General features: G+C 45.2%; 1 protein-coding gene across 1 annotated transcript; it reads left to right on the top strand.

Moving 5' to 3' along the window:
* Positions 1 to 26,217: 26,217 nt before the first annotated feature.
* On the top strand, positions 26,218 to 37,763 carry LOC139390963 (histone-lysine N-methyltransferase PRDM9-like). Its single transcript, XM_071138394.1, has 8 exons — positions 26,218 to 26,235; positions 26,582 to 26,737; positions 26,865 to 26,964; positions 27,072 to 27,203; positions 29,935 to 30,206; positions 35,825 to 35,892; positions 36,144 to 36,334; positions 36,661 to 37,763. Exons 2-8 carry the CDS (start codon positions 26,618 to 26,620, stop codon positions 37,761 to 37,763), a joined length of 1,986 nt encoding a protein of 661 aa, XP_070994495.1. The 5' UTR covers positions 26,218 to 26,235; positions 26,582 to 26,617.
* Positions 37,764 to 70,886: the final 33,123 nt, after the last annotated feature.

Here is a 70,886-nt window from a genome sequence, read left to right as displayed (position 1 = left end):
GTAAGTCTGGTTCTCCTGCAGAACTTTCCCACGCTGTAAGTCTGGTTCTCCTGCAGAACTTTCCCACACCGTAAGTCTTGAACATTATAAGAACTTTTCATTTGCATCCTTAAAATAATTTGTTTCACTGTAGCCAGACTGACCTGAGTATATGTTCATATTGAATGTATATAATGTGTGTCATTCACTCACTAAGGTCTGAAGAAGAGGTTGAAAGATGAAAAAAGGAGGTGAAAACAAAACACACTATAGGTAGGAGGTGTCATATGATGAGTGGTATAGTCTTAACCCACCCCCCCCTTCTCATGTGATGAGTGGTATAGTCTTAAACCCCCCCCCTTCTCATATGATGAGAGGTATAGTCTTAACCCCCTCTCTCATATAATGAATGGTATAGTCTTAACCCCCCCTCCCTCATATCATATGATGAGTGGTATAGTCTTAAACCAATGTTTAAAGACTTAAACCCCCCCTCTCATATAGGTAGGAGGTGTCATATGATGAGTGGCATAGTCTTAACCAACCCCCCCCCCTTCTCATATGATGAGTGGTATAGTCTTAACCTACCCCCCCCCCCCCCCCTTCTCATATGATGAGTGGTATAGTCTTAACCCCCCCCCCCCCCCCTTATCATATGATGAGTGGTATAGTCTTAAACCCCCCCCCCCCCCCTCTCATATAATGAATGGTATAGTCTTAACCCCCCCCTCCCTCATATCATATGTTGAGTGGTATAGTCTTAACCTCCCCCCTCCAATATATTTCAGGATGATGTAGAAGATGTCCCTCTCCCAAGAAGTCACAGCATTTCACATCAGCATCCAGCTCTGCAAGATCAGGTACTGTATAGACTATTAGGGCTAGGGGGCAGTATCCTGAATTTCCGCCTGACTGACGTGCCCAAAGTAAACTGCTTGTTACTCAGCCAGGTTATGCATATAATTGATAGCATTGGATATAAAACACTCTGAAGTTTCTAAAACTGTTAAAATAATGTCTGTGGCTATAACAGAACTGATATGGCAGGCGAAAATCTAAATAATTTTATTTTCAGCTCCCAGGCTCTTATTATGTAAACCTATTGTTCGTAATGGTGTCACCCAGATTGCAATTCCTATGGCTTCCACTAGATGTCAACAGTTTTTATTCAAGGTTTCAGGCCTCCATTTTGAAAAATGAACAAGTATTTGGAGTTTCTGTCAGGTTAAGCAAATCAGTCTTTCGGCGCATGCTTATGAATTTGGCTTTCCTATTGAACATACTTCTTTCCATGTGAAATATTACAGTTTATTTACATTTTAGAGTACCTGAGGATCAAATAGAAACATTGTTTGACTTGTTTGGACAAAGTTTAGTGGTAGCTTTTTGGACCTCTTTGTATGCCAGTTGAACAAGTGGATTACTGAAATCAATGGCGTCAACTAAACAGACTTTTTGGGATATAAAGAAGGATTTTATCGAACAAAACAACCATTCATGTTGTAGCTGGGACCCTTGGGATTGCAAACAGAGGAAGATCTTCAAAGGTACGTAATTTATTTTATTGCTATTTGTGATTTTTGTGAAGCCTGTGCTGGTTGAAAAATATGTTCATGTGGGGCACTGTCCTCAGACAATCGCTTGGTACGCTTTCGCCGTAAAGCCTTTTTGAATTCTGACGACGCAGTTAGACTAACAAGAAGTTAAGCTTTTAAATTATACGTGTGTTTGTATTCAGTGGGTGACTTTCAACCCTCAGATGGACAAAAAATGGTGGGTGTGGTCAAACGTGGGCGGAGTCAATCGTTTGACACCGCCCACATTGAGCCCGCCCGAATTGCACACTGCAGTCAGGGGTACCTGGTTTGAGCAGAGCTGGACTTTCATTGTCGGAGCAGAGCTGGACTTTCATTGTCGACTCTTCAGGACCTGCTTGTCTGACCGCTCCTTCCTAAAGTCATCCTCATGCACCTTGTGCTGGACACAGGAGACCAGAGACAGTGGTTAGTTGGCTATTTTAGAAATTCATATTGAAAATATATATATTTTAAATGGAATTGAACTTTCAATGCATCTCCTAAAATGGAATGGACCTTAGCATATAAAATAAAAATGATCTTTACAACAAGGCCCTGTTGGTACTTCCACATACAGCACTTCCAGCAGTACATCTCCCAGACGACTTCTATTGAAACCATATGGTCATTACGGATATGTTGTGTCCCATTCATTTCACATTCAACTTAACCCAATGTCACTTTATGTCCTTATTTGTTACGCTACATTCTGTCTGCCCAGCTGTTTCTATTAACTCAGGTGTGTGTGTGTGTGTGTGTGTGTGTGTGTGTGTGTGTGTGTGTGTGTGTGTGTGTGTGTGTGTGTGTGTGTGTGTGTGTGTGTGTTTAAGACCAGAGGTCCCCACAAGAATAGTAAATAAACAAATATTAGACCAACTGGGGACATTTTGTTAGTCCCCACCAGTGGTGGAAAAAGTACTCAATTATCATACTTGAGTAAAAGTAAAGATACCTTAATAGAAATTGACTCAAGTACAAGTGAGAGTCACCCAGTTAAATACTACTTGAGTAAAAGCATAAAATTATTTGGTTTTACGTATACTTAAGTATCAAAAGTAAAAGTATAAATCATTTCAAATTCCTTATATTAATCAAACCAGATGGCACCATTTTTGTACATTTTTTACATCTACGGATAGCCAGGGGGGACACTCCAACACTGAGACAGAATTTACAAACGAAGCATTTGTATGTAGTGAGTCCACCAGATCAGAGGCAGTAGAGATGACCAGGGATGTTCTCTTGATAAGTGCGTGAATTAGATCATTATCCTGTCCTGTAATGTAATGATTTTTGGGTGTCAGGGAAAATGTATGGAGTAGAAAGTTATTACATTATTTTCTTTATGAATGAAGTGGTGTAAAAGTAAAAGTAGTAAAAAATACAAGTAGTAAAGTAAAGTACAGATACCTCATAAAACTACTTAAGTAGTACTTTTGTGTGTGTGTGTGTGTGTGTATCCCACCACCTGTTCCTTCAGTAGGGCCAGCTGTTGTCTCATCTCCTCTCTCTCCTCCTCAGTCTCTTGTTCTCCTGCTGGGTGTGTTTGTGGTCCTTGTGCTTAGTCTGGTAGTCTGCTTCCTAGATCTCTGTCTGGTAGTCTGGGTCATAGATCTCTGTCTGGTAGTCTGGGTCATAGATCTCTGTCTGGTAGTCGGCTTCATAGATCTCTGTCTGGTAGTCTGCTTCATAGATCTCTGTCTGGTAGTCTGTTTCATATATATCTGTCTGGTAGTCTGCTTCATAGATCTCTGTCTGGTAGTCTGTTTCATATATATCTGTCTGGTAGTCTGCGTCATAGATCTCAGTCTAAGGACAGAGGACAGGGACACTGGTAGTTAATGCTAGGTGAAACACAGTCTAGGGACAGAGGACAGGGACACTGGTAGTTAATGCTAAGTGAAACAGTCTAGGGACAGAGGACAGGGACACTGGTTGTTAATGCTAGGTGAAACAGTCTAGGGACAGAGGACAGGGACACTGGTTGTTAATGCTAGGTGAAACAGTCTAGGGACAGAGGACAGGGACACTGGTAGTTAATGCTAAATGAAACACAGTCTAGGGACAGAGGACAGGGACACTGGTTGTTAATAATAGGTGAAACAGTGTAGGGACAGAGGACAGGGACACTGGTTGTTAGTGCAAGATGAAACACAGTCTAGGGACAGAGGACAGGGACACTGGTAGTTAACGCTCGGTGAAACACAGTAGCTGTACATGGACCAACTATTGAGTAGTTGTGATATTCAACCACTCTGTGGTGCTGTTCACCATCTAATAATCAAAGCAGGCAGGAAGACACTTGTCCTTTACCTGTACTGTAAAATACAAGATAGAAATCAAATGGAAAACTACCGGAAATATGGCGACGCCTGTCCACTTCTTCACTGCAAATTTACAAAGGACTGCATAGTTACACTACTGCTCCCTGACTGGTTCTCTACCTATACCGATCTGCAGGGGGTATGGAGGAGAAGGAAGTGGAGGGAGTATGGAGGAGAAGGAAGTGGAGGGAGTATGGAGGAGAAGGAAGTGGAGGGAGTATGGAGGGGAAGGAAGTGGAGGGAGTATGAAGGAGAAGGAAGTGGAGGGAGTATGGAGGAGAAGGAAGTGGAGGGAGTATGGAGGAGAAGGAAGTGGAGGGAGTATGGAGGAGAAGAAAGTGGAGGGAGTATGGAGGAGAAGGAAGTGGAGGGAGTATGAAGGAGAAGGAAGTGGAGGGAGTATGGAGGAGAAGGAAGTGGAGGGAGTATGGAGGAGAAGGAAGTGGAGGGAGTATGGAGGAGAAGGAAGTGGAGGGAGTATGGAGGAGAAGGAAGTGGAGGGAGTATGGAGGAGTAGGAAGTGGAGGGAGTATGGAGGAGGAGGAAGTGGAGGGAGTATGGAGGAGAAGGAAGTGGAGGGAGTATGGAGGAGAAGGAAGTGGAGGGAGTATGGAGGAGAAGGAAGTGGAGGGATTATGGAGGAGAAGGAAGTGGAGGGAGTATGGAAGAGGAGGGAGTGGAGGGGGAATCGAGGAGGTGGGAGATGGGAGTGGAGAGGGTATGGAGGAGGAGGGAGGGAGTAGGAAATGGAGGATGTATAGAGGAGGAGGGAGTGGAGGGGGTATGGAGGAGGAGGGAGAAGGGAGTGGATGGGGGAGGTGAAGTGACCTACCTGGTGCCTGTGGGCCTCCAGCTGCTCTTTTCAGTCTTGCACCTCCTTCTGGGGGTCTGCCTGGTTCTCTAGTGCTCTGAAGGGGCTACTGCTGCTTCTACCCCCACTCCAGGCCACTCAATCTGGGGTGGAGGAGGAGGAGGAGAGGCCGGGTATGGTGCAATGACTAGGGGGCTGGAAGAGAGACCATGACCAGGGATATGGCAGAGACTGGAGGAAGATGAGGAGAGGCCGAGGTGTGGTACGATGACTGGTGATGGGGGACAGTCGGCCCCCGAGGTTCATCAGAGAGGGGGGTGGTTTCTGGAAGTGGTACACTTCTTTCTGGTTCAATTCCAGTAGTTCGATGCAGTGTAGTTTTGTGTGTCACCTCTTTGTTGACCTCTCACCAGCAAGGACAATCTCCTCCTCCTCATCTGCCCTTTGCGCACACACACACACACACACACACACACACACACACACACACACACACACACACACACACACACACACACACCCACAGCACTCTCCTGAACATACCTTACCTGCAAACAGATATAGAATATGATATGGTAGAATATGAAAGAATATTATGTTTTATTTATTTCACCTTTATTTAACCAGGTAGGCAAGTTGAGAACAAGTTCTCATTTACAATTGCGACCTGGCCAAGATAAAACAAAGCAGTTCGACACATACAACAACACAGAGTTACACATGGAGTAAAACAAACATACAGTCAATAATACAGTAGAAAAATAAGTCTATATATGATGTAAGCAAATGAGGTGAGATAAGGCAAAAAAAAAGGCCATGTTGGCGAAGTAAATACAATATAGCAAGTAAAACACTGGAATGGTTGATTTGCAGTGGAAGAATGTGCAAAGTAGAAATACAAATAATGGGGTGCAAAGGAGCAACATAAATAAATACAGTAAGGGAAGAGGTAGTTGTTTGGGCTAAATTATAAATGGGCTATGTACAGGTGCAGTAATCTGTGAGCTGCTCTGACAGCTGGTGCTTAAAGCTAGTGAGGGAGATAAGTGTTTCCAGTTTCAGAGATTTTTGTAGTTCGTTCCAGTCATTGGCAGCAGAGAACTGGAAGGAGAGGCGGCCAAAGGAAGAATTGGTTTTGGGGGTGACCAGAGAGATTTTCCTGCTGGAGCGCGTGCCATAGGTGGGTGCTGCTAGGGTGACCAGCGAGCTGAGATAAGGGGGGACTTTACCTAGCAGGGTCTTGTAGATGACCTGGAGCCAGTGGGTTTGGCGACGAGTATGAAGCGAGGGCCAGCCAACGAGAGCGTACAGGTCGCAGTGGTGGGTAGTATATGGGGCTTTGGTGAAAAACGGATGGCACTGTGATAGACTGCATCCAATTTATTGAGTAGGGTATTGGAGGCTATTTTGTAAATTACATCGCCGAAGTCGAGGATCGGTAGGATGGTCAGTTTTACGAGGGTATGTTTGGCAGCATGAGTGAAGGATGCTTTGTTGCGAAATAGGAAGCCAATTCTAGATTTAACTTTGGATTGGAGATGTTTGATGTGAGTCCAGAAGGAGAGTTTACAGTTTAACCAGACACCTAGGTATTTGTAGTTGTCCAGAACCCGTCCAGAGTAGTGTCAGAACCGTCAGAATAGTGTCAGAACTGTCCAGAGTAGTGATGTTGGATGGGCAGGCAGGTGCAGGCAGCGATCAGTTGAAGAGCATGCATTTAGTTTTACTTGTATTTAAGAGCAGTTGGAGGCCACGGAAGGAGAGTTGTATGGCATTGAAGCTCGTCTGGAGGGTTGTTAACAGAGTGTCCAAAGAAGGGCCAGAAGTATACAGAATGGTGTCGTCTGCGTAGAGGTGGATCAGGGACTCACCAGTAGCATGAGCGACCTCATTGATGTATACAGAGAAGAGAGTCGGCTCAAGAATTGAACCCTGTGTCACCCCCATAGAGACTGCCAGAGGCCCGGACAACAGGCCATCCTATTTGACACACTGAACTCTATCAGAGAAGTAGTTGGTGAACCAGGCGAGGCAATCATTTGAGAAACCAAGGCTATCGAGTCTGCCGATGAGGATGTGGTGATTGACAGAGTCGAAAGCCTTGGCCAGGTCAATAAAGACGGCTGCACAGTAATGTCTCTTATCGATGGCGGTTATGATATCGTTTAGCACAGCTCAGAATCCAGATTGCATAGCGGAGAAGGTACGGTGGAATTCGAAATGTTCGGTAATCTGTTTATGAACTTGGCTTTCGAATACCTTAGAAAGGCAGGGTAGGATAGATATAGGTATGTAACAGTTTGGGTCTAGAGTGTCTCCCCCTTTGAAGAGGGGGATGACCGTGGCAGCTTTCCAATCTTTGGGGATCTCAGACCATACGAAAGAGAGTTTGAACAGACTAGTAATAGTGTCACAACTTCCGCCGAAGTCAGTCCCTCTCCTTGTTCGGGCGGCGTTCGGTGGTCGACGTCACCGGCTTTCTAGCCATCGCCGATCCACTTTTCATTTTCCATTTGTTTCGTCTTTGTTTTACACACCTGATTACAATCCCCCAATTACTTGTTCATTATTTAACCCTCTGTTCCCCCATGGTTGGTTGTGAGTAATTGTTTGTCTTGTATATGGTCCGTTATTTGAGGGCTCGGAATATTGTGTTGTATTTGTATATTCTTGAGTAAATACGTTGATTACTCATATCTGCAGTCCTGCACCTGACTCTCTACACCAGCTACACACAGGATCGGTTACAAACAGGGGTTGCAACAATTTCGGCAGATCATTTTAGAAAGAGAGGGTCCAGATTGTCTAGCCCGGCTGATTTGTAGGGGTCCAGATTTTGCAGCTCTTTCAGAACATCAGCTATCTGGATTTGGGTGAAGGAGAAACGGGGGAGGTTTGGGCGAGTTTCTGAGCGGGGTGCAGGGCTGTTGACCGGGGTAGGGGTAGCCAGGTGGAAAGCATGGCCAGCCATAGAAAAATACTTATTGAAATTCTCAATTATCATGGATTTATCGGTGGTGACAATGTTTCCTAGCCTCAGTGCAGTGGGCAGCTGGGAGGAGGTGCTCTTATTATCCATGGACTTTACAGTGTCCCAGAACTTTTTTGAGTTTGTGCTACAGGATGCAAATGTCTGTTTTGCTTTCCTAACTGCCTGTGTATGTTGGTTAGGATGGTCGAAGACCGCCCTGAACTCTCTCCCAGACTGCCGTAGCCCACTCCAGTTCGGTCAGCAGGGAAATGACCGTGGCAACCTTGGACCTCTCGGCGGTGGGGGTTGGTTAAGAGAATTCAAAAGCTGTCATCAAGGCAAAGGGTGGCTACTTTGAAGAATCTCAAATATATATATAAAAAAAAATATATATAACACTTTTTTTGGTTACTACATGATTCCATTTGTGGTATTTCATAGTTTTGATGTCTTCACTTTTATTCTGCAATGTAGAAAATGGTAAAACGAAAGAAAAACCCTTAAATGAGTAGGTGTCCAAACGTTTGACTGGTACTGTATATACATTAAATAAAAACGTTTTGTAGGCCTGTAGGATACTTGATGAGTATGAAACCATCACAGTCTGAAAAGGTGAGGAATTTATTCCGCAATGGCTGGGCACCATTTAGGACCCATACAGACTAGCGTTCGGTCAACATCATTACTCCCTATATTTAGACTATGAATCCTAGCAACCTCTTAGCATGATCCATCACATTCAACCTTGATCATTTAGCATTTAACAGCAAGTAATGCAATGAAAGGGTACAGGGAGGTAAAGAGGAGAGAGATATGTAGAGGTTAGACTGTGACAGAGCAATAGAAACAGACAGAAAGGGTGGCTGGGAAACAGATAAGGCAGAGAGAAATTAGCAACACAAATCAAAGGCGTTTTGATGCAATGACATTGAAAGTGATGACATTGGAAGTGATGACATTGAAAGTGATGACATTGGAAGTGATGACATTGAAAGTGATGACATTGGAAGTGATGACATTGGAAGTGATGACATTGGAAGTGATGACATTGAAAGTGATGACATTGGAAGTGATGACATTGGAAGTGATGACATTGGAAGTGATGACATTGGAAGTGATGACATTGAAAGTGATGACATTGGAAGTGATGACATTGAAAGGGATGACATTGAAAGTGATGACATTGAAAGTGATGACATTGGAAGTGATGACATTGGAAGTGATGACATTGGAAGTGATGACATTGGAAGTGATGACATTGAAAGTGATGACATTGGAAGTGATGACATTGGAAGTGATGACATTGAAAGTGATGACATTGAAAGTGATGACATTGAAAGTGATGACATTGGAAGTGATGACATTGAAAGTGATGACATTGAAAGTGATGACATTGAAAGTGATGACATTGAAAGTGATGACATTGAAAGTGATGACATTGGAAGTGATGACATTGGAAGTGATGACATTGGAAGTGATGAAATTGGAAGTTGCATCTCGTGAATGAAAAGGAATGAGGGAGCAACTAATTAGTTCATAAAATCCTCTCCCTCCCCACTGAGCACACACTGTTTAAATCAATGCTGTTTCCACGTAATTCCTATGAAATTACCTTCATCCAGCGTGGAATAGACATTGAATTGACATCTGTGCCCTCTCTCCCTCCCTGCCTCTTTCTCTGTCTCCCCCTCTCCCCCTCCCTGCCTCTCTCTCTGTCTACTCCTCTCTCCCTCCCTGCCTCTTTCTCTGTCTCCTCCTCTCTACCTTTTCCCTTTCTCTGTCTCCTCCTCTCTCCCTTTTCCCTTTCTCTGTCTCCTCCTCTCTCCATTTTCTCTTTCTCTGTCTCCTCCTCTCTACATTTCCCTTTCTCTGTCTCCTCCTCTCTCCCTCCCTGCCTCTTTCTCTGTCTCCTCCTCTCTCCCTTTTCCCTTTCTCTGTCTCCTCCTCTCTCCCTTTTCCCTTTCTCTGTCTCCTCCTCTCTACCCTTTCCCTTTCTCTGTCTCCTCCTCTCCTGATCATATGAGCCTGGCCTCTACGCGTGAATTACAGAGCTGGCGTGTGTCTCCTCCTCTCTCTCTCCTCTCCCTCTCCTCTCTCTCTCTCTCTCCTCTCCCTCTCCTCTCCCTCTCCTCTTACTCTCTTCCACTCTCTCCTCTCTCTCTCCACTACTTTCTCTCTTCCACTCTCTCTCCACTTTCTCTCCTCTCACTCTCATCCACTCTCTCCTCTCCTCCACTCTCTCCTCTCTCTCTCCTCCCCTCTCTCCTCCACTCTCTCCTCCCCTCTCACCTCCACTCTCTCCTCTCCCTCACCACTCTCTCCTCCACTCTCTCCTCTCCCTCTCCCTCTCCTCCCCACTCTACTCCTCTGCCTACGGCGGACTCTTTCAACAGCAAGGCTATGCTCACGGAGTCTTTACATAGACAAAGCTTTCCTTCATTTTGTGTCAGTCACAGTGGTCAAGTATTCTGTCACGGTGTGCTCTCTGTTAAGGGCCAAATAGACAACTCGCCCCTCTCTGGCTAGATTGACAGGTTAATGCATTGTCTCTCTCACACACACACGCACGCACGCACGCAGGCACACACACACACACACACACACACACACACACACACACACACACACACACACACACACACACACACACACACACACACACACACACACACACACACACACACACACACACACACAGCTGAAGGTGATTGGAAATGCAAGGCCCACCTGTCAATAGTAAAAAGGCCTTTTAATTAAGAGTCTGATAGAACATGACGCTATTCTGAGCGTGAGGCTCCCAGCAGGTGGGATCAGTATGGAAGACAACAGGCTAGTGTTTACAGGAAGAACAACAGGGCTGGTTTTAAAGAGAACACATGTAAATGGATCAGATTGGGGTAAGCTTTAGTCAGCATGGAGGTTAGGAAAGGTGGTGTGTACTCATTCTTAATGAGGTTGCTCCATGCAGGCGGTACACTCTCTTCATGGGGTTGCTCCATGCAGGCAGTACACTCTCTTCATGAGGTTGCTCCACACAGGCAGCACACTCTCTTCATGAGGTTGTTCCATGCAGGCAGTACACTCTCTTCATGAGGTTGCTCCATGCAGGCAGTACACTCTCTTCATGAGGTTGCTCCATGCAGGCAGTACACTCTCTTCATGAGGTTGTTCCATGCAGGCAGTACACTCTCTTCATGAGATTGCTCCATGCAGGCGGTACACTCTCCATACATTGATGCATGTCCAGGAAGTATGGTTTTACATCCAGTAATCTGCAGGTGGCTGGGTCCAGGCACATACTATACAATGGATGGCATTAAACACGCCTCATGGATCAAATGGGTTTGAAAAGACCTGACATTGTCAACCATAGAGGTCAAGGGTTACCCAGACAATCTCAGGCAGGTCTATAGACCACAAACTGACTGCTACTGGTCATCAAAGGGGTCAATCACAGCTTTGATCCAGTCAACCTGACCCCTCCTCTCCTTCTCCAACCCCACACTCCTCCCTTTCCTTCACAAACCTTCCATCTTAGAGGTCATCTTTGTGGTGGTGATAGTATCATACTTCATGTCCACTGGCTGCCTCTTTCTGCTCCCTGCTCGCCCGCACGTGTCACGCCCTGATCTGTTTCACCTGTCCTCGTGATTGTCTCCACCCCCTCCAGGTGTCCCTTATATTCCCCAGTGTATTTATCCATGTGTTTCCTGTCTCTCTGTGACAGTTCGTCTTGTATGTTTCCAAGTCAACCAGCGTTTTTCCATGTTCTCCTGCTTTTTGCATTCTCCTTATTCTAGTCCTCCTGGTTTTGACCCTTGTCTGTTTCTGGACTTTGTACCCACCTGCCTGACCATTCTGCCTGCCTTGACCACGAGTCTGTCTGTCACTCTGTACCTCCTGGACTCTGATTTGGTTTTGACCTTTTTGCCTGTCCACGACCAGTCTCTTGCCTACTTCTTTGGATTAGTAAACATTGCAAGACCCCAACCTTCTGCCTCCTGTGTCTGCATTTGGGTCTTGCCTTGTGCCTTGATAGCACGAGGGACTACATGCTAAAACAACATAAATTACCATTCCCGTCATTTTCAGAACAGCGTGTGGCTATTCCTGGGAGCGGAATGGGATTCTGCGACATGTGTGTGTGTTTGTGCGTGGTTGTGTGCATGTGTGTGTGTGTGTGATGTGCCTACATTGTGTATGTTGATGTTTGTCGCAGGGATCTGACCTGAGCCCCCTGTAAGAGGATTATACATCCAGACAACAGAGCTATGGCTTTGATCTGTGTGCTTTGGGTCAGTCCGACAGAATCAATGGGATCAATTGATATGCAGACCAGGCCCAAAACAAGAGAGAGACATTGTCATCCTACAAGAAACATGGTATAGAGGAGACGGACCCACTGGTTGCCCTCTAGGTTACAGAGAGCTGGTAGTCACATCCACCAAACTACCAGGTGTGAAACATGGAAGTGACTCAGGGGGTATGCTAATTTGGTAAAGAGCAGACCTAACCTACTCTGTTAAATAAGTCAAAACAGGAACATTTTACATCTGGCTAGAAATTAATAAGGAAATTATCTCAACAGAGAAAAATGTCCTCCTGTGTGCTACCTATATCCCCCCAATAGAATCCCCATACTTTAATGATGACAGCTTCTCCATCCTAGAGGGGGAGATCAACAATTTCTAGGCCCAGGGACATGTACCTGTCTGTGGTAACCTAAATGCCAGAACTGGACAAGAACATGACACCCTCAGCACACATGGAGACAAACACCTACCTAGAGGTGACAGTATTCTCACCCAAATATGCCTCCCAAGACACAACTATGACAAAACAACCAACAAAAACGGGTCACAACTCCTGCAGCTCTGTCGCACGCTGGGTCTGTACATAGTCAATGGTAGGCCTCGAGGGGACTCCTATGGTAGGTACACCTATAGCTCATCTCTTCACAGTAGTACTGTAGACTACTTTATCACTGACCTCAACCCAGAGTCTCTTAGCGCGTTCACAGTCAGCCCACTGACACCCCTATCAGATCACAGCAAAATCACAGTCTACTTGAACAGAGCAATACTCAATCATGAGGCATCAAAGCCAAAGGAATTGTAATGCTTTAGACGGAAGGAAAATAGTGTAGAAACCTACCAAAATGTCATGACTTCCACTGAAGTCGGCTCCTCTCCTTGTCCGGGCGGCGTTCGGTGGTCGACTTCACCGGCTTTCTAGCCATGCAGCTCCACTTGTCATTGTTCCATTTGTTTTGTCTTGTTTCCCCGCACACCTGGTTTACATTCCCTAATCACACTACATATATATTCCCTCTGTTTCCCCCCATGTCTTTGTGTGAAACTGTTTTGATACATGTTTCGTGTTACACACCAGGCTGGTTTTTCCCCGGGAACCGCGTTGTACCCAAGTGTGTTTAATTGTTATGCATTATTGTGACTGTTGTCGCGCTTTGCACTCCGTCTGTTGTTACTTCTACCAATTAAAGTGTGCACCTGATCACAACTCTCCGCTCTCCTGCACCTGATCACAACTCTCCGCTCTCCTGCACCTGATCACAACTCTCCGCTCTCCTGCACCTGATCACAACTCTCCGCTCTCCTGCACCTGATCACAACTCTCCGCTCTCCTGCACCTGACTTCTTACCAGTAGCGCACAACCTGACACAAAAAAATGAGGCAACAACAAATTCAATCCCTTCTAGACAACTCCCTGGACAAAACATTTCACTGCAATAGTGAAGGTGTAAACTTGGAAGTAGAAAACATAAACAGTATATTTGACCTCTCAACTTCCCTATCAAATCTAAACATTTCAAGTAGACAACCTAAGAAAATAAAAAAAATAATGACAAATGGTTAGATGAAGAACGCAAAAACTTAAGAAAGAAATTGAAAAACCTATCCAACCAAAAACATAGAGACCCAGAAAACCTGAGCCTATGCCTTCACTATGGTGAATCACTAAAACAATACAGAAATACACAACGGACCCTCATGCCAAATTGAGTCAAAGGCTTTTTCTTCTAAATCAACAAAGCATGAGAAGACTTTTCCTTTGTTTTGGTTTGTTTGTTTGTGAATTAGGGTGTTCAGGGTGAATATGTTGTCTGTGGTATGATCATTTGGTAAAAAGCCAATTTGACATTTTCTAAGTACATTGTTTTCACTGAGGAAATGTACCAGTCTGCTGTTAATGATAAGGCAGAGGATTTTTCCAAGGTTGCTGTTGACGCATATCTCACTGTAGTTATTGGGGTCAAATTTGTCTCCACTTTTGTGGATTGGGGTGATCAGTCCTTGGTTCCAAATATTGGAGAAGATGCCAGAGCTGAGGATGATGTTAAAGAGTTTAAGTATAAGCAATTGGAATTTGTGGTCTGTATATTTTATCATTTCATTTAGGATACCATCAACCCCACATGCCTTTTTGGGTTGGAGGTTTTGTATTTTGTCCTGTAGTTCATTCAATGTAATTGGAGAATCCAATGGGTTTTGGTAATCTTTAGTAGCTGATTCCAAGATTTGTAATTGATCACATATATGATTTTTCTGTTTGTTCTTTGTTATAGAGCCAAAAAGATTGGAGAAGTGGTTTATCCATCTCCTTTTTGGAAAGGTAACTCTTATATTATAAAGTAATCAAATTTGATTTGATTATACAGGGTAATATCATCTGTAGTTCTGGTGGGGGCCGTTATACAGGGGTAATATCATCTGTAGTTCTGGTGGGGGCCGTTATACAGGGGTAATATCATCTGTAATTCCAGTGGGGGCCGTTATACAGGGGTAATATCATCTGTAATTCCAGTGGGGGCCATTATACAGGGGTAATATCATCTGTAATTCCAGTGGGGGCCGTTATACAGGGGTAATATCATCTGTAGTTCTGGTGGGGGCCGTTATACAGGGGTAATATCATCTGTAATTCCAGTGGAGGCAGTTATACAGGGGTAATATCATCTGTAGTTCTGGTGGGGGCCGTTATACAGGGGTAATATCATCTGTAATTCCAGTGGGGGCCGTTATACAGGGGTAATATCATCTGTAATTCCAGTGGGGGCCGTTATACAGGGGTAATATCATCTGTAATTACAGTGGAGGCAGTTATACAGGGGTAATATCATCTGTAGTTCTGGTGGGGGCCGTTATACAGGGGTAATATCATCTGTAGTTCTGGTGGGGGCCGTTATACAGGGGTAATATCATCTGTAGTTCTGGTGAGGGCCGTTATACAGGGGTAATATCATCTGTAGTTCTGGTGGGGGCCATTATACAGTGGTAATATCATCTGTAGTTCTGGTGGGGGCCATTATACAGGGGTAATGTCATCTGTAGTTCTGGTGGGGGCCATTATACAGGGGTAATATCATCTGTAGTTCTGGTGAGGGCCGTTATACAGGGGTAATATCATCTGTAGTTCTGGTGGGGGCCATTATACAGGGGTAATATCACCTGTAGTTCTGGTGTGGGCCATTATACAGGGGTAATACCATCTGTAGTTCTGGTGGGGGCCATTATACAGGGGTAATATCATCTGTAGTTCTGGTGGGGGCCATTATACAGTGGTAATATCATCTGTAGTTCTGGTGGGGGCCATTATACAGGGGTAATATCATCTGTAGTTCTGGTGAGGGCCGTTATACAGGGGTAATATCATCTTTAGTTCTGGTGGGGGCCATTATACAGTGGTAATATCATCTGTAGTTCTGGTGGGGGCCATTATACAGGGGTAATATAATCTGTAGTTCTGGTGAGGGCCGTTATACAGGGGTAATATCATCTGTAGTTCTGGTGGGGGCCATTATACAGGGGTAATATCACCTGTAGTTCTGGTGGGGGCCATTATACAGGGGTAATACCATCTGTAGTTCTGGTGGGGGCCATTATACAGGGGTAATACCATCTGTAGTTCTGGTGGGGGCCGTTATACAGGGGTAATACCATCTGTAGTTCTGGTGAGGGACGTTATACAGGGGTGATATCATCTGTAGTTCTGGTGGGGGCCGTTATACAGGGGTAATATCATCTGTAGTTCTGGTGAGGGCCGTTATACAGGGGTAATATCATCTGTAGTTCTGGTGGGGGCAGTTATACAGGGGTAATATGATCTGTAGTTCTGGTGAGGGCCGTTATACAGGGGTAATATCATCTGTAGTTCTGGTGGGGGCCATTATACAGGGGTAATATCATCTGTAGTTCTGGTGGGGGCCATTATACAGTGGTAATATCATCTGTGGTTCTGGTGGGGGCCATTATACAGGGGTAATATCATCTGTAGTTCTGGTGAGGGCCGTTATACAGGGGTAATATCATCTGTAGTTCTGGTGGGGGCCATTATACAGTGGTAATATCATCTGTAGTTCTGGTGGGGGCCATTATACAGGGGTAATATAATCTGTAGTTCTGGTGAGGGCCGTTATACAGGGGTAATATCATCTGTAGTTCTGGTGGGGGCCATTATACAGGGGTAATATCACCTGTAGTTCTGGTGGGGGCCATTATACAGGGGTAATACCATCTGTAGTTCTGGTGGGGGCCATTATACAGGGGTAATACCATCTGTAGTTCTGGTGGGGGCCGTTATACAGGGGTAATACCATCTGTAGTTCTGGTGAGGGACGTTATACAGGGGTGATATCATCTGTAGTTCTGGTGGGGGCCGTTATACAGGGGTAATATCATCTGTAGTTCTGGTGAGGGCCGTTATACAGGGGTAATATCATCTGTAGTTCTGGTGGGGGCAGTTATACAGGGGTAATATGATCTGTAGTTCTGGTGAGGGCCGTTATACAGGGGTAATATCATCTGTAGTTCTGGTGGGGGCCATTATACAGGGGTAATATCATCTGTAGTTCTGGTGGGGGCCATTATACAGTGGTAATATCATCTGTGGTTCTGGTGGGGGCCATTATACAGGGGTAATATCATCTGTAGTTCTGGTGAGGGCCGTTATACAGGGGTAATATCATCTGTAGTTCTGGTGGGGGCCATTATACAGTGGTAATATCATCTGTAGTTCTGGTGGGGGCCATTATACAGGGGTAATATAATCTGTAGTTCTGGTGAGGGCCGTTATACAGGGGTAATATCATCTGTAGTTCTGGTGGGGGCCATTATACAGGGGTAATATCACCTGTAGTTCTGGTGGGGGCCATTATACAGGGGTAATACCATCTGTAGTTCTGGTGGGGGCCATTATACAGGGGTAATACCATCTGTAGTTCTGGTGGGGGCCGTTATACAGGGGTAATACCATCTGTAGTTCTGGTGAGGGACGTTATACAGGGGTAATATCATCTGTAGTTCTGGTGGGGGCCATTATACAGGGGTAATATCATCTGTAGTTCTGGTGAGGGCCGTTATACAGGGGTAATATCATCTGTAGTTCTGGTGGGGGCCATTATACAGGGGTAATACCATCTGTAGTTCTGGTAAGGGCCGTTATACAGGGGTAATATCATCTGTAGTAAATAAATATCAATATCATCTGTAAATAAAAAATACAAGAAAATCGTGCCATCAGGTTTGCTTAATATAAAGAATGTGAAACTATTTATACTTTACATTTAAATGTTGATACTTAAGTATGTTTAAAACCAAATACTTTTAGACTTTTACTCAAGTAGTATTTTACTGGGTGACTTTCACTTTTACTTGAGTAATTTTCTATTAAGGTATTCTTACTCAAGTATGACAATTGGGTACTTCTGTACTTTTTGTGTCTGTGTGTGAATGCGGTAGGTAAATGCTGTGTCAGTGGGACTGAAGACCTCCTCTGCCCCTCAGGGAGCCTGCCCAGATCCATCCATCTTGCCTTCCAACCTACTGCCAAACCTAATATATCATACTAATTTTAATTCATAACATATCATACGAAATGGAAGATGGACATCCACAAATTAATACGTATCATACGAAACGTAACATATCATACTAAATGGAGTATTGCGGATATACATACAGAATAATACAAAATGCTCTGAGACCAGGTTGCAGCGTTACACTGGTGCCGAGACCAGTCTTCTTGTCTTTGTTGTTATAGTGGGTCTCACTCGCTTTCATTATGGTTGCCTGTTGGCACTGTAAAGATGATGTCATCATTGTCCTTCAAGGGACTGTAACTTTACTGAAGACTCTTATGGACTTTAGTCAATGACAGATGTTTCGAACGTTTCAGTGTAATGAATGGAGACTGGGTTTAAAGGAGAAGGACACCCCCACCACCCTTACCTTCTGGTCGTCTGGGTTTTAGGTCTTGATTCTCAAGGGTTCCGGTCATGACACTGCCTGTAGACACAGGAAGATCAGACACACAACAACCATGGCCTTCCCTGACAATCTTTCTCACACTAACACCCTTCCTCCTTGTAGTACCTCAACCTACCAGAGGGGGTAGCACAGCACAAGAAAACACGGCTCCATTCAACAATTTTTTTTTTAAATTTAATCTTTATTTAACCAGGTAGGCCAGTTGAGAACAAGTTCTCATTTACAACTGCGACCTGGCCAAGATAAAGCAAAGCAGTGCGACCAAAACAACACAGAGTTACACATGGGATAAACAAACGTACAGTCAATAACACAATAGAAAATCTGTACACACTGTGTGAAAATTAAGTAAGGAGTTAAGGCAATAAATAGGCCATAGTGGAGAAGTAATTACAATTTAGCAATTAACACTGGAGTGATAGATGTGCAGATGAGGATGTGCAAGTAGAGATACTGGTGGGCAAAAGTGCAGAAAAAAACAAAAAACAAATATGGGGATGAGGTAGGTATTAGGTTGGATGGGCTATTTACAGATGGGCTGTGTACAGCTGCAGCGATCGGTAAGCTGCTCTGACAGCTAATGCTTGAAGTTAGTGAGGGAGATATAAGTCTCCAGCTTTAGCGATTTTTGCAATTCGTTCCAGTCATTGGCAGCAGAGAACTGGAAGGAAAGGCGGCCAAAAGAGGTGTTGGCTTTGGGGATGACCAGTGAAATATACCTGCTTGAGCGCTTGCTACGGGTGGGTGTTGCTATGGTGACCAGTGAGCTGAGATTAGGCAGAGAATTACCTATCAAAAATGCATTGATCACCAGGTTATACTGCCCCCATTCAAATCACAGCACCAGATTACACAGCCCCTATTCACATCACAGTACCAGATTACACAGCCCCAATTCACATCACAGTACCAGATTACACAGCCCCTATTCACATCAGAGCACCAGATTACACAGCCCCTATTCACATCACAGCACCAGATTACACAGCCCCTATTCACATCACAGTACCAGATTACACAGCCCCTATTCACATCAGAGCACCAGATTACACAGCCCCTATTCACATTACAGTACCAGATTACACAGCCCCTATTCACATCACAGTACCAGATTACACAGCCCCTATTCACATCACAGTACCAGATTACACAGCCCCTATTCACATCAGAGCACCAGATTACACAGCCCCTATTCATATCACAGCACCAGATTACACAGCCCCTATTCACATCACAGTACCAGATTACACAGCCCCTATTCACATCACAGTACCAGATTACACAGCCCCTATTCACATCAGAGCACCAGATTACACGGCCCCCAATCAAATCTAATTTTATTTGTCACATGTGCCGAATACAACAAGTGTAGACTTTACCGTGAAATGTTAATTTACAGGCCCTTAACCAGCAGTGCAGTTCAAGAAGAAGAAAATATTTACCTGGTAGACTAAAATAAAACGTAATAATAAAAGTAACACAATAAGAATAAGAATAATGAGGCTTTATACAGGGGGCACCGGTACCGAGTCAGTGTGCAGGGGTACAGGCTAGTTGAGGTAATCTGTACATGTAGGTAGGGGAGAAGGGACTGTGCATAGGTAAGAAAAGGGCTGATGAAGGCATTTCATCCCTGTATACTTCCGTATTCCTCCCATCGCTCGCTGTCCAACCCAGGCTGCGGCTCTGGCGTCATTAGCTCACCGCAGGCCTAATTGGGGCCTGTATAATAACCCGGGCCCCCGGGGGACACTCTAATGAATACAGACTATAATTAATGCCATGGTGACGGATATTGCCTTTTTGCCTACAGGGCTGGGCTCTTACACCAACTTCTCATCACTTTCTCTCTCTTTGACTCTCCTCGCTCTCTCCCTTTCTCTCTATCCCTCATTTTGTATGTTTTTGTGCCTGTGGTAGGTGAGCGCTGTGGGAGTGAAGACAAGAGCTATCCTTCCAACCTACTGCCACACCTGATGGATACACCCTGTACAGGCCCCCTTCTCTCTCTCTCTCTCTCTCTCTCTCTTTCTCTCTCTCCTGGTCCCTCTCTCTCTCTCTCCTGCTCTCTCTCTCTCCTGCTCTCTCTCTCTCTATCCTGCTCCCTCTCTCTCTCTCTCTCTCTCTCCTGCTCTCTCTCTCCTGCTCTCTCTCTCTCTCCTGCTCCCTCTCTCTCTATCTCTCTCTCTCTCTCCTGCTCCCTCTCTCTCTCTCTCTCTCTCTCTCTCTCCTGCTCTCTCTCTCTCTCTCTCCTGCTCTCTCTCTCTCTCTGTCTCCCTGCCACCCCTCTATTTTTTTCTCCCTCTGCTTTCCCTCCCCAGCTTTCTATCTCTCCCTGTGTTTGTCTGGGGATGGCAGGTAGCCAAGTGGTTTTAAGTGTTGGGTCAGTAACAAAAATTGAGTTTAGTTTATTAATGATTTATTAGTTTAGTTTATTAATTCAACCATTTAAAAAAACAAGCACACATAAAACTTAAAAGCCATTTATTTATTTATTTCACCTTTATTTAACCAGGTAGGCAAGTTGAGAACAAGTTCTCATTTACAATTGCGACCTGGCCAAGATAAAGCAAAGCAGTTTGACACATACAACAACACAGAGTTACACATGGAGTAAACAAACATACAGTCAATAATACAGTAGAAAAATAAGTCTATGTACAATGTGAGCAAATGAGGTGTGATAAGGCAAAAAAAGGCCATGGTGGCAAAGTAAATACAATATAGCAAGTAAAACAATGGAATGGTATATTTGCAGTGGAAGAATGTGCAAAGTAGAAATAAAAATAATGGGGTGCAAAGGAGCAAAATAAATAAATACAGTAGGAGAAAAGGTAGTTGTTTGGGCTAAATTATAAATGGGCTATGTACAGGTGCAGTAATCTGTGAGCTGCTCTGACAGCTGGTGCTTAAAGCTAGTGAGGGAGATAAGTGTTTCCAGTTTCAGAGATGTTTGTAGTTCGTTCCAGTCATTGGCAGCAGAGAACTGGAAGGAGAGGTGGCCAAAGGAAGAATTGGTTTTGGAGAAGACCAGAGAGATATACCTGCTGGAGCGCGTGCTACAGGTGGGTGCTGCTATGGTGACCAGCGAGCTGAGATAAGGGGGGACTTTACCTAGCAGGGTCTTGTAGATGACCTGGAGCCAGTGGGTTTGGTGACGAGTATGAAGCGAGGGCCAGCCAACGAGAGCGTGCAGGTCGCAGTGGTGGGTAGTATATGGGGCTTTGGTGACAAAATGGATGGCACTGTGATAGACTGCATCCAATTTATTGAGTAGAGTATTGGAGGCTATTTTGTAAATGACATCGCTGAAGTCAAGGATCGGTAGGATGGTCAGTTTTACAAGGGTATGTTTTGCAGCATGAGTGAAGGATGCTTTGTTGCGAAATAGGAAGCCAATTCCAGATTTAACTTTGGATTGGAGATGTTTGATGTGAGTCTGGAAGGAGAGTTTACAGTCTAACCAGCCATACATGCACATGAATAAAATCATCGAGGATAACACACAATAAAGTCTGGGACTTGTTTCCATTGTGGTCCTCTTGAGACAAGATGGCTAGACAAGATCGAACACAGTATGACAGTGAAATAATAAAACAATAATATAAAAGAAGACCATCTATCTCATCATTCCAGTTACATCATAGGGGTTATTCATATTCATATTCATACAGCAACACTGGCAAGTTGCAACTAGAGGTGGGGAGTCGAATCCAAAATAATAGATTCCTAGACTCCCATTTCTAGGTGTCAAGCTTCGATTCCTCTAGGAAGGAAACAATTTTCTGTAGTCTATTTAGAGAACACAAACTCTTGCATTTTACAACAAAGGAAGAGCAAGCTAGCATGAGAGAGAGACATGGAAGGGGCATAGCCAGGAATTTGTAGGCATCTCCCGCCACAAGGCAGACAGTCAGAACCGTGCATCGAATGCTGTATTTCGCAATATCTTGGCTGCAATGTCTCACTCAAGTTCACTAAAGTAGGGGCTATCAATAGGAGTCAATTCAATTGTTGGTGGTAGGAACACAAGCATTTCGCTACACCCACAATAACATCTGCTAAATGTATATGTGACCAATACAATTTGATTTGAATTACAACAATTTAAGAATTACAGGGGGCAGTTTGGAAAACTAATACTGTGTGAAAATCATCTGGAATAATGCACATGCTTGGATAATAATTACAAAACCAACGTATCTAGTAATATCCGTCTGAATAGGGCTATAACATGGCAAATAATAGGTTAATCACAGCATCATTCCATGGGATCAAAGCAGAGCACAGTAGAAATATCACTGAAAAATTATAGTTCCTACATTTCACCGTCTATATTCAAACAAAACACGCATTTTATAGGCAAATGGTCAGCATCATGCACCATGCCAGTCCCCTAGAACGTAAACGCAGTATTCCTAGTAGGACTCTGCAATATTAGGTTGGTTGTGCGTACACATCCGCTTCAGCGTGTTCTGGGAGTCGAACAAGAGTCGACTCCAATGAATGTAACCACAGAAGCCAGAGTCGACTCCAATGAATCCAACCACAGAAGTCGGAGTCGATTCCAGAAATCCCGGCGTCGTGCAGCACCAGGGGAACCTGGGCAGAGGGAGTTCAGTCAGTGATTTTCCACCTTCTTTCGCGCGGTTGTATGTTTGGCGCCAGAAGTTCTCGTGCTCAGTTGCTCTCACAATTTACCTCAGTTTAAAGTTTTTCCCAAACAACGGTTTCAAAAGGCAGGTAATTTAGCTAGCTAACAAGAATAACAGGCTCAACATTGTACAACATTGCTATTTTATCGGCTATATTTAGAATAATTTGTTAGCTCGGTAATGTAGCTAGCTAAATTACCATCAACAAGTTCGCCAGTGCTAAATTAGCTAGCTACTTCAACGTTACTGTACTGAAATAAATGTATAGCTAGCTAGTGGTAGCTATCTAGCTAAAAGGGTAACGCTAACTTTAGCTAGTTTACCAAAATAGTTAAATTAGCAACTTGCTGACAAATTAACAGTTGATAATGATATTAGCTAACAATTTTCCTATATTTCGAATTTGACTAGCAATAAGTTACTGTAGCTACAAGTTCAGGGTCAAAGGAACTCAGGGACGACAACAACAGGCAAGGATGAGTTCTTCGGATGAGGTGAGTTGAACAATGCCTAGCTATCCTATCAGCTAACGGTAACTAACTGGCATAATCAAAGATACTGATGATGGAGAGGTAACTTAACGTTACTAACATTATAACATTTAGCCACCTATCTAGCTATGTAGCTATCTGAGATGTTCAGGTGATTCCTGTATTTGGCATTTATACCTGGGCCAATGTCATACACCTGTGGACTCGCACTAGGATGATTTCCATGATTTGAAGACCTATTTCTCAAAGATGGAATGGACCCATCTAGTGAAATGTGAGAAAGTGCGGTACAGAAACTTGAAGAGGAACCACCTGGCTATGCTTACTATAGGTAAGTGTCCGAGATTTGAATAGAGACAAAAGAACATTTGACATTTATCAGTATTACTTTCGTTTATTTTAAACTCCTGTCATAGCGGAGTCTCTCTGCCTTTGTGTTGTATTGTGCCATGTCTCTACTCACTGGCATACCACATACCCAACCAGCAGCTCCCGCAAGGCGTGGTTTCTCTTAGGGCCTCATCCCTCCAAAATACCCTGGAGGTTACATTATAGCATATGAATATGAACACAATAAAGCCCTGGCATTTGTTTCTTAGAATTACAGGAAATTCACTGTAAAACATCAACATTTTTGCTCAGACCTTGCTGGTCCCCGCAAAACTGCTCTACACCTCTCTCTACTGTGTGTTGTATTGATCAGAGAATCTACTGTGTGTGCTAATGTGTCCCTCAGGGCTGAAATCCCCAGTACCTGCGTTTATGAGGAGAAGCAGGCCTAAATTGTTGAACACTGCTCCGCTTTTTGCACCCAGCGACTCAGAGGAGGATGAGTGGACCCCTCGACTGGAGAGATGCCCACCAGGTAGAGCTGTAGTAGTAAACGAGGATGTTGTAAGACGTATCATGTTAGTAGAAAGAGAAGGCCTGTTAATACTAGTCTATGATGCTTATTGAATATCAAGAGAGAAACAGGAACCTAACTCAGTATGACTACTCAGTATGACTAGTAGGTAGGACCTACCCAGATACCGCTAAGCTAGTAGACAGTTACGACCTACCCAGATACATGGAAGCTGGAGATATTTTTCCATCACTTGTTAGAGGACAACCTGCAGAACACATTCTTTTACATTTTGGAGTGCTTCATTTTTATACAGGATCGCCAAAACAGAAAGAGTACCTTATCACTCATCGATTATCAGGTTGTATGTCCTGTTACATCTAACACGGCTCAAAAAACATATAGGAATGTTGTGTACAGTGCATTCGTAAAGACCCCTTAACTTTTTCCACATTTTGTTCATCACAGCCTTATTCTAAAATTGATTAAATGTTTTTTCCCCCTCATCAATCTACACACAATAACCCATAATGACAAAGCAAAAACAGGTTTTTATTCATTTTTGCAAATTTATAAAAAAAATAATAAAAACTGAAATATCATATTTACATAAGTATTCAGACCCTTTACTCAGTACTTTGTTGAAACACCTTTGGCAGCAACTACAGCCTCAAGTCTTCTTGGGTATAAAGCTACAAGCGTGGCACACCTGTATTTGGGGAGTTTCTCCCATTCTTCTCTGTAGATTCTCTCAAGCTCTGTCAGGTTGGATGGGGAGCGTCGCTGCACAGCTATTTTCCAGAGACATTCAGAGACTTGTCCTTAAGCCACTCCTGCATTGTCTTGGCTGTGTGTTTAGGGTCGTTGTTCTGTTGGAAGGTGAGCCATCGCCCCAGTCTGAGGTCCTGAGTGCTCTGGAGCAGGTTTTCATCAAGGATCTCTCTGTAATTTTCTCTGTTCATCTTTCCCTCAATCCAGACTAGTCTCACAGTCCCTGCTGCTGAAAAACATCCCACAGCATGATGCTGCCACCACCCTGCTTCACCGTAGGGATGGTGCCAGGTTTCCTCCAGACGTGACACTTGGCATTCAGGCCAAAGAGTTCAATCTTGGTATCATCAGACCAGAGAATCTTGTTTCTCATTGTCGGAGTCCTTTAGGTGCCTTTTGGAAAACTCCAAGCAGGCTGTCATGTGCCATTTTTTGAGGAGTGGTTTCCGTCTGGCCACTCTACCATAAAGGCCTGATTGGTAGAGTGCTGCAGAGATGGTTGTCCTTCTGGAAGGTTCTCCCATCTCCACAGCAGAACTCTAGAGCTTTGTCAGAGTGACCATCGGGTTCTTGGTCACCTCCCCGACCAAGGCCCTTCTCCCCGATTGCTCAGTTTGGCCGGGCGGCCAGAGTCTTGATGGCTCCAAACTCCTTGCATTTAAGAATGATGGAGGCCACTGTGTTCTTGGGGACCTTCAATGCTGCAGACATTATTTTTTTCCCCCTTCCCCAGATCTGTGCCTCGACACAATCTTGTCTTGGAGCTCTACGGACAATTCCTTCCACCTCATAGCTTGGGTTTTTGCTCTGACATGCACTGTCAACTGTGGGACCTTATATAGACAGGTGTGTTTCTTTTCAAATCATGTCCAATCTATTTAATTTACCACAGGTGGACTCCAATCAAGTTGTAGAAAGATCTCAAGGATTATCAATGGAAACAGGATACACCTGAGCTCAATTTCAAGTCTCATAGCAAAGGGTCTGAAAACCTATGTAAATAAAGTAATTGATCCATTCTGTGCCATTTTGACTATAAACTTTACTCCTGAAATCATCAATCTGAGGTCAAAGGGAGGTTATTTCCCCCCAATTTGATGCGTTCAAAACATGGGGTTGTTTAAAGTAGTAACACATACTGTCCACTTCATGGAAAGTAGTGTAAAATACATTAATTCACATAATTAAATATCTTAAGTTAGGATGATAGTAAATTAAGCAAACTCACAGATTTTTTTATATAATCACATATATTTCTCATTAGTTTAACCATTTTAGAGATGAATAAAAAATGGTCCTAAAGACAATTTAACCAGGCGCTCTAAGTTAAGGCTTGTGCAGCAGGCTGAACGTTTGACGTCCCTAATAGAAGAGGTCTGTTAGTAGCTAGGTAGGACTTATATTAATTTTCTGATCTTTCCCCACAGCATCCCGGAGCTTCCGACGCCCAACCAGGAGACCAGCAGCATCTCAGGGAGTCCCTCAGCCTGACAAACCTGCCACACCTGCTACACTTACAGTACAGGTAACTGTTTTTTAAAACACCTGCACAGGTGCATGTAATACATCTTGTGTGTTTTTGTTTCTCTTCTTCACTACGCTAGCAGATACTAGTCCTGTCAATGACTGGAGCTGTGAAGTGTGAACCAATTAATTAAATTATGGTTATAAAGTGTCTTCAGAAAGTATTCATACCCCTTGACCTATTCCATATTTTGTTGTGTTACAGCCCTGAATTCAACATGTATATCATGTTCGGTATGTAATTGCTCTACTGTAGATAAAGAGGGCTGACAACTCTGTCTGTTCATCATTGTCATATTTGTCATATAACGCTCTGTCCCCCCCCACCCCTCTCCTTTGATCCTCAGCAGCCACCCAGTGGCGAGGAGGCAGGACCCAGTAATATGGGGACAGAACCCGCCCAGCCATTAATGGAGGAGCTGACAGAAGAAGAAGTGGCCTTCCTCAGAGACGGCAGCCCAGCAGACACCCACAGTGGAGTACAGGAGGGGCTAGGAGCCACGGTGTGTGTTACTGTCATACACATAACACAACACACAATATATTTTCATTCATGTTGTTTCAAATCAAAGGTGATGATGACACACAGACCAAGTGGTCAGTTTGAACTCTCCTCTTGTCTCTTTCCAGGAGGGTCAGAGTGAAGCGACCCCCAGCACCAGTGGAGGGGAGGCAGGGAGTTCCACACAGCAAGGGGCTCGTTTGTTGCACCCCAAACCATCAACCTCAGGTAACAGAGACAGACAAGAATAGACTGTTAAGAGTTTGATATGGTGATTTAAAACCCGTTTGTTTCATTTGGCTTCAGAAAAATAGCTTATTTTGTGTTTGTACCAGGCCTGTCTAAGAGAGAGTGGCTGGAAAGGCAGAAAGCAGAGCTGAATACACACAAGCGCAGCAGAAATCTGAGAGACAGACCAAGAATCACTTACACAGAGGAGGAGGTCCCCAAAGATGATCACTACCTCTGTGAGTCATTATCTCTCAATCTCTCTCTGTGTATCTATCACTTTCTATCTCTCTCTCTATCTATCTCTCTCTCAGAATAAAGACATTTCAAATGTCATATTATGTATATATGCAGTGATGTAATGATGTGCAAATAGTTAAAGTACCAAAGGGAAAATAAATAAGCATAAATATGGGTTGTATTTAGAGGTCGACCGATTATGATTTTTCTATACCGATTGTTGGAGGCCCAAAAAAGCCGATACCGATTAATCGGACGATTCTTAATGACAATAATGACAATTACAACACTTATTTTAACTTAATATAATACATCAATAAAAATCAATTTAGCCTCAAATAAATAATGAAGCATGTTCAATTTGGTTTAAATGATGCAAAAACAAAGTGTTGGAGAAGTAAAAGTGCAATATGTACCATGTAAAAAAGCTAACGTTTGAGTTCCTTGCTCAGAACATGAGAACATATGAAAGCTGGTGGTTCCTTTTAACATGAGACTTCAATATTCCCAGGTAAGAAGTTTTAGGTTGTAGTTAATATAGTATTTATAGGACTATTTCTCTCTACACCATTTGTATTTCATATATCTTTGACTATTGGATGTTCTTATAGGCACTACAATATTGCCAGTGTAACAGTATAGCTTCTGTCCCTCTCCTCGCTCCAACCTGGGCTCGAACCAGGAACACATCGACAACAGCCACACTCAAAGCAGCATTACCCATCGCTCCACAAAAGCCGCGGCCCTTGCAGAGCAAGGGGAATAACTACTCCAAGTCTCAGAGCGAGTGACGTTTGAAACGCTATTAGCGCACACCCAGCTAACTAGCTAGCCATTTCACATTGGTTACACCAGCCATTAGGCTGATAGGCTTGAAGCCATAAACAGCGCTGTGCTTGCGAAGAGCTGTTGGCAAAACGTACGAAAGTGCTGTATGAATGGATGCTTACGAGCCTGCTGCTGCTCAGTCAGACTGCTCTATCAAATCATAGACTTAATTCTAACATAATAACACAGAAATACGAGCCTTTGGTCATTAATATGATCGAATCTGGAAACTATCATTTCGAAAACAAAACGTTTATTCTTTCAGTGAAATACGGAACCGTTCCGTATTTTATCTAACGGGTGGCATCCATCAGTCTACATATTCCTGTTACATTGCACAACCTTCAATGTTATGCCATAATTACATAAAATTCTGGCAAATTAGGCGGCAGTAAATGTTGCATATACACTGACTCTGCGTGCAATGAACGCCAATTTCACCTGGTTAATATTGCCTGCTAACCTGGATTTCTTTTAGCTAAATATGCAGGTTTAAAAAATATATGCTTCTGTGTATTGATTTTAAGAAAGGCATTGATGTTTATGTTTAGGTACACATTGGAGCAACGAGCAATTGGTGTTCATCCCCCAGAGTTGGATCGATTATATGCAACGCAGGACACGCTAGATAAACGAGTAATATCATCAACCATGTGTAGTTAACTAGTGATTATGATTGGTTTTTTATAAGATAAGTTTAATGCTAGCTAGCAACTTACCTTGGCTTCTACTGCATTTGTGTAACAGTCAGGCTCCTCGTGGAGTGCAATGAGAGGGAGGTGGTTTGAGCGTTGGACTAGTTAACTGTAAGGTTGCTTAATCGGTCGACCTCTAGTTGTATTTACAATGGTGTTTGTTCTTCACTGGTTGCCCTTTTCTTGTGGCAACAGGTCACAAATCTTGCTGAAGCCTCTGTGATGTCACACTGTGGTATTTCACCCAGTAGATATGGGAGTTAATCAAAATTGGATTTGTTTTCAAATTCTTTGTGGGTCTGTGTAATCTGAGGGAAATATGTGTCTCTAATATGGTCATACATTGGGCAGGAGGTTAGGAAGTGCAGCTCAGTTTCCACCTCATTTTGTGGGCAGTGTTCACATAGCCTGTCTTCTCTTGAGATTCAGGTCTGCCTACAGCGGCCTTTCTCAATAGCAAGGCCATGCTCACTGAGTCTGTACATAGTCAAAGCTTTCCTTAAGTTTGGGTCAGTCACAGTGGTCAGGTATTCTGCCACTGTGTACTCTCTGTTTAGGGCCAAATAGCATTCTAGTTGGCTCTGTTTATTTGTTAATTACTTGACACATTGGAAATAATTATCTTTTTGTTTTCTCATGATTTGGTTGGGTCTAATTGTGTTGCTGTCCAGGGGCTCTGTGGGGCTGTTTTTCGGGCAGCAGGTAGCCTAGTGGTTAGAGCATTGGGCCAGTAACTGAATGGTTGCTGGATCGAATCCCTGAGCTGACAAGGTAAAAATATGTTGTTCTCCCCCTGAACAAGGCAGTTAACTGGGAGGCATCATTGTAAATAAGAATTTGTTCTTAACTGACTTGCCTAGTTAAATCATTTTGTGAAATTATGGTTGGTGAGCAGACCCCAGACCTCACAACCATCAAGGGCAATGGGTTCTATAACTGATTCAAGTATTCAAGTATTTTTAGCCAGATCCTAATTGGTATGTCAAATTTTATGTTCCTTTTGATGGCGTAGAAGACCCTTCTTGCCTTGTCTCTCAGATTGTTCACAGCTTACCTGTGGCGCTGATGTTTAAGCTGAGGTATGAATAGTTTTTTGTGTGCTCTCTTTCACTCAACCTAGCTGTTTTTTTATATTTTTAATGCATGTCTTCATCATCATCATAATAACTGATGTTTAACATGTTCTGTTTTTCTTTCTCTCTCCCAGACTGTGAGGACTGCAAGTCTTTCTTCATGGAGGAGTGTGGGGTCCATGGTCCTCCCCTCTTCGTCCCGGACATCCCTGCCCCTCTAGGAACCTCTGACAGGGCCAGACTCACCCTCCCGTCCGGCCTGGAGATCAGGACATCAAGCATCCCTGAAGCAGGACTGGGGGTGTTCAACCATGGAAACACTGTGCCTGCAGGAGCCCACTATGGACCTTATGAAGGAGAGATCACAGACAAGGAACAAGCCATGGAGAGTGGCTACTCCTGGGTGGTGAGAGAAGTGTGTGTGTGTGTGTGTGCGCGCGCGCGTACGTACTGTGTGTCATTGGGCTGTTCTTGTTATGGTGAGTGAATGAGGACCCAAAAGCGAACTAACTTAAACAGAGCTTCTTTAATAACCAAACATAGGTAGGCTCAGATAGACCGGCAGATTCCGACAGGACAGGACAAGGTTACAGCAAACATGACGATAGTCTGGCTCAGGCATGAAACACAAACAAGAATCCGACAAGGACAGGAACAGAAACAGAGAGAGATATAGGGACCTAATCAGAGGGAAAAAGGGAACAGGTGGGAAACGGGGTGAATGGGTAGTTAGAGGAGACAAGGAACAGCTGGGAGAAAGCGGGGGAGAAAAGGTAACCTAACAACGACCAGCAGAGGGAGACAGGGTGAAGGGAAAGGACAGAGACAAGACACAACATGACAGTACCCCCCCACTCACCGAGCGCCTCCTGGCGCACTCGAGGAGGAAACCTGGCGGCAACGGAGGAAATCCTCGATCAGCGCACGGTCCAGCACGTCCCGAGAGGGAACCCAACTCCTCTCCTCAGGACCGTACCCCTCCCAATCGACAAGGTACTGGTGACCACGGCCCCGAGGACGCATGTCCAAAATCCTGCGGACCCTGTAGATGGGTGCGCCCTCGACAAGGATGGGGGGGGGGGGGGGGAAAGACGAGCGGGGGCGCGAAGAACGGGCTTAATACAGGAGACATGGAAGACCGGGTGGACGCGACGAAGGTATCGCGGAAGAAGAAGTCGAACTGCGACAGGATTAATGACCCGAGAAATACGGAACGGACCAATGAACCGCGGGGTCAACTTGCGAGAAGCCGTCTTAAGGGGAAGGTTCTGAGTGGAGAGCCAAACTCTCTGACCGCGACAATATCTAGGACTCTTAGTTCTACGCTTATTAGCAGCCCTCACAGTCTGCGCCCTATAACGGCAAAGTGCAGACCTGACCCTCTTCCAGGTGCGCTCGCAACGTTGGACAAAAGCCTGAGCGGAGGGGACGCTGGACTCGGCGAACTGAGATGAGAACAGCGGAGGCTGGTACCCGAGGCTACTCTGAAAAGGAGATAGCCCGGTCGCAGACGAAGGAAGCGAGTTGTGGGCGTATTCTGCCCAGGGGAGCTGTTCTGACCAAGACGCAGGGTTGCGAAAAGAAAGACTGCGTAAGATGCGACCAATAGTCTGATTGGCCCGTTCTGCTTGACCGTTAGACTGGGGGTGAAAGCCGGAAGAGAGACTGACGGAAGCCCCAATCAAACGGCAAAACTCCCTCCAAAATTGAGACGTGAATTGCGGACCTCTGACCGAAACGACGTCTGACGGAAGGCCATGAATTCTGAAAACATTCTCGATGATGATTTGTGCCGTCTCTTTAGCAGAAGGAAGCTTAGCAAGGGGAATGAAATGAGCCGCCTTAGAGAACCTATCGACAACCGTAAGAATAACAGTCTTCCCCGCTGACGAAGGCAGTCCGGTGACAAAATCTAAGGCGATGTGAGACCACGGTCGAGAGGGGATAGGAAGCGGCCTGAGACGGCCGGCAGGAGGAGAGTTACCGGACTTAGTCTGCGCGCAGACCGAACAAGCAGCCACGAAACGACGCGTGTCATGCTCCCGGGTGGGCCACCAAAAACGCTGGCGAATGGAAGCAAGCGTACCCCGAACGCCAGGGTGGCCGGCTAACTTGGCAGAGTGAGCCCACTGAAGAACGGCCAGACGAGTAGGAACGGGAACGAAAAGAAGGTTCCTAGGACAAGCGCGCGGCGACGGAGTGTGAGTGAGCGCTTGTTTTACCTGCCTCTCAATTCCCCAGACAGTCAACCCGACAACACGCCCCTCAGGGAGAATCCCCTCGGGGTCAGTGGAGGCTACTGAAGAACTGAAGAGACGAGACAAAGCATCAGGCTTGGTGTTCTTAGAGCCCGGACGATAAGAAATCACGAACTCAAAACGAGCGAAAAACAGCGCCCAACGCGCCTGACGCGCATTAAGTCGTTTGGCAGAACGGATGTACTCAAGGTTCCTATGGTCAGTCCAAACGACAAAAGGAACGGTCGCCCCCTCCAACCACTGTCGCCATTCGCCTAGGGCTAACCGGATGGCGAGCAGTTCGCGGTTACCTACATCATAGTTACGTTCCGACGGCGACAGGCGATGAGAAAAATACGCGCATGGGTGGACCTTGTCGTCAGAGAGGGAGCGCTGAGAAAGAATGGCTCCCACGCCCACCTCTGACGCGTCAACCTCGACAACGAACTGTCTAGAGACGTCAGGTGTAACAAGGATAGGAGCGGATGTAAAACGATTCTTGAGGAGATCAAAAGCTCCCTGGGCGGAAACGGACCACTTAAAGCACGTCTTGACAGAAGTAAGGGCTGTGAGAGGAGCGGCCACCTGACCGAAATTACGGATGAAACGACGATAGAAGTTCGCGAAGCCGAGAAAGCGCTGCAGCTCGACGCGTGACTTAGGGACGGGCCAATCAATGACAGCTTGGACTTTAGCGGGATCCATCTTAATGCCTTCAGCGGAAATAACAGAACCGAGAAATGTGACGGAGGAGGCATGAAAAGTGCACTTCTCAGCCTTCACAAAAAGACAATTCTCTAAAAGGCGCTGGAGGACACGTCGAACGTGCTGAACATGAATCTGGAGTGACGGTGAAAAAATCAGGATATCGTCAAGGTAAACGAAAACAAAGATGTTCAGCATGTCTCTCAGGACATCATTGACTAATGCCTGAAAGACAGCTGGAGCGTTAGCGAGGCCGAAAGGAAGAACCCGGTATTCAAAGTGCCCTAACGGAGTGTTAAACGCCGTCTTCCACTCGTCCCCCTCCCTGATGCGCACGAGATGGTAAGCGTTACGAAGGTCCAACTTAGTGAAAAACCTGGCTCCCTGCAGGATCTCGAAGGCTGAAGACATAAGAGGAAGCGGATAACGATTCTTAACTGTTATGTCATTCAGCCCTCGATAATCTATGCAGGGGCGCAGAGACCCGTCCTTCTTCTTGACAAAAAAAAACCCCGCTCCGGCGGGAGAGGAGGAGGGGACTATGGTACCGGCGTCAAGAGCTACAGACAAATAATCCTCGAGAGCCTTACGTTCGGGAGCCGACAGAGAGTATAGTCTACCCCGGGGGGGAGTGGTTCCCGGAAGGAGATCAATACTACAATCATACGACCGGTGTGGAGGAAGAGAGGTGGCCCTGGACCGACTGAACACCGTGCGCAGATCGTGATATTCCTCCGGCACCCCTGTCAAATCACCAGGCTCCTCCTGTGAAGAAGAGACAGAGGAAACAGGAGGGATAGCAGACATTAAACATTTCACATGACAAGAGACGTTCCAGGAGAGGATAGAATTACTAGACCAATTAATGGAAGGATTATGACAAACTAGCCAGGGATGGCCCAAAACAACAGGTGTAAAAGGTGAACGAAAAATCAAAAAAGAAATGGTTTCGCTATGATTACCAGAAACAGTGAGGGTTAAAGGTAGCGTCTCACGCTGAATCCTGGGGAGAGGACTACCATCCAGGGCGAACAAGGCCGTGGACTCCCTTAACTGTCTGAGAGGAATGTCATGTTCCCGAGCCCAGGTCTCGTCCATAAAACAGCCCTCCGCCCCAGAGTCTATTAAGGCACTGCAGGAAGCTGACGAACCGGTCCAGCGTAGATGGACCGACAAGGTAGTGCAGGATCTTGAAGGAGAGACAGGAGTAGTAGCGCTCACCAGTAGCCCTCCGCTTACTGATGAGCTCTGGCTTTTACTGGACATGAAGTGACAAAATGACCAGCAGAACCGCAATAGAGACAGAGGCGGTTGGTGATTCTCCGTTCCCTCTCCTTAGTCGAGATGCGGATACCTCCCAGCTGCATAGGCTCAGCTCCCGAGCCGGCAGAGGAAGATGGTAGTGATGCGGAGAGGGGGGCAACGGAGAACGCGAGCTCCTTTCCACGAGCTCGGTGACGCAGATCAACCCGTCGCTCAATGCGAATAGCGAGTTCAATCAGGGAATCCACGCTGGAAGGGACCTCCCGGGAGAGAATCTCATCCTTTACCTCTGCGCGGAGACCCTCCAGAAAACGAGCGAGCAAAGCCGGCTCGTTCCAGCCACTGGAGGCAGCAAGAGTGCGAAACTCAATAGAGTAGTCTGTTATGGATCGATTACCTTGACATAGGGAAGACAGGGCCCTGGAAGCCTCCTCCCCAAAAACAGATCGATCAAAAACCCGTATCATCTCCTCCTTAAAGTCCTGATACTGGTTAGTACACTCAGCCCTTGCCTCCCAGATTGCCGTGCCCCACTCACGAGCCCGTCCAATAAGGAGAGATATGACGTAGGCGACACGAGCAGTGCTCCTGGAGTAAGTGTTGGGCTGGAGAGAAAACACAATATCACACTGGGTGAGGAACGAGCGGCATTCAGTGGGCTCCCCAGAGTAACACGGCGGGTTATTGATTCTGGGCTCCGGAGATTCGAAAGCCCTGGAAGTGGCCGGTGGATCGAGGCGGAGATGGTGAACCTGTTCTGTGAGGTTGGAGACTTGGGTGGCCAGGGTCTCAACGGCATGTCGAGCAGCAGACACTTCCTGCTCGTGTCTGCCTAGCATCGCTCCCTGGATCCCGACGGCTGAGTGGAGAGGATCCGAAGTCGCTGGGTCCATTCTTGGTCGGATTCTTCTGTTATGGTGAGTGAATGAGGACCCAAAAGCGAACTAACTTAAACAGAGCTTCTTTAATAACCAAACATAGGTAGGCTCAGATAGACCGGCAGATTCCGACAGGACAGGACAAGGTTACAGCAAACATGACGATAGTCTGGCTCAGGCATGAAACACAAACAAGAATCCGACAAGGACAGGAACAGAAACAGAGAGAGATATAGGGACCTAATCAGAGGGAAAAAGGGAACAGGTGGGAAACGGGGTGAATGGGTAGTTAGAGGAGACAAGGAACAGCTGGGAGAAAGCGGGGGAGAAAAGGTAACCTAACAACGACCAGCAGAGGGAGACAGGGTGAAGGGAAAGGACAGAGACAAGACACAACATGACAGTTCTTAATTTTTTTCCGACCTGATCAAACTAAATATGAGGGGCCTCCCGGGTGGCACAGTGGTTAAGGGCGCTGTACTGCACCGCCAGCTGTGCCATCTGATACTCTAGGTTCGTGCCCAGGCTCTGTCGTAACCGGCCGCGACCGGGAGGTCCGTGGGGCGACGCACAATTGGCCCAGCGTCGTCCGGGTTAGGGGGGGCTTGGCCGGTAGGGATGTCCTTGTCTCATCGCTCACCAGCAACTCCTGTGGCGGGCCGGGCGCAGTGCGCGCCAACCAAGGTTGCCAGGTGCACGGTGTTTCCTCCGACACATTGGTGCGTCTGGCTTCCGGGTTGGATGCGCGCTGTGTTAAGAAGCAGTGCGGTTGGGTTGTGTATCGGAGGACGCATGACTTTCAACCTTCGTCTCTCCCGAGCCCGTACGGGAGTTGTAGAGACGAGACAAGATAGTAGCTACTAAAACAATTGGACATCATGAAATTGGGGAGAAAAAGGGGTAAAAAAAATTAACTAAATATGAATAGTTGTTTTCCTCAGATCAACAAGAGCAGACACTGGGACGACTACATCGATGCTGGGAGAGACACTCACTCCAACTGGATGAGGTGAGCAACACTGAAGTACAGAGGAAGTCTCACAGTCCTCTTCCTCCTTCTGTTTCTCTCTGTACCTACAGTGGTTCCTCAATTAAAAGTTTTGAGCTTTATGCCGCTACACTTTGTGGTAGATGGTGGCAGATTGTGGTAAATTGCGTCATTCCGCCATTGCGAGGAACCACTGCACCTACTTGAAGACCTCAATCTCTTGTACATAATTAACCCCCGACTGCTCTCTGTCTCTCCCTATCTCTTCTCAGGTATGTGAACTGTGCTCGTCGTGAAGAAGAGCAGAATCTGGTGTCCTTCCAGTACAGAGGAGGGATTCTGTACCGCTGCTGTAAGCCCATAGCTGTTGGAGAGGAGCTGTTGGTTTGGTACGGAGAGGAGTACGCCAGAGACCTGGGCATTGTCTTCGACTACCTCTGGGACAAAAAGAGCTCTGCTAAAGGTCATTTCTCCCCTCTTCCTCCCCTCTTCATCCCTGCCTCTGCCCTTACTTTTCACTCCTCTTACATTCATTCTCTTTTTACCTCCTATTACTTCATTAATACTCATTATTACTCATTAATACCCACTATTACCGCATTAATATGTATTAATACTCATTATTACTCATTTCTCAATTGAAACTCATTGATTTTAAATATGATTTCTGTGGTGTATTATCATACTGGTCCTGAGTTTTCTCTGTTCATGTGAAGTTGTCTGGAACAATAATGATGCACCTTGTGATCTTGATTTCTCTTCTTTCTCTCTCCCCTTCGTCTCTCTCAGATGTGAACGCTAAGTCGTCCCAGGTCCAGATCTTCTCGTGCTCTGGCTGTCCGTTCTCCTTCACCTCTCAGATCTTCCTCCACAAGCACATAAAGAGAAGTCACCATGATGAGTATGTCAGACTGTTGAGGAGTGGAGAGATCAGATCAGAGAATCTCATGTCCTCCAGCAACTCACAGCACCATGGAACCACCTCAAGTTCCTCCAACCCAGCTCCCACCAGGAAACAGAGTGAGATGGACAAGCCACGATCAAACCACTGCTCTCAGTGTGGGAAGAGTTTCACTAGAGGGGGTAATCTCAGAACACACCAGCTCACTCACACAGGAGAGAAGCCATTTCACTGCTCTCAGTGTGGGAAGAGTTTCACTAGTGGGGGTAATCTCAGAACACACCAGCGCACTCACACAGGAGAGAAGCCATTTCACTGCTCTCAGTGTGGGAAGAGTTTCACTAGTGGGGGTTATCTCAGAACACACCAGCGCACTCACACAGGAGAGAAGCCGTTTCACTGCTCTCAGTGTGGGAAGAGTTTCAGTCAGTCAGGAGACTTAAAGATACACCAGCGCACTCACACAGGAGAGAAGCCGTTTCACTGCTCTCAGTGTGGGAAGAGTTTCAGTCAGTCAGGAGACTTAAAGATACACCAGCGCACTCACACAGGAGAGAAGCCGTTTCACTGCTCTCAGTGTGGGAAGAGTTTCAGTCAAGAGATTAATCTCAGAACACACCAGCGCACTCACACAGGAGAGAAGCCATTTCACTGCTCTCAGTGTGGGAAGAGTTTCACTAGTGGGGGTAATCTCAGAACACACCAGCGCACTCACACAGGAGAGAAGCCATTTCACTGCTCTCAGTGTGGGAAGAGTTTCAGTCAAGAGATTAATCTCAGAACACACCAGCGCACTCACACAGGAGAGAAGCCATTTCACTGCTCTCAGTGTGGGAAGAGTTTCAGTCAGTCAGGAGAGTTAAAGATACACCAGCGTACTCACACAGGAGAGAAGCCATTTCACTGCTCTCAGTGTGGGAAGAGTTTCAGTCAGTCAGGAGACTTAAAGAGACACCAGTGTTGTAAAAAGAGTAAAGAAGTGGAACTTTAGATTCTCTTGACATTGGGACAGTGATTTAATAGAAGTGTAATGTTCCATCATGAAACATGAATGATGCGTCTTTGTATAGACACTGTTGAACTATTTGGATAGAAATTATGATATTCATCAAACTGTCAACACTTTTTAAATTCTCTCAAAGTACTGTGTCATTGTAATAGAATTGAATACGCATAAATGTATGAATCGTAATTTATAGTATGAAATCTTACATAAATTTGTGTATAAACATGAACTATTAAGAAAATTATTTTTAAACTGAAATGAATATCTCACAAGTTATAAACATGACAAGATTTTAATAAATTTTTATGTGATAATAAAATGTATTTCTTTACTCTGGCATCCATCTTGTGTATTTAGTGTCAGATATTAACAACTCACCCAGAGGATTCACTCATTTCCTTCACCCTTATCATTCCATGAATTCACTGTTGATAATGATGATGATTTGCATTCCATGAGTACATTTAAACTTTGATGATCCATGTTTAATCATCTTCAGGTACTAGAAGCCCCTCTTCAGCCCGCCAACACTTATTAACTGAGTGGGAATGGTCAAGGAACTGACAGATTGCGTGAATCTGGATCTTGATAAAAGCCATTTTCATTTGATCATGAATTCAATTAATATAATTTAATTACACCTTTCAGTTTTCAAAACTATTTCTAATAAAAAACACTTGAAGACCTACTGCAGGAGGGCTGCTGCTAAATGGTAGATTTACATAAAATGTTTGTTTTTTTCTTCCCCAAATAATCCCTTCAATTAAAGTAAAATCCCTGGATTCAGTTTCTCTAAAGTAGGAGTGGTAATCTAGGACCAGGTCCAAAACTGATCCCCTACTCCAGTGGTTCACAACTCCAGTACCCACACCAACTGCAGTCAGTGGACTAAAGTGACTAGGCATCAGGATTGATAATAAGGTTTCCAGAAGGCAGGGTAAAGTCATTAGTCATCAGGATAGATGAAGTTATTTGAGGTACAGTGCCTTCACATTTTGTTACGTTACAACCTTGTTCTGAAATGGATTAAATACAATTTTAAAAATCTTCAGCAATTTACACACAATAACCCATAATGACAAAGTGAAAACAGGTTTTATTTTTTGTGTGCAAATGTACTAAAAATAAAAAAACAGAAATACAGTATTTACATAAGTATTCAGACCCTTTGCTATGAGACTCGAAATTGAGCCAAGGTGCATCCTTTTTTCATTGATCATCCTTGAGATGCTTACATAACTTGATTGGAGTCCACCTGTGGTAAATTCAAATGATTGGTCATGATTTGGAAAGGCACACACTTGTATATATGAGGTCACACCAAGCTATGAGGTTGAAGGAATTGACCGTAGCGCTCCGAGACAGGATTGTGTCGAGGCACAGATCTGGGGAAAGGTACCAAAACATTTCTACAGCATTGAAGGTCCCGAAGAACACAGTGGCCTCCATCATTCTTAAATTGAAGAAGTTTGGAACCACCAATACTCTTCCTAGAGCTGGCCTTGGTCAGGGAGGTGACTAAGAGATGGGAAACCCTTCAATAAGGACAACCAGCTCTACAGCCCTCCACCAATCAGGCCTTTATGGTAGAGTGGCCATATGGAAATCACTCATCAATAAAACATTTGCCAAAAGGCACCTGAAGACTCTCAGACCATGAGAAACAAGATTCTCTGGTCTGATGAAACCAAGATTGAACTCTTTGGCCTGAATGCCAAGCATCACTTCTGGATGAAACCTGGCACCCACACTGAAGTTTCTAAAACTGTTTGAATGATGTCTGTGAGTATAACATAACTCATATGGCAGGCAAAAACCTGAGAAAAAATCAAAACAGGAAGCGGGAAATCTGAGGTTTGTAGGTTTTCAAGTCTTTGCCTATCCAAGATACAGTGTCCGATTGCACTTCCCAAGGCTTCCACTAGATGTTAACAGTCTTTAGAACCTTCTTTCAGGCTTCTACTGTGAAGGGGGAGCGAATAAGAGCTGTTTGACTAAGAGGTCTGGCAGAATACCATGAGCTAAGACATGCACATGGCCGTGAGAGCGAGCTGCGTTCCTTTTAATTTCTAAAGACAAAGGAATTGTCCGGTTGAAACATTTTTGAAGATTTATGTTAAAAACATCCTAAAGATTGATTCTATACATCGTTTGACATGTTTTTACGAACTGTAATATAAATGTTTTGGCTTTTCATCTGAACTTTTGCCTGGACTAAGTGCCTGCGCCTCGTGAATTTGGATTTGTGAACTAAACGTGCGAACAAGAAGGAGGTAGTTGGACATAAATGATGGACTTTATCGAACAAAACAAACAATATTGTGGAACTGGGATTCCTGGGAGTGCATTCCGATGAAGATCATCAAAGGTAAGTGAATATTTATAATGCTATTTCTGACTACTGTTGACTCCACAACATGGGGGGTATCTGTATGGCTTGTTTTGGTGCCTGAGCGCTGTACTCCGATTATTGCATGGTGTGCTTTTTTCATAAAGCGTTTTAAAAATCTGACACAGCGGGGACATTAAGGAGAAGTATATCTTTAATTCCATGCATATCAGTTGTATTTTCATGAACATTTATGATGAGTATTTCTGTAAACTGATGTGGCTCTCTGCACTTTCACCGGATGTTTGTTTGAGAATGCATTTCTGAACATAACACACCAATTTCAAATGAGGTTATTGGACATAAATATGAACTTTATCGAACAAAACATACATGTATTGTGTAACATGAAGTTCTATGAGTGCCATCTGATGAAGATCATCAAAGGTTAGTGATTAATTGTATCTCTATTTCTGCTTTTTGTGACTCCTCTCTTTGGCTGGAAAAATGGCTGTGTTTTTATGTGACTAGGCACTGACCTAACATAATCGTTTGGTTTGATTTCCTCGTAAAGACTTTTTGAAATCGGACACTGTGGTGAGATTAACAACAAGTGTATCTTTAAAATGGAGTATAATAATTGTATGTTCGAGGAACTTAAATTATGAGATTTCTGTTGTTTGAATTTGGCGCCCACTGTATGTTGTCAAATCGATCCCGTTAACGGGATTTCAGCCATAATACGTTTTTTAAGGACAACAAAGTCAAGGTATTGGAGTGGCCATCACAAAGCCCTGACCTCAATCCTATAGAACATTTGTGGGCAGAACTGAAAAAGCGTGTGTGAGCAAGGAGACCTTCAAACCTGACACAGTTACACCCGCTGTGTCAGGAGGAATGGGCCAACATTCACCCAACTTATTGTGGGAAGCTTGTGGAAGGCTACCTGAAACATTTGACCCAAGTTCATCAATTTAAAGGCAATGCTACCAAATACTGATTGAGTGTATGTAAACTTCTGACCCACTGGAAATGTGATGAAAGTAATAAAAGCTTAAATAAATAATTCTCTCTACTACTAATACAGGGCTCTGGTCCTCTACTCTAATACAGGGCCCTGGTCCTCTACTCTAATACAGGGCCCTAGTCCTCTACTCTAATACAGGGCCCTGGTCCTCTACTCTAATACAGGGCCCTGGTCCTCTACTCTAATACAGGGCCCTGGTCCTCTACTCTAATACAGGGCCCTGGTCCTCTACTCTAATACAAGGCCCTGGTTCTCTACTCTAATACAGGGCCCTGGTCCTCTACTCTAATACAGGGCCCTGGTCTTCAACTCTAATACAGGGCCCTGGTCCTCTACTCTAATACAGGGCCCTGGTCCTCTACTCTAATACAGGGCCCTGGTCCTCTACTCTAATACAGGGCCCTGGTCCTCTACTCTAATACAGGGCCCTGGTCCTCTACTCTAATACAGGGCCCTGGTCCTCTACTCTAATACAGGGCCCTGGTCCTCTACTCTAATACAGGGCCCTGGTCCTCTACTCTAATACAGGGCTCTGGTCCCCTACTCTAATACAGGGCTCTGGTCCCCTACTCTAATACAGGGCTCTGGTCCCCTACTCTAATGCAGGGCTCTGGTTCCCTACTCTAATGCAGGGCTCTGGTTCCCTACTCTAGTTAAGGGCCCTGGTCTTTCTCAGGAGCTGAGGTTGCTTGGACAAGAATGAAGTTGCCCCTAAACACTGATCTAAGGTCTTCCCTGATAACGAAGGTTAGGTTTTAGATAGGATATACTGATCCTAGATCTGTACCAAAAGCCCTATTCTACAATCTGTCACAATAACACCACCTAGTGGAAAATCATGACACTCACACATCCTATTTTCCTAACAGGATTGGCTCCTATTCTGTGGCCATTTATCAACATCTGTCTAACAGTAACAGTGCTGATTTAGGATCAGTTTAGTCTTTTAGATCATCATGAATATGACTATGTGGACGGGGGGAACGGTGAAGGGGGGACGGGACCGGGACGGGGGGGACGGTGACGGGGGGGACGGTGACCTGGACGGGGGGGACGGGACCTGGACGGGGGGGACGGGACCTGGACGGGGGAACGGGACCTGGACGGGGGGACGGTGACGGGGGGGACGGGACCTGGACGGGGGACGGGACCTGGACGGGGGGGACAGGGGACTGTATATGGTATGCTAACTTACTTTCTAAAGATCCTATTTTTATTTCTCCTGTGTTTTTGTTCTACCTTGTTATTTTTAGTACCACATTGTTATTGATTACTGCATTGTTGGGATGAGAGCTGCAAGAAAGGCATTTCACTGTACTTGTGCACATGACATTAAAACGTGAAAGTTGATACGTGATCCAAGATCAGAACTCTTACCCTGAGATGCTTAATACACACAGAATGGCCCCTGGTCAGGAATGGGTCCAGGGTAAGCCTGTATTGAGCCTGGGGGAGAGGGAACGGGAGACAGAGGGTAAAGAAAGGAGAGGGAGAGACAGAGAGAGGAGGAATGAGGAGAAAGTAAGGGAAAGAGAATGGGAGAGAGCTGTAGTGAGAGCACAGAGGGGGGAATGGACAGAGAACCAAGAGATGAGAGAGAGGAATGGACAGAGAACCAGAGAGAGGAATGAACAGAGAACCAGAGAGATGAGAGAGAGAGGAATGGACAGAGAACCAGAGAGATGGGAGAGAGGAATGAACAGAGAACCAGAGAGATGGGAGAGAGGAATGAACAGAGAACCAGATAGATGAGACAGGAATGGACAGAGAACCAGATAGATGGGAGAGAGGAATGAACAGAGAACCAGAGAGATGAGACAGGAATGGACAGAGAACCAGAGAGATGGGAGTGGGGAATGAACAGAGAACAAGAGAGATGAGACAGGAATGGACAGAGAACCAGAGAGATGGGAGAGAGGAATGAACAGAGAACCATAGAGATGGGAGAGGGGAATGAACAGAGAACCAGAGAGATGGGAGAGAGGAATGAACAGAGAACCATAGAGATGGGAGAGGGGAATGAACAGAGAACCAGAGAGATGAGACAGGAATGGACAGAGAACCAGAAATATGAGCGAGAGGAATGGACAGAGAACCAGAGAGAGGAATGGACAGAGAACCAGAGAGATGACAGAGAGGAATGAACAGAGAACCAGAGAGATGAGAGAGAGGAATTAACAGAGAACCAGAGAGATGAGAGAGAGGAATGGACAGAGAACCAGAGAGATGAGACAGGAATGGACAGAGAACCAGAAATATGAGCGAGAGGAATGGACAAGAAACCAGAAAGATGAGAGAGAGGAATGGAGAGAGAACCAGAGAGAGGAACAGAAAGAGAACACTAGAGATGAGAGTGGAATTGACAGAGAACCAGAGAGATGAGAGAGAGGAATGGACAAAGAACCAGAGAGAGGAATGGACAGAGAACCAGAGAGAGGAATGGACAGGAAACCAGAGAGAGGAATGGACGGAGTACCAGAGAAATGAGAGAGGTATGGACAGAGAACCAGAGAGATGCGAGAGAGGAATGTACAGAGAACCAGAGAAATGAGAGAAAGGAATGGACAGAGAACCAGAAAGATGGGAGAGAGGAATGGACAGAGAACCAGAGAGATGAGAGAGAGGAATGGACAGAGAACCAGAGAGAGGAATGGACAGAGAACCAGAGAGATGAGACATGAATGGACAGAGAACCAGAGAGATGAGACAGGAATGGACAGAGAACCAGAGAGATGAGAGAGAGGAATGAACAGAGAACCAGAGAGATGGGAGAGAGGAATGTACGGAGAACCAGAGAGATGAGAGAGAGGAATGGACAGAGAACCAGAAAGATGGGAGAGGAATGGACAGACAACCAGAAAGATGGGAGAGAGGAATGGACAGAGAACCAGAGAGATGAGAGAGAGGAATGAACAGAGAACCAGAGAGATGAGAGAGAGGAATGGACAGAGAACCAGATAGATGGGGGAGAGGAATGGACAGAGAACCAGAGAGAGGAATGAAAAGAGAACCAGAGCGATGGGAGAGAGGAATGAACAGAGAACTAGAGAGATGGGAGAGAGGAATGAACAGAGAACTAGAGAGATGAGAGAGAGGAATGGACAGAGAACCAGAGAGAGGAATGGACAGAGACCCAGAGAGAGGAATGGACAGGAAACCAGAGAGATGAGAGAGAGGAATGGACAGAGCACCAGAGAGAGGAATTAACAGAGATCCAGAGAGAGGAATGGACAGAGATCCAGAGAGAGGAATGGACAGAGATCCAGAGAGAGGAATGGACAGGAAACCAGAGAGATGAGAGAGAGGAATGGACAGAGCACCAGAGAGAGGAATGGACAGAGATCCAGAGAGGGGAATGGACAGGAAACCAGAGAGATGAGAAAGAGGAATGGACAGAGCACCAGAGAGAGGAATGGACAGAGATCCAGAGAGAGGAATGGACAGAGATCCAGAGAGAGGAATGGACAGAGAACCAGAGAAAGGAATGGACAGAGAACCAGAGAGAGGAATGGACAGAGAACCAGAGAGAGGAATGAACAGAGATCCAGAGAGAGGAATGGACAGAGAACCAGAGAGAGGAATGAACAGAGATCCAGAGAGAGGAATGGACAGAGAACCAGAGAGATAAGAGAGAGGATTTTAAAGAGACCGAGAAAGATGGGAGATAGGAATAGACAGAGAACCAGAAAGAAGAGAGAGAGGAATGGACAGAGAACCAGAGAGAGGAATGGACAGAGAACCAGAGAGATGAGAGACAGGATTGGAAAGAGAACCAGAGAGATGAGAGAGGGGAAATGACAGAGAACAAGATAGATGAGAGAGGGGTAATGACAGAAAACCAGAGAGTTGAGAGAGAGAAATAGACAGAGAACCAGAGAGAGGAATAGACAGAGAACCAGAGAGATGAGAGACAGGAATGAACAGAGAACCAGAGAGAGGAATGGACAGAGACCCAGAAAGATTAGAGAGAGGAATGGAAAGAGAACCAGAGAGATGAGAGAGGGGTAATGACAGAAAACCAGAGAGTTGAGAGAGAGAAATAGACAGAGAACCAGAGAGAGGAATGGACAGAGAACCAGAGAGATGAGAGACAGGAATGGAAAGAGAACCAGAGAGATGAGACAGGAATGGACAGAGAACCAGAGAGATGAGATAGGGGAAATGACAGAGAACAAGAGAGATGAGAGAGAGGAATAGAGAGAAAACCAGAGAGATGAGAGAGAGAAATAGACAGAGAACCAGAGAGATGAGAGAGAGAGAAGAATGGACAGAACCAGAGAGATGAGAGAGAGAAATAGACAGAGAACCAGAAAGTTGGGAGAAAGGAATGGACAGAACCAGAGAGATGAGAGAGAGGAATGGACAGAACCAGAGAGATGAGAGAGAGGAATGGACAGAACCAGAGAGATGAGAGAGAGGAATGGACAGAACCAGAGAGATGAGAGAGGGGAAATGACAGAGAACAAAAGAGATGAGAGAGAGGAATGGACAGAACCAGAGAGATGAGAGAGAGGAATGGACAGAACCAGAGAGATGAGAGAGAGAGAAGAATGGACAGAACCAGAGAGATGAGAGAGAGTAACCAGAGAGATGAGAGAGAGAGAAGAATGGACAGAACCAGAGAGATGAGAGAGAGGAACCAGAGAGATAAGAGAGAGAGAAGAATGGACAGAACCAGAGAGATGAGAGAGAGTAACCAGAGAGATGAGAGAGAGTAACAATGTTAGAGAAAAACCCAAGAGTGCCAGTGTTTCTGCAGCAGGTCTGTCTGCTGAGCAGGCCTTAGTGTCTCTATAGTACCATGGCTGGATTAGTCTGGTCTGTAGCAGATCAAAGATACACAGGGTTGAGGTGTGTGTGTGTGTGTGTGTGTGTGTGTGTGCCCTGTCCCATCTTGTTCATCTGAGTAACGTCTGCCATTACTGCTGTGTCTGAGGTTTTCAGGCTTTGTCTCCAATGGCACCCTATTTTTATTTGTTATTTGTTTAACTGGGCAAGTCATTTAAGAACAAATTGTTATTTTCAATGACGGCCTAGGAACAGTGGGTTAACTGCCTTGTTCAGTGGCAGAAGAACACATTTTTACCTTGTAAGCTTAGGGATTCGAGCTTGCAACCTTTCGGTTACTAGTCCAATGCTTTAACCACTAAGCTACCTGGCACCCCTATTCCCTTCGTAGTGCACTACTTTTGACCAGAGCCCAATGGGAAGTGATCAAAAATAGCGCACTACATATGGAATAGCATGGCATTTGATACTTACCCTTAGACTGGCATTGTGTCAACATAATTTATCCCTATATTTAGACTGTATGAATCACAGCAAAACTCCTAGCATCATCACTCTCATTCAACCCTGTTGGTTTTGGATTTAACAGCAGGTTATGCAGTTAAATGAGAGATGGAGGGAGAGGGGAGAGAGAGGAAGGGAGAGGGGAGAGAGAGGAAGGGAGAGGGGAGAGCGAGGAAGGGAGAGGGGAGAGAGAGGAAGGGAGAGGGGAGAGAGAAGGAGGGAGAGTGGAGAGAGAGGGTAGAGATTGAAAGGGATAGAGGGGGAGAGAGGAAGGGAGAGGGGAGAGAGAAGGAGGGATAGTGGAGAGAGAGGGTAGAGATTGAGAGGGATAGAGGGGGGAGCAAGAGAGAGCGAGTAACGAGAGAGCGGGGAGATAATGAGATGGATAGAGGGGGGAGAGAGAGGGAGAGAGGGACAGAAGGAGAAAGGCAGAAAAAGACAGCGAGGGTGGCAGATAAGAGAGAGAGAGATTTAGCTACACAAATCAATTGTGTTTTGATGCAATGACATTGGAAAAGTGGGGTCTCGTGAATGAAAATTCATGAGGGAGCGATGCGATTAGTTCACATTACCATAATCCTCTCCCTCTCTCTGCCACTCCCACCCCTCTCTATCTTTCGTTCTCCCTCCCTCTCTGTCTCTATCTCTCTACCTCTCCCCCTCTCTCCTGTTCTCCCTCTCTCGGTCAATATCCCCCTCTCTCTCTGCCACTCCCACCCCTCCCGATCTTTCGTTCTCCCTCCCTCTCTGTCGCTCTCTCTCTACCTCTCCCCCTCCCTCTCTCGGTCAATATCGCCCTCTCTCTCTCTGCCACTCCCACCCCTCTCTATCTTCCTTTCTCCCTCCCTCTCTGTCTCTCTCTCTCTCTCTCTCTACCTCTCCCCCTCTCCTGTTCTCCCGCTCTCTGTCTATATCCCCCTCTGTCTCTGCCTCTCTATCAATTCAATTCAAATGAATGGCTTTATTGGCATGGGAAATATATGTTTACATTGCCAAAGCAAGTGCAATAGATTATAAACAAATGTGAAATAAACAATAAAAAATGTACAGTAACCATTACTCTCACAAGTGTCAAATGAATAGACACATTTAAAATGTCATATTGTGGCTATGTAGGGTTACAATGATGTGCAAATGGTTAAAGTATAAAAGGGAAAATAAATAAACAAGAGAATTGGTTGTATTTACAATGGTGTTTGTTCTTTACTGGTTGCCTTTTTCTCGTGGCAACAGGTCACAAATCTTGCTGCTGTGATGGCACACTGTGGAGTTTCACCCAGTAGATATGAGAGTTTATCAAAATTGGATTTGTTTTGGAATTCTTTGTGGATCTGTGTAATCTGAGGGAAATATGTCTCTCTAATATGATCATCCATTTGGCAGGAGGTTAGGAGGTGCAGCTCAGTTTCCATCTAATTTTGTGGGCAGTGAGCACATAGCAAAACCAAACAAAAATGGACTGGCCTTATGTAACCTGGTAACTTTACCACTCAATCCCTCTACTCATCATTTAACCTCAGCTTTCAAATTACTAAAATGTTGCATCATTAGAGTGCTATCAAAAAAACACTAATAACATATTACCATTCACATACAGTCAACACTCATTAAGTTTACATCAATCCTCCTTATCAAAATGACTCTATATGTTTAATACCAACCTCCGCTTCACACTCATTAAACAGCTGTTATTTTAAGATGAACTTGTAATGCCCCAAATGTAGAAAATACAGCAATCCAAACAATTCAAATCCACAATCCTTACTTTCCTAGTTACTTAACTTTCTTTGTCACCTTCACTAGTCTACTGTACATCTCTTCCCTTAAACTCAGAAAGTCCTCAAGAATCTCTACTGTACATCTCTTCCCTTAAACTCAGAAAGCCCTCAAGAATCTCTACTGTACATCTCTTCCCTTAAACTCAGAAAGCCCTCAAGAATCTCTACTGTACATCTCTTCCCTTAAACTCAGAAAGCCCTCAAGAATCTCTACTGTACATCTCTTCCCTTAAACTCAGAAAGCCCTCAAGAATCTCAACACTCTCATCTAACGTTGTTACCAGGTGAACTAATAATACAAAATAAAAAAAATGTATTATAATCAAAACAAACATAACTTCTACTTTTCACAGGGAGGCCACTTAAATTACTCTGTTATCTCTTCCTCCATTTCGGCAATTCAATAAATATATGTTAAAATAAAATAAAATTAAGTGTCTCGTGAGATTAAAACTCCTAGGGTTGTCCTGAGTCGCATTGTTCTCGAAACCCCCAAATATGTTATTTTATTTCGCCGGTTGTACCATTTAATAATTCCTTGAGACCCTACTCTACCACATAGTTTACTAATGTAGCAATGTTTGGCATACGAGTTTCTTTGTCTTTTTACGCAAATAGCAAATTCACTAACTAACTTACGTATCGTATCAACACAGAACCCCCAAATCTACACGCTCACCGGCGTGAAACAAAGCTCGACTATTTGTAAACATAATTCGTGCTCTTGCACATATAACGTTATACCGCCAATTTTAATATGGTACATAGTATCCACTGTCCTTGATTCTCACAAGGATTACTCAACCCCAACCTCTGCTAAGGAGCAGGGTTGATATAAACTCTCTGACTTCACAAAATATACTTTAGTACTTTTCTTGCCTCACACCCAAGCTAACTGGCTAAAGTTCCAGACACAAACAAAAGTATACATCTTCACTCTCCATTCTACTCACCTAGCAGAGCTGGTCAGGCTTTTCTATGTTTATTCAAAACATTGGTGATTAACTGTGCTTACCTTAGAGAAATAACATTTACTGGCACCAGTCATATTCAACCGGCGTTGAGCATTCGTGAATTCATCAGTTATTCTGCGCTCTGGTAAATCCAAACCAGTGCTTTGAAATCCGAACAAAATAGCCTGAGCGAATTTACCAAATACCCTTTTAACAATGTCCATTTAGAACACATTTAGCTAAACTAAGAATGACTTGAATAGTCAACAATAGCATATATTTAATATACTAACTCAATGCAATGATATACGATGCAGTTCATAAAGATAGTGCAAGCAACACATTTGTCATACTTAGTTGAAACAAATGATGTATATTTTAGGACCAATAAGCATACTACATACTCAAATTACTTCACAAATAGTACGGTTAGAAAGCTAACATCAAAACGCTGGTGCATTGTGCTAATGATTCTTATTTTATATCATTCTGCAAAGTCACAATTGCATCCCAGCATATTCCTGTCAGCAGGAAAATGCTACCGAATTTGATCCATGATTCGATTTTTTTCTTCTCCATATTCGAGCCGAATTGGTAGAATGCTTGCGCGCTTCTATTAGTATCTTTATGGCTTTCAGTACCTCTATGCATTTCGTTTCCGCTCCTCGCTCCTCGTGGTTTTAATATTGTAATGAAATAGACAGGGAGCAGGTCTCGAACCCTCGACCTTCTAGCCCGAAGTCCAGCGCGCTATCGACTGTTCCCAAAAGCATGCTCGTGCGGCAGAATCGAGATCTGCGTTTATAAACTCAGGGTCGTTACAATATATTGATGAAAAACCCGAAATTACGCTTTGTACTACATTATAAGTTACTAACTTCATGGGAAAAGGATTTATTCAATAAATATAGCATCTCATCTCCTACTGCGAAAAACACATTTTGAGGCCTTAGGGGCAGTTTTCTCTAAATGTATTACCATGACGGAAGAAAATCACATACGCGTTTAGACATTCATATAATGCTTTTAACCTTATCTCTATCAAATGATCCATAAAGACCCTACGTACGTCTACGTATGAGTTGTTTAAGTTGCACCTTATTATTTTCCCAGTATTTACTTGATGAAATCTCTAGTAATCGATTATACACACATACAATTGATCATTCTTTTTCCCCCCATGTCTTCACAGAATCATTATATAACGTAGGAAATCTTATGAACTCACATTAATGAATCAGTCCGTTTCCAACGACTCCTCAACCATACACTCCAAGCAGGACCAAAATAAAGTTCATTTCTCCGATGGGAATAATTCTCAATGGTTCTCTAGTCTTCCAGAAATTATAGAATAACATCTAGTACTTAATAATACCACTCTGTGATATTCTATGATGGGCAGTGTTGAACGGAACCCCAAGATAACGCTACACATTTTATTATCCAAATGTAAGATGAACACTTGTTTTTTGACTCACAGAACTCGGATTCACACAGTACTGTTCCCAAAACATACTTCCATCACACTCTCTCCTATCACATTCACAGAAAGCACAAACAAAAAACACAGAGGGGAATGAGACAGACAAGGAAAACTGATTAACGCTGTATGTCTTTCCCAAAGTCCAAAACTACCAACAGAGTACCCGTGTTTCCTATCCAACTATGTAACACAGTCCCAAAAAATCCAACCTTACCTCATATTTACTAAGTATCAGGAATAACAAAACACTTACAGTGACACCTAACAATAGTAACCTGGGGCATACCTGTTTACCTCATTTAACAAAACACATAACTAACACAACACGTTATAATTAGACTTCGCCAGGACTAGTGCCCCCGCAGGATGTCAATGGGCGCAGGTCCCTCGTCTAACAGAACTCCCCCAGGACTAGTGCCCCCGCAGTGTGTCACCGGGCGCAGGTCCCTCGTCTAACAGAACTCCCCCAGGACTAGTGCCCCCGCAGGGTGTCACCGGGCGCAGGTCCCTCGTCTAACAGAACTCCCCTAGGACTAGTGCCCACGCAGGGTGTCACCGGGTGCAGGTCCCTCGTCTAACAGAACTCCCCCAGGACTAGTGCCCCCACAGGGTGTCAACGGGTGCAGGTCCCTCGTCTAACAGAACTCCCCCAGGACTAGTGCCCCCGCAGGGTGTCACCGGGTGCAGGTCCCTCGTCTAACAGAACTCCCCCAGGACTAGTGCCCCCACAGGGTGTCACCGGGCGCAGGTCCCTCGTCTAACAGAACTCCCCCAGGACTAGTGCCCCCGCAGTGTGTCACCGGGCTCAGGTCCCTCGTTCCCACAAACCTCACCATCCTACTGCGATCAAGTCAGTAGCACGGATTGGACTTTTGGTTTCCCGCAACTGGCTAATTAACAATCATGCCCAAGGATACCTCACTTAAGAACACTCTTATCAACTCAAATCAGTCCTGCTAGTTACCTCAGCTGTGGCCCTCTTAAGGATGACCTCGCTGTGAGCTTACACTCAAACAGGGGCTTTAATTTTTAAAATGACTTTTTCTTTATATTTTCATTACGTATTGATGGATTGTCCAAGCCTACCTCTCTCAGTACTCTGTCTGAGATTTGGTATCCACCCGTTACCTCTCAGATCATAGGTGGGTCCAGCTGCTCAATAATAAGCCTGGTTTACCCTGAGATCCTAATTTCTGATCCCCTGTGCACAGTTACCCAGATCTTCAGGAGCGGTCAACAGGTGAAGTTGCAGATCACCTCCTCGTTGCCAAAAATGTTGTGGAAATTCAGTACTGAGAGAGACTTGGTCTTGGTAATTTCTTCAAACAATCATATTTATTTAATATCGATTCATTATTGCAATAGTGAGACCGTCAGCCCACCAGTCTTGACTGACTGTTAGGCTGAGAGTTTAGCCTTTACAGACAATGTACAATTTTTATATAGCTGATACCAAGATTGCTTAGTCAGTCACTTCTAACCTTCCCATAAGCCACCTTGGTTTTCTACACAGGATGTTTTTTTTACTTAGTTTCCCAGATGCCAGGAAGACGAGACAATGCTCTTAACTCTTCCAGGCTCTCTCTATCTCGAGTCACACACACCACATCTTGTCTATAGAATGATAGCTTTTAGGTTTTTATCACCAACACTAATCAATTGTCAGCTTCAAGCTATCTCTAGTAGAGCCCATGTCCTTGTTACATAGCCAACAAATAAGGTGAATGCATCATTTTTCCCTCCCACTCGCCACCTCAGCCATCTCCTCGTTTCATTACAATGGCCGCCCATCTGTTAGACCTAGTGGTGTGTCTTTTGAACAACAGAAAGAACTGCTTCTGTTACAACTAGAGCACGATTGTGAGCAGCTATACTAACTGCCATTTAAACAGGATTTGGAGAATTCTAAAATCAAGTTGCAACAAGAGCGGCTTTGAGTTGGTTAGGGAAGGAAAGCTCTCAGGGGAGAGTTTTCTCTGGGAAGGTGACCCAGATTTACCAAGGGGTCACTTCTCTCTCGGTTGTGCCCAGGACTCATTTGATATTGTTGGAAACTTACGGTTGTGGCCAAAATATAATGAGAAGGACCCTGAGACGTTCTTTTTGTTTGAGCTTGTTGCTGACTTTGCTCACTTACACTACTGATTACACACCCATTTACACTACTGATTACACACCCACTTACACTACTGATTACACACTCACTTACACTACTGATTACACACCCACTTACACTACTGATTACACACCCACTTACACTACTGATTACACACACCGTTGTTTATTAGTATATAGGTTATCTCAGTTAATAAATATATTTTTGTTATTCCTTATCTCCGCGTTGTCTCCCTTTTTGTTACGGGCTTCAAGCCGGTTCGTGACATTGATCAAGTCTGGGTCCCTGTGTAACGGATGTGAAACGGCTAGCTTAGTTAGCGGTGGTGCGCGCTAAATAGCGTTTCAATCGGTGACTTCACTTGCTCTGAGACCTTGAAGTAGTAGTTCCCCTTGCTCTGCAAGGGCCCCGCGGCTTTTGTGGAGCGATGGGTAACGATGCCTCGAGGGTGACTGTTGTTGATGTGTGCAGAGGGTCCCTGGTTCACGCTCGGGTATGGGCGAGGGGACGGTTAAGGCCAAAGGCAGATGACCTCAGACCTTGTATATTGCAGGATAAGATGGTAAAAACGTTGTTTCATAGATTCTAGTGTTTTCGTGTGGTTTAGGCCCGGACCATCACAGTAGGTTTGAGCAGAACACGTTGAGCATCTGATATTGTTGAGCATAACTCTTAGATCTCAGGATGGGGGTTGGGCCTGTTGTTCTCATCAGGGACGGGGGCTAAGGGGTGGGAAGAAGGTGAATGGGTCTGATATGGTGGGTCCTATATAGAGTGTGGCCAGGGTTTGCTTGGGGTGATTTTAGCTGGTTGGGGTGTGGCTGGTGATGCTGTGGTCTTGGTGTAGGTCCTCCTGGCACTCTGTTGCTCCTGTGTGAGGTGCTGGGAATGTGGTTGAGGGTGACGTCCTTCAGGATCCTGGCAAAAGTTGGGATTGCTGCCTTGTAGAGGTGGAACTGGTCGTAAAATCTGTTCACGTCCCGGGTGGAGGGGTGGGCCAGGTAGACATTAGGTTTTGAGGCACAGTCCAGGGTGGAGGGGTGGGCCAGGTAGACATTAGGTTTTGAGGCACAGTGCCGGGTGGAGGTGTGGGCCAGGTAGACATTAGGTTTTGAGGCACAGTCCCGGGTGGAGGGGTGGGCCAGGTAGACATTAGGTTTTGAGGCACAGTCCCGGGTGGAGGGGTGGGCCAGGTAGACATTAGGTTTTGATGCACAGTCCCGGGTGGAGGGGTGGGCCAGGTAGACATTAGGTTTTGAGGCACAGTCCCGGGTGGAGGGGTGGGCCAGGTAGACATTAGGTTTTGAGGCACAGTCCCGGGTGGAGGGGTGGGCCAGGTAGACATTAGGTTTTGAGGCACAGTCCCGGGTGGAGGGGTGGGCCAGGTAGACATTAGGTTTTGAGGCACAGTCCCGGGTGGGAGGGTGGTCCAGGTAGACATTAGGTTTTGAGGCACAGTCCCGGGTGGAGGGGTGGGCCAGGTAGACATTAGGTTTTGAGGCACAGTCCCGGGTGGGAGGGGTGGGCCAGGTAGACATTAGGTTTTGAGGCACAGTCCCAGGTGGTGGGGTGGGCCAGGTAGACATTAGGTTTTGAGGCACAGTCCCGGGTGGAGGGGTGGGCCAGGTAGACATTAGGTTTTGAGGCACAGTCCCGGGTGGAGGGTGGGCCAGGTAGACATTAGGTTTTGAGGCACAGTCCCAGGTGGTGGGGTGGGCCAGGTAGACATTAGATTTTGAGGCACAGTCCCGGGTGGAGGGGTGGGCCAGGTAGACATTAGGTTTTGAGGCACAGTCCCGGGTGGGAGGGTGGGCCAGGTAGACATTAGGTTTTGAGGCACAGTCCCGGGTGGGAGGGTGGTCCAGTCCTGGGAAATGCTTCATTCACCTGTTAGTATTGTGAGTTTTTGTGGTAGCAGGGTGGAGATAACAGATCACAACTTGTGCGTTGAGGAAAGTGGAAGAAGCTTTTTCATTCACTCCTTTGAGTGCTTTGGCCACCCTTTCCTGCTGGGCCCTCAGGTCATTTGGCCCTTGTTAATTATAATGTGGCTGGGGGACCCTAGTCTGTCCTCTGACAACAGCTCCAGGACATGCCTAGTGTTTGTCCTCTGACAACAGCTCCAGGACATACCTAGTGTTTGTCCTCTGACAACAGCTCCAGGACATGCCTAGTGTTTGTCCTCTGACAACAGCTCCAGGACATACCTAGTGTTTGTCCTCTGACAACAGCTCCAGGACCTAGTGTTTGTCCTCTGACAACAGCTCCAGGACATGCCTAGTGTTTGTCCTCTGACAACAGCTCCAGGACATGCCTAGTGTTTGGGGATAAAGAATATGTACATAAGGATATATGAATGAGTGATGGTACAGAGCAGCATAGGCAGGATACAGTAGATGGTATCGAGTACAGTATATACATGAGGTGAGTATGTAAACAAAGTGGCATAGTTAAAGTGGCTAGTGATACATGTATTACATAAGGATGCAGTCGATGATATAGAGTACAGTATATACGTATGCATATGAGATGAATAATGTAGGGTAAGTAACATTATATAAGGTAGCATTGTTTAAAGTGGCTAGTGATATATTTACATCATTTTCCATCAATTCCCATTATTAAAGTGGCTGGAGTTGAGTCAGTGTCAGTGTCAGTGTGTTGGCAGCAGCCCCTCAATGTTAGTGGTGGCTGTTTAACAGTCTGATGGCCTTGAGATAGAAGCTGTTTTTCAGTCTCTCGGTCCCAGCTTTGATGCACCTGTACTGACCTCGCCTTCTGGATGATAACGGGGTGAACAGGCAGTGGCTCGGGTGGTTGATGTCCTTGATGATCTTTATGGCCTTCCTGTGACATCGGGTGGTGTAGGTGTCCTGGAGGGCAGGTAGTTTGCCCCCGGTGATGCGTTGTGCAGACCTCACTACCCTCTGGAGAGCCTTACGGTTGAGGGCGGAGCAGTTGCCGTACCAGGCGGTGATACAGCCCGCCAGGATGCTCTCGATTGTGCATCTGTAGAAGTTTGTGAGTGCTTTTGGTGACAAGCCAAATTTCTTCAGCCTCCTGAGGTTGAAGAGGCGCTGCTGCGCCTTCTTCACAATGCTGTCTGTGTGAGTGGACCAATTCAGTTTGTCTGTGATGTGTATGCCGAGGAACTTAAAACTTGCTACCCTCTCCACTACTGTTCCATCGATGTGGATAGGGGGGTGTTCCCTCTGCTGTTTCCTGAAGTCCACAATCATCTCCTTAGTTTTGTTGACGTTGAGTGTGAGGTTATTTTCCTGACACCACACTCCGAGGGCCCTCACCTCCTCCCTGTAGGCCGTCTCGTCGTTGTTGGGAATCAAGCCTACCACTGTTGTGTCGCCCGCAAACTTGATGATTGAGTTGGAGGCGTGCGTGGCCACGCAGTCGTGGGTGAACAGGGAGTACAGGAGAGGGCTCAGAACGCACCCTTGTGGGGCCCCAGTGTTGAGGATCAGCGGGGTGGAGATGTTGTTGCCTACCCTCACCACCTGGGGGCGGCCCGACAGGAAGTCCAGTACCCAGTTGCACAGGGCGGGGTCGAGACCCAGGGTCTCGAGCTTGATGACGAGCTTGGAGGGTACTATGGTGTTGAATGCCGAGCTGTAGTCGATGAACAGCATTCTCACATAGGTATTCCTCTTGTCCAGATGGGTTAGGGCAGTGTGCAGTGTGGTTGAGATGACATCGTCTGTGGACCTATTTGGGCGGTAAGCAAATTGGAGTGGGTCTAGGGTGTCGGGTAGGGTGGAGGTGATATGGTCCTTGACTAGTCTCTCAAAGCACTTCATGATGACGGAAGTGAGTGCTACGGGGCGGTAGTCGTTTAGCTCAGTTACCTTAGCTTTCTTGGGAACAGGAACAATGGTGGCCCTCTTGAAGCATGTGGGAACAGCAGACTGGTATAGGGATTGATTGAATATGTCCGTAAACACACCGGCCAGCTGGTCTGCGCATGCTCTGAGGGCGCGGCTGGGGATGCCGTCTGGGCCTGCAGCCTTGCGAGGGTTAACACGTTTAAATGTCTTACTGTCTTAATATAGCACCATGCCAGGGGATGATCTATGTTAATATAGCACCATGCCAGGGGATGATCTATGTTAATATAGCACCATGCCAGGGGATGATCTATGTTAATATAGCACCATGCCAGGGGATGGTCTGTGTTAATATAGCACCATGCCAGGGGATGATCTATGTTAATATAGCACCATGCCAGGGGATGATCTATGTTAATATAGCACCATGCCAGGGGATGATCTATGTTAATATAGCACCATGCCAGGGGATGATCTATGTTAATATAGCACCATGTCAGGGGATGATCTATGTTAATATAGCACCATGCCAGGGGATGATCTATGTTAATATAGCACCATGCCAGGGGATGATCTATGTTAATATAGCACCATGCCAGGGGATGGTCTATGTTAATATAGCACCATGCCAGGGGATGATCTATGTTAATATAGCACCATGCCAGGGGATGGTCTATGTTAATATAGCACCATGCCAGGGGATGGTCTATGTTAATATAGCACCATGCCAGGGGATGATCTATGTTAATATAGCACCATGCCAGGGGATGATCTATGTTAATATAGCACCATGCCAGGGGATGGTCTATGTTAATATAGCACCATGCCAGGGGATGATCTATGTTAATATAGCACCATGCCAGGGGATGATCTATGTTAATATAGCACCATGCCAGGGGATGATCTATGTTAATATAGCACCATGCCAGGGGATGATCTATGTTAATATAGCACCATGCCAGGGGATGATCTATGTTAATATAACACCATGCCAGGGGATGATCTATGTGGGAAATGAAGTTGCTTACGTTCCCCTCTTTGTAGCAGTCAACAAATAGTGTCTGTGGATTGTCCTTGAGGAGCTTCTTTTTGTACTTATTCCGTGCAGTGTTATTTACAATATCCAAGGGGTACTGTACTGTGATGACATCTTCACAGGGAAACATCATGGCGCAGGGGGCTTTGAAGGCGTCTGCATTCGGATGGGGGGGCTGTGAAACTGCTGCCATTGTTGGGCTCTTCTCACTTCCATCTTCAGTGCTCTATGAAGTTGCAGCCAGGTCAGTTCTGTCCAAGCAGCTTGGTGGCTTAGTAGCCTTATTTACTTGGTTTATATACAAAAAAATGACCTAGAGATTATTGTCTTTTACTTTCTTGGCTCAGTTTAGTGTTGGATGGTATTTCCAGGTTCCTCTGTGTTTCTTCTGCAGGTTTTGGTTTGTTAGAAGTGTTTTCTTGGTAGTAATAATCCATTCAGGTTATTTTGTCAAAATAGGTATGGAATTTAGATTTTGATTGAAGGTTTTGATGTAGAGGGTATTATCCTGTATAAGTACTTGCGAAAAAAAAATCCCAGTTTATGTACATTTATCCAACTTTAATTTAATGTTTTGGCAGAAGAACTCAGGAGCCTATGACCTCTCTCTCTTTTCCTTGTTCCCCCTGCTTCCCTTTCTGACTACTGATCCTCTCACACAATATTATTGAGAGTGGGAGAAAATAAGAAGGGGAGATGGGTGGAGAAGAGGTGGAGATGGGTGGAGAAGAGGTGGAGATGGGTGGAGAAGAGGTGGAGATGGGTGGAGAAGAGGTGGAGATGGGTGGAGAAGAGGTGGAGATGGGTGGAGAAGAGGTGGAGATGGGTGGAGAAGATGGGGAGATGGGTGGAGAAGAGGTGGAGATGGGTGGAGAAGAGGTGGAGATGGGTGGAGAAGAGGTGGAGATGGGTGGAGAAGAGGTGGAGATGGGTGGAGAAGAGGTGGAGATGGGTGGAGAAGAGGTGGAGATGGGTGGAGAAGAGGTGGAGATGGGTGGAGAAGAGGTGGAGATGGGTGGAGAAGAGGTGGAGATGGGTGGAGAAGAGGTGGAGATGGGTGGAGAAGAGGTGGAGAGAGCTACATTCATAGAAGGGGCACCAGCATGGTGTCCAGGAATGACAGAGCTGGCATGTATGTCTTCTCATCTCTCACTCACCTCCACTTTCCTGCTCCATCACCTCTGCTTCCTCCTCTCCCACCTCTACTTCCTCCTCTCTCACCTCTACTTCCTCCTCTCTCACCTCTACTTCCTCCTCTCTCACCTGTACTACCTCCCTACTACCTCCTCTCTCACCTCTACTTCCTCCTCTCTCACCTCTACTACCTCCTCTCTCACCTCTACTACCTCCTCTCTCACCACTACTTACTCCTCTCTCACCTCTACTTCCTCCTCTCTCACCTCTACTACCTCCTCTCTCACTCTCTCTGTCCTCTCTCATTCCCTCTCTCCTCCGTAATCAATGACCAGTTATAGAAATAGAATATAGAATGGGTACTTGTGCAGGTTAACATTTATTGCCCTGGAGGCAGAACTGAGCCATTTCTACTAGATGGAACAGCTACAAAGTCACAATTGGCTGTATCGTAAAAATTAATGAAAACAAAAAGCTTAATTTAAGGTTAGGGTCAGGCATCAGGGTTAGCAGTGTGGTTAAGGTTAGGGTCAGGCATCAGGGTTAGCAGTGTGGTTAAGGTTAGGGTCAGGCATCAGGGTTAGCAGTGTGGTTAAGGTTAGGGTCAGGCATCAGGGTTAGCAGTGTGGTTAAGGTTAGGCATCAGAGTTAGCAGTGTGGTTAAGGTTAGGGTCAGGCATCAGGGTTAGCAGTGTGGTTAAGGTTAGGGTCAGGCATCAGGGTTAGCAGTGTGGTTAAGGTTAGGGTCAGGCATCAGGGTTAGCAGTGTGGTTAAGGTTAGGCTCAGACATCAGGGTTAGCAGTGTGGTTAAGGTTAGGGTTAAGGTTGGGGTTAGGTTTAAGTTTAGGTTTAAAATATGATTTTATGACTTTGTGGCTGTGCCAGCTGGTGACCACTCTGCAGAGCTTTCTCCAAGGCAAGATTCAGGGATAGTAATTGCCAAGCTGCGGTAATTGTAGTCTTCATTAAAAGTGCTGCAGGTCTCCAGTGTTGAGTCCCATAGTGCTCCTGTCCCTAGCCTTCTGCTTGGGACTGGATTTATAGACAGGGGCCACCACACACACAGACACACATTCACACTCCCCTCGCCTCCTCACCCTTTCCCAGTCCAGCCCCTTCCCTCGGCCACAAAGACGAGGCAGCGTATCTGCTGCTAGGCAACACCTCCTTACCAGAGCAGCAAAGAGCCTCATTGTTTTTCCATCATTCAGAGCAGCTGTCTCAAGGTCTCTGTCTCCCAGAGAGGAAGGAGGACACCTGCTTGTGTGTGTGTGTTTGTGTGTGTGTGTGTATGTTTGTTCCCTGTGGGATCGCTGAAACACTGTGCACTCTATGCACAGGAAGGAAGTAAGGAAGGAAGGAAGGAGAGAGAGAGAGCATGGAACCATCCAAGGTCTCTATTCTCTGTCAACACACAATGACAACCCCTCTCTATCTCTACTCTCACCTACACATCTTAGTGAGGCCGATCGTTTTCATAAGACACATCTGTTAGCTAGGTGTCTATTCTAGGCTTTAGATGTTATTGAATGTCATGTGTGTATAGAATGCATCAATGCCAAGGGGGCATGTATCCAGTCTAGCTGTGACACCTCCATCATGCTCTAGTTGTCTGCCCACAGCAGCTCTGAGGGTTATAGACTTCTCTGACGTGGGCCACGACGTGTGTGTGCTTGCAGATGTAGGATCTTAATTTGAGCCAGTTTGATTCAGCAGAAGAATAATCCTGCACTATCAAGAAATGTGAATTATTATGCGGATCATAATTAATGGACATTTTTGTAGGGGTTGATACATTTTGCTTAAGGGAAAATCAAGTCAGACATTTTCAAAGTGGAAATTATATACAGCACAATTCAAAAGTTTGGACACACCTACTCATTCAAGGGTTTTTCGTTGTTTTTACTATTTTCTACATTGTAGAATAATAGTGAAGACATCACAACTATGAAATAACACATATGGAATCATGTAGTAACCAAAAAAGTGTTACATATTTTATATTTTACATTATTCAAAGTAGCCACCCATTGCCTTGATGACAGATTTGCACACGCTTGGTATTCTCTCAACCAGCTTCATGAGGTTGTCACCTGGAATGCATTTCAATTAACAGGTGTGCCTTGTTAAAAGCTAATTTGTGGAATTTCTTTCCTTCTTAATGCGTTTGAGCCAATCAGTTGTGTTGTGACAAGGTAGGGGTGATATATAGAAGATAGCCTTATTTGGTAAAAGACCAAGTCCGTATTATGGCAAGAACAGCTCAAATGAGCAAAGAGAAATGACAGGCCATCATTACTTTAAGACATGAAGGTCAGTCAATCTGGAACATTTGTGCAGTCACAAAAACCATCAAGCGCTATGATGAAACTGTCTCTCATGAGGACCACCACAGGAAAGGAAGACCCAGAGTTACCTCTACTGCAGAGGATAAGTTCATTAGAGTTAACTGCAGCCCACATAAATGCTTCACAGAGTTGAAGTAACAGACACATCTCAACATCAACTGTTCAGAGGAGACTGTGTGAATCAGGTCTTCATGGTTGAATTGCTGCAAAGAAACCACTACTAAAGGACACCAATAAGAAGAAGAGACTTGCTTGGGCCAAGAAACAGGAGCAATTGACATTAGACCGGTGGACCTTTGGTCTGATGAGTCGAAATGAGATTTTTGGTTCCAACCGCCATGTCTTTGTGAGACACAGAGTAGGTGAACGCATTCTGCAGCGTAACACCATCACTTCTGGTTTGTGCTTAGTGGGACTATCATTTTTCAACAGGACAGTGACCCAACACACCTCCATGCTGTGTAAGGGCTATTTGACCAAGAAGGACCTGGCCTCCACAATCCCCCGACCTCAACCCAATTGAGATGGTTTTGGACGAGTTGGACCACGGAGGAATAGCAGCCAACAAGTGCTCAGCATATGTGGGAACTCCGTCAAGATTGTTGGAAAAGCATTCCTCATGAAGCTGGTTGAGAGAATGCCATGAGTGTGCAGAGCTGTCATCAAGGCAAAGGGTGGCTTTTTGAAGAATCTCAATTATTACATATATTTCAATTTTTTTTAAACACGTTTTTTTGGTTACTACATGATTCCATATGTGTTATTTCATAGTTTTGATGTCTTCACTATTATTCTACAATGTAGAAAATAGTAAAAACAACGAAAAATCCTTGAATGAGTAGGTGTGTCCAAACTGTTGAATTGTGCTGTATATAATGTCCACTTTGAAAATGTCTGACTTGATTTTCCCTTAAGCAAAATGTATCAACCCCTACAAAAATGTCCAATAATTATGATCCGCATAATAATTCAGTCAAAAATAAAGAAAAACCATTGAATCAGTAGGTGTTTCCAAACTGTTGACTTGTGCTGTACTTCAGAAGCCTTTATAAACCTCAAACACACTGCCATTTTCACATTTCCTGCACTGTAGGAAACCTCTCCTGTAACAGGGTGATCAAATTTACTAGGGATTCACTCCTAGCTGACTGTGCATTCTACACACTAATGACTGCCCTGCAAATCACACAGAGGATAGGGCTTATTTGTGTGACGCACACACGCAGGCACACGCACGCACACACACGCACACACACACACACACACACACACACACACACACACACACACACACACACAGGCAGGCAGGCAGGCAGGCAGACACTTGATAGAGTGTGTAAACAAGAGAAAAGGGCAGAGAGGAGGATCACTTTTTATTCCAAAGCAATTGTGCTCTAGGGAGCTGTCTAGATGAAAGGTTTGTAGACTAACAAACAGCACTCTGGCCCAAAAACATGGCCTTTCATGTAATACAGAAGCCTCCCATTGACTTCCAGGGACTGTAAATGGCTGTAGTGGGAATTAGAGAGAGAAAGTACCTTATCAATACCCTGCCTGCCTCTGCTTTGAGTTTCCTCTTGGCTCCTCTCAGAGAGACAACATGGATGATTATGGTGCCTGTCAGGCACATTTTACCTCCAGTTACAAAAGAAGGATTATCATTCACACATAGGGGACCGGAGGAAAGGAGAGTTGGAGAGAGTGAGACCTATTGGGTTTTAGTTTTCTTTGTGTATGGTTTATGAGGTAAAAGTCCTAATCCCTGACCTGCACCAGACCTTAATCCCCGACCTGCACCAGACCTTAATCCCTGACCTGCACCAGAACTTAATCCCTGACCTGCACCAAACCTGAATCTCTGACCTGCACCAAACCTGAATCTCAGACCTGCACCAAACCTGAATCTCAGACCTGCACCAAACCTTAATCTTTGACCTGCACCAAACCTGAATCTCTGACCTGCACCAAACCTTAATCCTTGACCTGCACCAAACCTGAATCTCTGACCTGCACCAAACCTGAATCTCAGACCTGCACCAAACCTGAATCTCTGACCTGCACCAAACCTTAATCTCTGACCTGCACCAAACCTAAATCTCTGACCTGCACCAAACCTTAATCCCTGACCTGCACCAAACCTGAATCTCTGACCTGCACCAAACCTTAATCCTTGACCTGCACCAAACCTTAATCCCTGACCTGCACCAAACCTTAATCCCTGACCTGCACCAAACCCTAATCCCTGACCTGCACCAAATCCTAATCCCTGACCTGCACCAAATCCTAATCCCTGACCTGCACCAAACCCTAATCCCTGACCTGCACCAAACCCTAATCCCTGACCTGCACCAAATCCTAATCCCTGACCTGCACCAAACCTTAATCCCTGACCTGCACCAAACCTTAATCCCTGACCTGCACCAAATCCTAATCCCTGACCTGCACCAAACCTTAATCCCTGACCTGCACCAAACTCTAATTCCTGACCTGCACGAAGCAGGCAAAAATACTGTAAAATAGTGATGTTGCTGGAGTAGTTTGGATTGTACAAGGTCGGATGGGGCCTTGTTTCATTATCTGTTAACAAAAACACACCTTAACTACACTGAATGGGATTGGAATCAACAGAAGTTGTCTCCACACTCCCATTTTATCTGATGAAAGGAATGGCATAATAACCAAAATTACAGAAGCAACAGCTTTATACAATAAGAATGGTTTATTCCTCATGTTACTCTGCAAATGTGTTGTGTATACAGCTGTGTTCAAACAGAGCTGCTGTGCCGTGTTTAAAAGGATAAAAGGGCCATTATTTTCAGGGTCTGTGTCCCAAATGGGACCCTATTCCCTATATAGTGTACTACTTTTAACCAGAGCCATAAGGGTAGTGCACTAGGGAATATCGTGCCAGATGGACTGGATCATTCCATTAGAATTACTTCATTAGCAGAAGCAGACGCTAATTACCAAGGGAGAAATCAACATAAAATCCTAAACTCTAAAACACACTGATTTGACCTATAAAAAACATTTCCTCCTAATTCCATGTGATCATATAAAAAAAAAATTCTCCACCTTTATTTAAACTGGTAGGCCAGTTGAAAACAAGTTCTCATTTACAACTGTGACCTGGCCAAGATAAAGCATAGCAGTGCGACACAAACAACAACACATAGTTACACATGGAATAAACAAACATACAGTCAATAATACAATAGAAAAAGTCTATATACAGTGTGTGCAAATTAGGTAAGATAAGGGAGGTAAGACAATGAATAGGCCAAAGTGGCAGAACAATTACAATATAGCAATTAAACACAGAAGATGAGTGTGCAGGTAGAGATACTGGGATGCAAAGGAGCAAAATAAATAACAGTATGGGGGATGAGGTAGTTGGATGGGCTATTTACAGATGGGCTATGTACAGGTGCAGTGATCTGTGAGCTGCTCTGACAGCTGGTGCTTAAATTTAGTGAGGGAGATATGAGTCTCCAGCTTCAGTGATTTTTGCAGTTCGTTCCAGTCATTGGCAGCAGAGAACTGGAAGGAGAGGCGGCCAAAGGAGGAATTGGCTTTGGGGGTGACCAGTGAGATATACCTGCTGGAGCGCGTGCTACGGGTGGGTGCTGCTATGGTGACTAGTGAGCTGAGCTAAGGTGGGGCTTTACCTAGCAGGGTCTTGTAGATGACCTGGAGCCAGTGGGTTTGGCGACGAATATGAAGCGAGGGCCAGCCAACGAGAGCCTACAGGTCGTAGTGGTGGGTGGTATATGGTGCTTTGGTGACAAAACGGATGGCACTGTGATAGACTGCATCCAATTTGCTGAGTAGAGTGTTGGAGGCTATTTTGTAAATGACATCGCCGAAGTTAAGAATCGGTAGAAAAGTCAGTTTTACGAGGGTATGTTTGGCAGCATGAGTGAAGGATGCTTTGTTGCGATATAGGAAGCCAATTCTTAATTTTAATTTTGGATTGGAGATGTTTAATGTGAGTCTGGAAGGAGAGTTTATAGTCTAACCAGACACCTAGATATTTGTAGTTGTCCACATATTCCAAGTCAGAACAGTCCAGAGTAGTGATGCTGGACGGGTGGGCAGGTGTGGGCAGCGATCGGTTGAAGAGCATGCATTTAGTTTTACCTGCATTTAAGAGCAGTTGGAAGCCACGGAAGGAGAGTTACATCCTCAAGCCCTCAAACCATTCCCTGCTTGGTGACAATGCTTCTGTGTTTAGGAAAAATACACCCATTACAGAAGTGAATTCCTTAATTATATGAGTGAACTTGAGGACTAATGTCAGCTAATTACCGGCTTTAATGAACGTACACTACCGGTCAAAAGCTGGGACACACCTATTCATTCAAGAGTTTTTGATTTCCAGCTATAATGTTCCCCTGGTCTGCGGTGTGATTGGTTCCCAACCACAAACAGGATATTCAGGAGGCTTATCAAACTAATTCAAACACTGGTAAGAGGCTCGTCATTGGTTGTCATGCATGCTCATGCCCCTATACGCCAGTGATGAGAAATCAAGTCACATCGACCATAGTTGCCGCAGCTCAATAGATCTGTCCCCTTTCTGCCATGCATGTAAATATAGTGGGTGGAGATGTAACTAGATGGTAATTGCCAATGCAGCAATGTTTGCATGTATGTTTGTGTGTGTGTGGTACATAATTGATCTGTGTGTGTGCGTGCGTGCGTGTGTGCGTGTGTGCGTGTGTGTGTGTGCGTGTGTGTGTGTGTGTGTGTGTGCGTGCGTGCGTGCGTGTGCGTGTGTGTGTGTGTGTGTGTGTGTGTGTGGTACATCATTGATCCGTGTGTGTGTGTGTGTGTGTGATCCATCATTGATCCGTGTGTGTGTGTGTGTGTGTGTGTGTGTGGTACATCATTGATCCGTGTGTGTGTGTGTGCGTGTGTTACATCATTGATCCGTGTGTGTGTGTGTGTGTGTGCGTGTGTTACATCATTGATCCGTGTGTGTGTGTGTACGTGTGTGTGTGTTTGTTCATGTTAATGTTTGAGAATGTTCATGTCTGTAGGTGTGAGTGTGAGGACCACAGACAGGCCAGTAATGATACACTACACACAATAGTACATACAGTGCCTTGCGAAAGTATTCGGCCCCCTTGAACTTTGCGACCTTTTGCCACATTTCAGGCTTCAAACATAAAGATATAAAACTGTATTTTTTTGTGAAGAATCAACAACAAGTGGGACACAATCATGAAGTGGAACGACATTTATTGGATATTTCAAACTTTTTTAACAAATCAAAAACTGAAAAATTGGGCGTGCAAAATTATTCAGCCCCCTTAAGTTAATACTTTGTAGCGCCACCTTTTGCTGCGATTACAGCTGTAAGTCGCTTGGGGTATGTCTCTATCAGTTTTGCACATCGAGAGACTGAAATTTTTTCCCATGTTTGAAGCCTGAAATGTGGCAAAAGGTCTCAAAGTTCAAGGGGGCCGAATACTTTCGCAAGGCACTGTATATCTGGTTATCTGGTGTTATGCTACCAATTAAACAGTTTGTTCATTGGGAATTCAGTATCATGTTGGCATTGTGGATTCACAATATCATAATTGGCCTTGAGTATTAAAAAGGGCCAACATGTGTTTATTCATGCTGCATTTAAGATGAGACCACATGCTCAGAGTGATGAGGTACCTTGTCTGAAGACCCACGTTAAACTCCCAGAGATTATACCTAGGCTTTAGCTCAGTGGGATTATATTATCGCTATCCGATCATTTACACATGTCGCTACAACATCTATCAAAACCTTAGTTTCCTCAGAGGCCTTTCCACTTTTCTCCTTTTCACAGTTTTTAAGTCCTATCAACTCAATACTGTGCTATTTTCTTCACAGGCATCAACCAATAGTATCACGCCCACCATGGATCCTACTAGAGACAGAAAATCCATAGCAGAGTTAACAGTCTTCAGGTCTAAATATACGCTGCTAGACAACTGGTTCTATCTGGCTCTGATTGGCTCAGACTGGTTCTATCTGGCTCTGATTGGCTCAGACTGGTTCTGTCTGATGCTGATAATCTTAGGCTGGTTCCATCTTTCTCTGATTGGCTCAGACTGGTTCTACCTGATTCTGATTGGCTCAGGCTGGTTCTATCTGATTCTGATCACCTCACACTGTTTCTATCTAACTCTGATCAGCTCAGACTGGTTCTATCTGGTTCTGATTGGCTTAAACTGGTTCTATCTGATTCTGATTGGCTCAGACTGGTCCCATCTGGTTGTGATTGTACCAAAACCAAAGCAGTAGAACATTGACTGGAAGAGGAAAAAATGCACAATAACAGCCACATTTACTTGTATCATCAGAACCACTCTGTCCATTAAGTTTCCTGGTGGGGCTGCCGTCATTGTCTATCCCTACATCTTCCTATAGACATATTTCTTTCCCCCTCTTACATGTCCCCTTGATGCTCTGCCGTGTCTTTTCAGACTCAGTAAAACATATTGCCCATTAGCGAATGGCTGGCTTGATGTTGTTTGTGGCATTGAGACAGTGAAATAGTGTTCTGGTGTTTGTGAACTTTTTCCGCTATTAGAACAGTAGTAGAGAATGAATAGAAGGACATTCTAAGAATGTATCCAACATGGAACACTACTCTATTCACTATATAGTGCACTACTTTTGACCAGAGCCCTTGTCAAAAGTAGTGCACTATATAGGGGATAGGGTGCCATTTAAGACACAGGTTAATGTACAGCTGAAGGTAAGATTGCATGGCCAGAATAAACTAATCTATGTAGCCTTCCTTGCTCTAGCTAGCATAATTGGCTGGTTCAACCCCTGACCTCCCCTTCCCTGCTACCCTTCCCAATATCGTTTTGGTTCCTCTCTGTATCCTTCACAGTACACAACTAACAGTGGCATACAGCAGTGGCAGAGGTCTACAGGAGAGTGGTCCAAGGCTATGACCCAAACAGCACTCTATTTACTATGTAGTACACTACTTTTGACCACAGCCCTATGGAACCTGGTCAGAAGTAGTGCATACCATTTTGGAGGCATCCCTGATTCTGAGAAGACCCAGATGGCTACAGGTGTTTGTCGTCATTAACCCTCAATACCTCCCTTAGGCCCCGCAGGACTGTAAAACACCATCCAAATTACAACTAATACTCCTACCAATTATAGCACGTATTTCTCCATTACCCTACAGTCACCTTCAACTTCTCCACTCTTCTCTGCTGGGAGGAAAATACTTTTGGGGGACATTCAATTATCTATGAGGGAGATAAAGCTCTAACACTGGCTGGCAAGAACACTACTTCTCAGGAGGAATGATATACTCTAACCTCTCTCTCTCTCTAACCTGTCTGCTGTATGTCTGTCTGTCTGTCTGTCTGTCTGTCTGTCTCTCTCTCTTTCTTTCTCTTATAGACTGTTTCCTCCTCTACAGCACGGCAAGCGGTACCAGAGCGCCAAGGACCAAAAGGCTCTGTAACAGCTTCTACCCCCAAGCCGTAAGACTGCTGAACAATTAATCAAATGGCCACCGGACTATTACATTCACCCCCCCACCTGTTTATTATCTATGCTTCACCGGTCCCTATGTAGATGTACAAATGACCTCAACTAACCTGTACCTCTACACACTCTACACACTGACTCGGTACCGGTACCTCCTGTATAAAGCCTCCACACTGACTCGGTACTGGTACCTCCTGTATAAAGCCTCCACACTGACTTGGTACCGGTACCTCCTGTATAAAGCCTCCACATTGACTCGGTATCGGTACCCCCTGTATATATCCTCCACATTGACTCGGTATCGGTACCCCCTGTATAAAGCCTCCACACTGACTCTGTACCGGTACCTCCTGTACATAGCCTCCACACTGATTTGGTACCGGTACCTCCTGTATAAAGCCTCCACATTGACTCGGTATCGGTACCCCCTGTATATATCCTCCACATTGACTCGGTATCGGTACCCCCTGTATAAAGCCTCCACACTGACTCTGTACCGGTACCTCCTGTACATAGCCTCCACACTGACTCGGTACCGGTACCTCCTGTATAAAGCCTCCACACTGACTCGGTACCGGTACCTCCTGTATAAAGCCTCCACATTGACTCTGTATCGGTACCCCCTGTATAAAGCCTCCACACTGACTCTGTACCGGTACCCCCTGTATATATCCTCCACATTGACTCGGTATCGGTACCCCCTGTATAAAGCCTCCACACTGACTCTGTACCGGTACCTCCTGTACATAGCCTCCACACTGATTTGGTACCGGTACCTCCTGTATAAAGCCTCCACATTGACTCGGTATCGGTACCCCCTGTATATATCCTCCACATTGACTCGGTATCGGTACCCCCTGTATAAAGCCTCCACACTGACTCTGTACCGGTACCTCCTGTACATAGCCTCCACACTGACTCGGTACCGGTACCTCCTGTATAAAGCCTCCACACTGACTCGGTACCGGTACCTCCTGTATAAAGCCTCCACACTGACTCGGTACCGGTACCTCCTGTATAAAGCCTCCACATTGACTCTGTATCGGTACCCCCTGTATAAAGCCTCCACACTGACTCTGTACCGGTACCCCCTGTATATATCCTCCACATTGACTCGGTATCGGTACCCCCTGTATAAAGCCTCCACACTGACTCTGTACCGGTACCTCCTGTATATAGCCTCCGCACTGACTCGGTACCGGTACCTCCTGTATAAAGCCTCTACATTGACTCGGTACCGGTACCTCCTGTATATAGCCTCCACACTGACTTGGTACCGGTACCTCCTGTATAAAGCCTCCACACTGACTTGGTACCGGTACCTCCTGTATAAAGCCTCTACATTGACTCGGTACCGGTACCCCCTGTATATAACCTCTACATTGACTCGGTATCGGTACCTCCTGTATATAGCCTCCACACTGACTCGGTACCGGTACCTCCTGTATAAAGCCTCTACATTGACTCGGTATCGGTACCCCCTGTATAAAGCCTCTACATTGACTCGGTATCGGTACCCCCTGTATATAACCTCTACATTGACTCGGTATCGGTACCTCCTGTATATAGCCTCCACACTGACTTGGTACCGGTACCTCCTGTATATAGCCTCCACACTGACTCGGTACCGGTACCTCCTGTATAAAGCCTCCACACTGACTTGGTACCGGTACCTCCTGTATAAAGCCTCCACACTGACTCGGTACCGGTACCTCCTGTATAAAGCCTCTACATTGACTCGGTATCGGTACCCCCTGTATAAAGCCTCCATACTGACTCGGTACCGGTACCTCCTGTATAAAGCCTCTACATTGACTCGTATTATTTTTTACTTTAGTTTATTTGGTAAATATTTTCTTAACTCTTCTTGAAGTGCACTGTTGGTTATGGGCTTGTAAGTAAGCATTTCATGGTAAGGTCTACACTTGTTGTATTCGGCGCATGTGACTAATAAAGTTTGATTTGATTTGACTTTGAAAACACACACACACACTCCTTCCTATCTGTGCACAGCACCTCTCCCCTTAGGACTTCCATTTAAAACGTATCAGCTGGCTGCTGTCCACTTCCTCCTCACCATTGTAGATGAAGTCAACAAAACCCCCAAAATATCAGGCTCCAAAAAAAACAAATAACTTCACATCTAACCCTACAGACCCAAAGTTGCCTACCCTGTCTAGATGACATCTCTCTGTCTCTGTCTAGATGACCTCTCTCTGTCTCTGTTTAGATGACCTCTCTCTGTCTCTGTCTAGATGACCTCTCTCTC

Source organism: Oncorhynchus clarkii, chromosome 31, assembly GCF_045791955.1.
Source record: "Oncorhynchus clarkii lewisi isolate Uvic-CL-2024 chromosome 31, UVic_Ocla_1.0, whole genome shotgun sequence".
NCBI classification, from domain to species: Eukaryota; Metazoa; Chordata; class Actinopteri; order Salmoniformes; family Salmonidae; genus Oncorhynchus; species Oncorhynchus clarkii.
Note: the sequence above shows the minus strand (reverse complement) of the source record. Positions and strands in the feature narration are given on the sequence as shown.

What these genes read in the sequence shown, in the direction of transcription:
- LOC139390963 (XM_071138394.1), top strand. Translation starts at nt 26,618, where the DNA reads ATGGGGACAGAACCCGCCCAGCCATTAATGGAGGAGCTGACAGAAGAA. An exon ending in CAAAGATGATCACTACCTCT is followed by an intron (nt 27,204 to 29,934) that starts GTGAGTCATTAT and finishes TCTCTCTCCCAG; the next exon opens with ACTGTGAGGACTGCAAGTCT. An exon ending in ACTCACTCCAACTGGATGAG is followed by an intron (nt 35,893 to 36,143) that starts GTGAGCAACACT and finishes ATCTCTTCTCAG; the next exon opens with GTATGTGAACTGTGCTCGTC.